Raw genomic sequence first — 64333 nt, 5'->3', positions numbered from 1 at the left:
GAGCAGTCCAATGACCAGGGAAGTCGGGGCACACGGTGGAGGGTCTATCTACTGTAAGTTGACATTGATGTACCGTTTTTCGGGTTCATCTGATTCCATTTGTACCATCTGTCACAAGCATCATTAGAAACTGTGGTAGAGCCCCTGTGATCGTCTGTCTCAGTTTTCCTAGAGGGCATGACAGCAGGAGACACAGTGATATCAATCTGACTTATTAGTTTGCACTGATTAACGATGGCTAATTGATTAATGGTGTAAATTGGGGAGAGTCTATACGGTCAAAATCATCTCTCACACCAGGTGGGAAAGATGGCTAATTATTGTTTGAGGGTGTGTGTGTGTGTGCATACATTTGGGGTTTATTGTGGGTAGGGGTACAAATGGTCCTGTATAGCTCATAGAGTAGGCACTAACACTGCCAGGGTTACAAGTCACAATGAAATGAAAAAAGTTAGAAAAAAAATATCTTCTTGTATTTTTATTACAGTCCCATTACTTTTACTTCCTGGAAAATGACATGTTTTTACTGATTAGTTCACATAAACATAACAGATTTTTAAACAATTGCCCCCTCCGTGCCTCCCATAATATAAAACCTGAAACGGGCTTTTCTCTTTCCATGTTTGTTATGGTCCAACCCACCCACTCAAACAGTTATTCACCATGTCATGTCCCACCCCAAACATCCTGTTTCAACCTGAAATACATTGAATTATGGAAGCAAGACACCATCAAAATGCCATCTCCTTGTGACTTTAAAAGTTCCATTCCACTGCATAGCTAAATGGGTAAAACAAAGTAGTAATACTGCCAGGGTCATGGATTCAATTCCCACTTGGGCCACCCATGCTAAAAATTTTTGGGTGAAACCATCTGCTAAATGGCTTTTGTTAAACTTATGTATGTGGTCATGGTCTACAAAGCCACATGGAGCACTGACCCAGTGAGGAAGGCATCACCGGCTTTGATGGCCAGCCAGGATGGTGCATGAAATTCGTAATTTATACTTGAATGGTAATGGTGGTCGCAGAGCTGCACATGGTGTCTGCAGTCACAAGGGGCTGCAGAGAGGATCTGCAGACCTGCAGTTGCCGTGGAGACATGGATTGGCTTGTCAGTGAGGCGGGATTTCTGGTGAAAACACTTCCTCTCGTTCCTTCTGCTACTATATACAGCTCATCCCAGTTGGACCAATTTGAAGAGAGGTTAGCGGGCAAGCTCACACAATTACAAAAGAATGTAACCATGAATTCCTGGTAAGACATTTTCAAAATTCTGCAATCCAGAGACTGAAGAACTCGCCACAAAGTACAAAAACCTTAGGGACAGATTTGTTAAAATAACAAAAAAGCTAGCTAAACTAAAGCAGTACATGGTCTGCTGCGCACCTATGTGCAATCACTAAAAACTAGACATAGATAATTAATTTGTTTACAATCTACACAGAGCGAATAATTTTGTCCACAAACTACACATAATTAACTTATCAAACTACACTCAGAGAACTTATTTGTGCACAAATTACACACAGAGCACTAACATGTCTCTAAACAACACACACAATCAGCTTGTGTACAAACTGCAAACTGAAGAATTTTATAAAAGCATAGGTGTGAATCAATGGGATTTCCTGTGCATCTGAGTAGAAATTATCCTGCTAAAATCAATTTATCTTCACTGCCGCACCAAAGCCTCTTCTGAGGCTTAGTGATTTGTCTACCAGCAGCCAGTGAATGAGGGTTCTGGCCTGCAGCAGTGAGGGACACAGCCTTTTCAGCCCAGACTGCCATTGACTTAATGATCACAGAGAACTAGGGCCTGACAACCCAGATGGGGAGTCTCTCCACTTAACAAGGCTTCAGTGTGTTCTACTATTGGACTATTTTCACAAACTGGAGTTCCAAAGTGCTTTACAGAAAACAAAGGACACAAAAACAGATTTAAAGTGAGGAGACAAGGAAAGAGGAAGACACTGACAGGATTGCAAATGTGATCACTGTGTTGCTCCCTGGCACTCAGGCACAGACCAGGAAGGAGTGATTTCAGATTTTGAAGTTACTCTACATTGTGTGAAGGACTGAATTTGATTAAAAAAATAATAATAATAATAATAGTAATAATTAATCAATACGCATGAACAAATTAGCCTGTTTGAGGATTGGAATTAAGTTAAAAATGTCTGAGGGTGAATAATCTGTTGATGTAATTTATTAATAAAGTATTAATTACCAGTAGCCTACTTTTAGACTTACTTTGAATGTACAAAATATTTGGACCACCTTCCGAATAGTGAGTTGTAGTTGTACCCACTTTTTTTTTAATCCATGCCTCATTGTCTCAAGGCTTGGAAACCATAAATGAATTATGTATAAGCTTATTTGAGCCATTTATTCTGGGCTATGGTAGGGTAGCAAGACGGAAGCCACTTCCAGCAAAAACGAGCATCTAATTTTTATTTTTTATTTTTGATTATACAAGAATACACAATCAATCTTCTAAAATCATGTGGGGAAACCAAGGTACAACTTATTTTATTTTTAATTTATTTACTTAGACAACTTCATAGACAAGGACAAAAGACAAAAACATAAAGGACAATATAGTATTATGGAGAAAAAAAGAAACCATGGCAAATACCTGATTTATAGTTTGTAAAATATATTTAGTATAATAGTAATAGTACTAATGAAGACTACTAATGTCATTGCACTTCCTCTTTTGTCATTTACCAATTATCAGTATGAGTGTCCTTAGCCTTTATACCTTTAGAAATAGGCTGAATACAAGTGCATTAGAGTTACATAGAGTACAAGGAATACAGCTCTGTAGGTAACCACCATGGCCGTAGCCAGCTATGAGGTCACCGAGGTCCGGACCTCGATAATTATTTCCTAAAACAATACTAGGTCGAAACCTAGTATAGGCTTGACCGTGTATGAAACGCTAAAGGGCTTTTAATTTGAAACGACGGATACAGGAAGTGGCGACACGTTGCGACACCCGGCCGAGGTGAGTGTCCCTCCCATGGATGTATTAAACTCTCCCCTGGTCTCTCCCCTGTCTGTGCATGGACCAGGCAGCCTACTGTGTGCAGTAAGCAGGGCTGCCAACTCTCACGCATTGATCGAGAGACTCACGCAATTGACATTTTTCACACGCTCTCACGCCACAAGTCCATTTTCTCACAAATTAAACAAATTAATAACTGATAACGTCGCGGCGCGAACAGAGCCACTGAGACAGAGCAGCACCGTGCAGCAGCCAGTTATTCAGACCATAAATATACACAAATGTATTATATTGTAATTTATTCCCATGCATGCTGCTCAGAGTAATCTCAGTCAGCGGCTCTTCTGCGTCTCTCCCTCTCCTCTCGCGCCGTGCGCACGCAGGCAGGAGTGAGAGTGAGTTGCTATGGTTACGGGGACGCTCTGTGTCTGTCGCTCTGAAACTTTCTCGCGGTTCCCATTAATAGGTTTTTAGGTTAGTATGCCTATGCAAAATCATGAATGTAAGCACCTCAATGCTGAAATCTAGTAATATAACATCATTTTTGGTTAACATTATACAGGGTTGCTGTTTCTTGACTTAATCCAAGAGGTTAGGTGTTGTAGAAATGCAGGAAATTTGTTTTAAATTACTATTTTTTTTATGGGGGAGGACCCCCCAGACCCCGCCAATTATGTATCTTACTTTTGCCAACAGGTCCCTCTGTATTTATTTAATTATAGAAATGGGTTTGTGTGTAGTGTATAGCTTGGGTTGTGTTTGTAGGTGTCATTTTGGTATGAATTTTGCTCATCCAGAAATGCAGTAAATAAGCTCCATTAAAAGAAAAAATTCTGGACCTCACTAATTTCTAAACCCTGGCTATGGCCCTGGTAACCACATATGGAAATATACAAAATCACTGGGAAATTATTTTGATTTATTTATGCAAATAGATCAGCTGTTGCATAATGTATCCACCTTTTGCCAAGATGCATTCATAACATGGATACAATTTATATTTCTGTTTCCCACCTGAGTCACCAACAGATATCCTCCAGCAATTATTATGGCTTAATGTCAATATTGTTATAAAAAAACACTCTTGAACTCCATTATTGTCAAGCACATTGATTTTCAAAATGACACTGCTGATGCTCATGGGAATATACTCAGATATATATATATATATATACATATATATATATATATATATATATATATGAACGATTTATTTATTTATTTAATCAGTGGCTTGCCTATGGACAGTTCCACAGGAAACATTGACTTTTGCAAAGCTTCTTATGTCACTACCTTTTGTGTTTCCTGTTAGGTGGCACAATGTAAGTTATATTATAGACCAGGCTCTAATCTAGTGTTAGTGCACAGATTTTCACATTTGTATCCTAATATAAGAAAGGAAGAATCACAATTTAACATGATTATTGTGAGAAACACAGTTTCCAGTTTGTATGAGAACATTTTCAGGGAACAAAAGACATGGAAATCACATCAGTTTCTTGTAGAGCTGAGATCTCGGATCTAGGATGTTTATTATGAAAGAGTTTCAGCTTATGGTCATAATTTTTTTGATCCATTCCTTGTATTCACAGACATCCATGAACACAGCTGGTTGAGTACATGCATGGAACATATTACCAGGGAAAGAAATGACACCATAGAGCTGGTTCTGATACACCACTCCTCCACCAGAGTCACCCTGAGTGACAGAAAGAGAGAGAAAATATGTATGTATATATATATATATATATATATATATATATGATTGAACAGAAGACATAAGGTTAGATGCAGATAATTACTCACATGACATATATCCTCAACACGAGACTCTCCACAGAAACGCTCCCATGTTGCCAGGTGATGTGCCGTAGGGCTTAGATCTCGCTTACATTTGGCAACATTTAGATTTGCACAGTGTAGGTCAGGTACCTTAGTGGGTACTACAGGAGAATGGAAAAGGAAAGTGAGATTCTACGTTGAACAAACAAAAAACAAAAAAATCTTAGTCTCTCTTAAGACAGGTGAATACAAATTTTCCAATGGAGATTTAAGTAATTTAATTTTACTAAATGCTTCTCAACTTGTTTTAAGAATGTTCTTGAGTCAAGTGAAATTATCTTAAAGAAAGTGTAATGATCTCTTTTAATTGTAATAATTTTACCTGCTTTAATGGCATTGTAGCCAGCGACCTGAACAGGGTTACCTGTGGATGGCGTGGAAGTCCCAGGATTGGAACAGCTGAAATAAACAGTACCCACAACATGTGAACTGAGATCTACAAGGTTAAAAATTATCAATACAAAATAATCTGATGCATTTATTCCTTGTGTTAATTCTGATCATGTCATTGGGGTTATCAAGAGTTCACCTCCTATCACAGATGTTTTGTTGAATTAGACCCAACAGGAAGTTCCGACATCCCTGAACCTCCTCCTCCATCCTCACTGATCAGAACTATATTCACCCACACTATCCTGTATCTACACCTGTTTCACCACATTACGCCAAATAATGGTCTCAATGACAATAGGCAAGGGTGACCACCCGTCCCGCATTTTGCGGACAGTCCCTTAAAAGTCCTGCATTTCAATAATTAGGCCTATTTTTTTTTTTGGTAAACAACATACTTGTATATTTAACCGTGCATTTTCTAGTTGCTACTTTAGGAAACTGGTCTGTTTATCCCTCCTATTCTTGCATAAAGTATGATTTTCAACCAAACTATTATCTTATTATATTTAATTCATTATATTTATTGGATCGAATAGGTCCTAGTGTCGTTAAAATAAACATTTCATAAAGCCTACCGATGATTTAAAGCAGGTTAATATCCAACGCCACTGAAAATAGGCATTCTGTCCAATATTAAATCGATATTTACATAGCCTAATAATAGTCATTTCTCTCTTTCCCATGTGTCCCACATTGTCCTGCAAAATCACATCTGCTGTCCTGCAATGGAACAATTAAGAGGTGGTCACCCTACAATAGGCTGATGAGATGGCAGATCCTGCAGGCTCTAAAGATACAAGCAACAATAATGAAATCACCTGAATCTTGGTTATATTCACAATTTTCCTTGAAACTTTGTAGACCTGAGACTTAGAACAAGAACACTATAGATGGAAGGTTCAGTCATCAAAATTTTTACAGCCTTAAATTACATGCAGTACTCATGTTTAGCCATCACATATTCTGAAGGTTTGTTGCGATTCGGCTTCTGATTCTGTCATCACTCCCTCCTCAGGCTTGATGGGATCATATGAAGGTATTATTGGAGCAAAACAACTGAGCACCTGTGAGAGTGGAATTTGTAGTTGTAGAAAATAGTCACACATGTGTATCAGTAAATTTGAAGTCACAGAGAAAAATGCTTTAGGAGTTGCAAACTTTTTTTTTTTTTCTCTCCCACAAACACAACACAAGAGTTACACCTTCTCAAATTCTGCATTTACTAACTGTAGCTGCTGCAGACTCGGCTCTTCGGGGAAACCATCGTCCAGGTATGATTCTTTTCACCCTGTGCTGTAATCATCATGATGATGTATGCTAACTGTTTTCTGTAAGACACTGAGCCACAGATACTTACTGCAGTTTATTCTGTTACAGAAACTCCTGCTAGCCAGGTCCATGTCAAGGACATGGACCTGGCTAGCAGGAGTTTCTGCGATGTGTGGCATGAACTTGACTCCCTGTGAGAAACACAAGATAACGTTCAACACAATAAGTGGAGCAACAGTTCAAGCAGTTGTAGTTATTGACTTGTGTTTGTGCTAGAAAAAATATCCAAGAAAAAAAATGTATTTGTGAGAAAATATTCTACAGGTGTGCAACTCTCATTGCATGAATTCACATATTGATTTGCGGATGTGCAATTTTTTTTTCCATGACTTCACATTATTTGATACGGCTGTGTGAATGTGCTTTGCACCATATTCACTGCAGCAACTGTAGCAAAAATGTGAGCGTACGAGTTTATTAATTTGTGATTCGTAGAATAGGATTTGTGCACCTGTAAATTAAGAATTTGAGAAGATGTAACTGTTGTGTTGTGTTTGTGGGAGAGAAAAAAAAAAAGTTTGCAACTCCTAAAGCATTTTTCTCTGTGACTTCAAATTTACTGATACACATGTGTGACTATTTTCTACAACTACAAATTCCACTGTCACAGGTGCTCAGTTGTTTTGCTCCAATACTACCTTCATAGGTCGGCGGCACTGAAGGCAAACATATACACCCATCCACCACCATGCTACTTGAAAGTGACACTACTTCCTGTTTATAGTCGTGTCTGCTTCACATAACCGTTTCGTGCTGGGAACACGTCGTTTAAACACTTTACGTTCCACCAACACGTAATTTGCTTTTAACAAGTCGCGTTCATTTCACATTTTTCTGTGAGATCAGTCTGGAGAATGGCAATTTGGCAATTTATTTTTAAAGCGCATTTCATTACAAGTAAACTCAATGGGCCTCATTCACCAACCGTTCTTAAGAAGAAATTTCTTCTTAAAACCCACTTACGCAGTTTTCACGAAGATTCTGACATTCACCAATGTTTTCTTATTTGGGATTTGTTCTAAGGTAAGAACAGAATCTACGCACACTCAAGAGCACACTTACGCACATTTGAGTGCTGACATGTTTGTGCAAAATAAGTGGTTATTGCATTTCCTTCAATTCTACAGTTGTATAATATTATAGGATTTAAATTACAATAATATTTTTATCATTTATAATATTTTCTAATAATTATTTTCATTATTTTACAAAGTATTATGGTCTTTTAAAATAAATAAACACTACGCTAACACTTCAATTAATATCAATTATGTTAATCGGGATCCCATGCATCTTTTTTTTCTGTTATTTTATATCCACTACTGACGCTACTAAATATGACAGCTCGTTTGGTGTTCACTTCCTGCAGCAGTACCTCCACTTCAGAACTATTGAAGTTTTTTTTACGTTTGGAGTCCGGTGCTCCACCCTCTTTAGACTTTTGTTTGGGCATTCTTGACTTCTCTCAACTTTTCTTTTCAATTTCTGTGTGTGATTTCTGTGTGCACACGGCCCTGCGGTCTCATGCCCTTTTATGGGGATTGGCGGGGGCGTTTACCTATGCTAATTAGGATCACCTGGCACGCGCTTTCAATTTACGAGGACAATGGGATTCATCATTATAAGAACACAGGTGCGAACAATTCTGCAGTTTAAGAACATGTCATGAATCTGACATAGACTTTTCTTAGGACCTTTCTCAAGAACAAATTTAAGAAAAAACTTAGGAAGATATTGCTGAATGAGGCCCAATGTGCTTTACATTGAAAGACAAAAAATACAGGCATAAAACATGAGAACATAGGTAACATGAGCAACACAAATATAAGAATATAAGCATGAGTAAAATGCAGAAACCGAACCAATGAAGCATACACCCAATGTATATTAAACATACCACACAGCAATAAAAACCCCAAAAACATCAACACAATCAAACAGAAACCCCCGCCCCGTCACATAGCCACACATGCAACCAACTGCACAAGAAACAAGTGCCACAATATGAGCACACACACACACACACACACATACACAGTAGCTAATCATAAGCTTTGGAGAATAGGAAAGTTTTTAGTTTGTTTTTGAAAGTGGACACAGTTGTGATGGACCTCAGGTCAGCAGGCAGCTTGTTCCAGAGAGCAGGACCACAGTAACTGAAGGCACCCTCACCAGACCTGGATCTAATTCTGGGTACAGCTAGAAGACCTCTGCCTGATGACCTGAGAGGCCTGATCGGGTTATAATCAGTGAGTAAATCAGAAATGTACTGAAGAGCCAAACCATTAAGTGCTTTATAGACTATTAGCAGGATTTTGAAGGTGATTCTGTGTTGTACTGGGAGCCAATGAAGTGATTTCAGTACCGGAGTAATATGTTCAAATTTTTGTGTACGTGTAAGGACTCTGGCTGCTGCATTTTGAATGAGCTGGAGCCATCCTACTGATTGTTTAGATAATCCTGCAAATAGAGCGTTACAGTAGTCTAACCTGCTTGAGATGAATGCATGAACCAGTTTCTGAGAGTCAGTTTGAGATATAAATGCTCTATGTTTTGATATATTTTTTAAGTGATAAAACGCTGTTCTAGTGATATTGGTAATGTGATTTTCAAAATTGAGATCAGTATCCAAAATAATGCCAAGGTTTCTGACTTGCTCACAGCGATGCCAAGTGTGAGTAAATTTTCTGTCTCTGATTTTTAGGACCAACTATGAGTATCTCAGTCTTGTCTGAATTCAACTGCAAAAAGTTTCTTGACATCCAGCAATTAATATCATCAATACAGTTTACTAGTTTGTTAACAGGACTGAGATCATCAGAGGAAAGTGAAATGTACAACTGTGTGTCATCGGCATATGAATGGTAGGATATATTATGTTTCTTTATGATAGTACCAAGCGGGAGCATGTATAGATTGAAGAACAGTGGCCCAAGGACTGACCCTTGTAGAACCCAAAATTTTTGTTTCTGCAGATTTAAAACTACTTATTGAAGCATAAAAGCTCCTGTCCTTTAAATAGGATGAAAACCAGTTAAGAACAGGACCCGCTAAGCCAACTGAAACATGAAGCCTTTGAATTAAAATGTCGTGATCAACAGTGTCAAAGGCAGCAGTGAGATCAAGCAATCTGATCAGCTGCATCCTTTAAAAACCTTGCTGGAATTCTGTCTAAGCCTAGACTGTTTTAGATCCAATAACATTTTTAAGACCATTGTTTGTGGAACTCTAGTCAATTTAAAAGAATCTGCCTGTATGCCTTTGGATGTATAAAAATTATGCACTTGTTTCTGATCAAATCTACTTTAGTGAGCAGGTAATTTCTCAACCAGTCTTGTAGCAGTGGAAGTAAAAAAGGAATTCAAGCTGTTAGCCACCTGCCCTTTTTCAAAGGTTATTTTGCCATTTATGTCTAACCGAATACTATTAGCTTTGGTTTTTAGTTTATTGGTAGCCCCACACTGGTTTAAAGACTGCCAGAGCTTTTTGGGGTTGTTCTTGTTCTCATTTATTTAATCCTTAAAATAGTTCTTCTTGACTACCCGAATCATTTGCCTCACCTCATTTCTCAGTTTATTGAAATCATTGAAAAGTACAGGGTCTCTGGTTCTGTTGTAATCCTTAAGCAATTTATTCCTTTGATTAATAGCAGGAAGAAGTCTTCTGTTTAATTTTGATCACTATTCAAGCTCTATCTTCAATCCAATAAACCACTGTGGTAATGACACCAGTAGTGGAAAAACAGTGTTGTAACTACAGCACCATACTGCAATCACGGATTAGGCCTTTAAGATACAATAAGAATTTTGACAGCAATAAAACTGAACTACAAGCACTGCAAATCAGCGCTGAAAACTGGTATCTCTTTAAAGTATAACCCTACAAAGAACCATACAAAGATGTTTTGGAGGAAAGATTACAACTCACCATTGAAGTTTAGCTAAACCGCCATCGGCACAGTCAGGAAGAGCTATTGGGTCAATCTGAGTGGACTCAGGCAGCTTCAGTAGCGTGATGTCATGTTGTTTGTTCCACTTATCAAAATAGTCCCAGCGTATTTTGATTTGAAATTCTCGTCCTGGACCTGGATGCACACTGATATTTGCATACATAGTCCTACAAGTAGGTAGAGATGAAAAAAGAACATCACTCAATTTAACAAATCCAGTATGTTATTCCTCTAGTGTAGACCAGCCTGATCTATCTATCTGTATGTATTTTTTTCCCGCAGCGCAGCCGAGGGCATCACACAGCAAATTCAGGTCAGGCAGGCAGTCAGTCAATCAGTCAGTCAATCAGTCAGTCAGGTAACATTTAGTGAGATGTGTCGCTTCGTGAGATGGCCTCTAGTTTTCCGGCCGGCGGTGTTTGGACCTTCGGGCCAATCACAGTGCATAAAAATGGAAAACTCCACTCACCCGGGATGCCGGGCCACATTAAACAAACATACAATCAAATGACAAGCACAGACAGTTTGATCTGAGCAGCGGAACTGACAGGTTGTGTTGTGAAAATGTTGAGAAAGAAGAAACTAGACATCCTTTCCTATTTTCAACCCAATATGAGTTTTAAAACAATGTGTTCAAGTGAATTTAACTTGTTTCTATGAAGTAGCATGAGCGAAGCTAGGCTACTGTATTTCTGCCTCTCCCACCACGTTGACATGCACTACTAGTTTGACTACATTTCTCAGTAGTGTGGTGGTAGCGTTGCTGTTTTCTGAATCAAATAGCGTTTTCAGTAGCGAAGCTGTTTTATTGATCAAGTAGTGCGGTAGTGTCCACAAAAGCTACATTTTCCCAAGCATTTCTAAAGTTCAAGCACAGTGGAGCTTTCTGCTGTGGTCTGGAATAAAACGATACGTAACGCCAGCGCCATGCATGGAGGAATTTTGTATGTGTAGCCGATGGAAGCACTTCCGTATGACGGTGACATCCCATACCAATCCTTGGGCTGATGCCTACGACGTCTCTGGTGCAGGGGAACACAGTTAATATGCGTGCTTGACTTTACTTGATTGAAAGATGGCAGATGGAGCCTGTAACATTGAGGACGGAGAGGATTGATGCCGAAGAGTCGCCATGGCCGTCGAGGGTCGCGACCCTCTGGTTGACTGGTTCAACACTGCTGTAACATATCCTGAAGGATATGTTGTGCCAATCAGCATCCTTTCTGATACTGATTGACTTATTTCTCGCCAAAGCACAGATTTAACACAGGTAAAGGTTTCACTGCAAAATACAAAAGATTGCCATTTCGGTTAATGAGTTTGTTTTGTTTACAACACCATAGTTTTTACATTAATGCACTGCAGATTGCAACTTCAAAGAGTTTCAGATTGAATTTAAGGAGTGAACAATATGTTGCAGCTAATCTTTAAGTAAAATAGTCTCTTTCTCACCATGATACAGGCCAGCAGTAAGGCACAGTCAGAATCCACCGGTCACTGATCAGAGAGCCAGCACAGAGAACAGTTCCAAATTCACTGACTGCTCTCAGTCGGACATGGTACAGCCGCTCAGTTTGTCCACATGTTTGACCTCTGATGACCATCTTCTGCACATCACCCCCTGTGACATCTGAGAGACAAAGATACAGAGAGAGAGAGTCCTCCACCAACTGAAATGAAATGAAGACTGTGGTGCTTCATACTTGATACAGAACAAGAGGTTTGCGCTCAGTAGGAGAGAAACAACATGTGAATATCCATGAGAAGAGCAGAAAAACAGCCAATATGACTGATGTAGACAGCTGACATGTCTGAGGTGGCTAACATGGATCAGATATAGGGTTTAGATAAATCAATAAATAATAAACAAACAAACAGATTGATAGATTGATACAGACACAACAACCTACAAAACTGTTTGATGCAACGTGAATATATGAAGAACTTTTCCTAACCCTAACCTTAAGGTCAGTATCACTATACACAATGGAGGTACACACATCCGCACTCTCTCTCTCTCACTCACACACACACACACACACACACATAGTGAGAGTGAGAGAAACAGAGGGAGAGAGAGCAACAAAGCTCTATCTAATGAATCAGCATGAATAGACGGCTAATCTCTCCATAGCTGAAGCAGTTTGAGAAAACCTCTGACGAATGACATGCCAAAAACTGTGGTATTGTCTGGTATGGTATGTATGGTAAGTACATGATAAAAAATATGAACTTTGTGCCAATAAAACATAAAATGACCAAATCTTAAGAATGCATCACTGACAAAAATAATAATAATAATACTTTATTTGTATAGCACTTTTCTAAAAACAATGTTTACAAAGTGCTTACATACAATAAAACCCAGAAGTACAGTGATGTAAAACTACCACAATTAAATAAAAAATAGAGCTGAATACTAAATAAATAATAATAATAATAAAAAATAGGAATAAAAGGTAGTACAAGAGACAAACAGATACAACTAAACGAACACACAGAGATACAATTAAAAACAGATGGAACTTTACATAACAGTTTGTGCCAAACCACAAAAAAGCAATAAAATGGAGATACAAGGACAAGCGCAAGTACACTACCGTTTGAGCGTCCGGAACCACCAAATTTCCATTTCCCCGAAAGAAACCCCAATCCACCAGGGCAGCACCAAACTGATCAAAAAAATGGAAATCGTGGTATTATAATTTAAAAAGTAAGGAATGGTTAAAGTATCATAAGTGTAAAGTACAGCGTTGAGTACTCACCAGCCCACACCAAAAGGAGAAGAAGCATTAGCCGAGCCATCGCTGTCATTGATCCTCCAATGTCTGCCCTCCTGCTGGGACAGCAGCGCCTCTTTAAATCTGTTCACACCGTCCTGTTGGCCTTTGAACCACCAATCACCTTCTGAAAGTTTATCCACACAACTCCATTGGCGACGAAGCTGAACAGTTATGCAAATATATGAAAACGTATCTATCGTTTGCCTTCATCTTTCATTAAGTGACAGTGGGAGAATGGCATTACACTGAAAAGAGCAAAAGGTAACACAGACCTCTTTGCCAAACTGCCTCAGGTTTGTGTCCCATCAACATCACCAGAACTCCTTAAAAATAATCTTCCAAGACCAAACTGCTCACTTTAACAACCTAAGAATCTGTTTAAATTAAATGTTCTCATCTTAAAGGAAAATATACAGTCAAAAGCATATTGGGACTCCTTGCATGCCATTGTGTATCATGGGACATTAGATGAAGGATGAATTCTTGAGGACTCTTCAGTATAGTGTGGAATACATGGTTGACTATATAGATGCAGTTTCATACAAGAAGTTGTGGGACCAAAGAATATCTTGACAGGGCTTTTGGACTGCTGACTTTCCATGTGTTTTGTATGAATAAATAGTAACTCAAAAAAAATGTACTTGACGTTAATTTATCTCAGACGTTCAGTTAATGTCATCCAGGGCTTGGGTACATTACACTACAGTGTTTGATAAGAGCTTACTCCACAAAGTCCCATTCATTCAGAACAGTACAAAACCTCAAGTCCAATGTCCTATCTAACAATTTCAATATTTCTGCTCACTATTTGCTTAAATTTCTTTCAAATCAGTCGGCTCCATTCAAATGAACTTCTACTCCCCATGACAAGCAGTCCATTCAGCCTTCAACACACTCTAACTTTCAGTGAATATTTGGTAAAAAGTAAAGTATAAACATTTCAGTGTTCACTTTGCTTGATCACCATGTTGACATTGTTCTCTGTTTCAACGTAAAATGTTTTCAGAACATCTTTTTTTTAATGTGAAATTGAATTAACACCAGACTTCTTTCCACAGTGTTTAAAGCATGTTATGCACTTCACATAAGAAAAACGACTAATAGAGGAATCAAGTTATATCTGTTATGTCACTGTAACAAAATGTTATTGCAATTTCCCTCTGATGTGAGAGAGATATGACCACAAACCACCTCTCTCTCTCTCTCCCTCCCTCTCCCTCTCCATCTCTCTCCCTCTCCCTCTCTCTCTCTCTCTCTACAGCAGCTATCTGGTTAGCAAAGTGTCCTAGTGAATACAATGACTGATCACTGACAGGAAGGTTACAAGTGTGATTCCCACAACAGCCATGTGTCCTTGAGCAAGACATAAACCCCTACTCACTCACTCCTAGTAATGAACTCTGCATAAGAACGTCATCTAAATGCCTTCAAATATAAAAACTAAATCTGTAACTCTGTGTTAGTCAGAGGTTTAGAGGGGATCAGGGGGCTAGAGGAGTTATAAGAGTGATCAATGGATTTTCTGACAGACTATTGCCTTGGTGCTAAAGCATAATGGCACCAAGCGGTCCGATGTCACGGGCCACAAGCCTCATGATCATGACGGACTCCATTTTCACCTTCTCTCCCTCAGACTTGAACCCTGAACCGGCACAGAGAAAAGGTTAGATCACATTAGTTTCAGCTGGAAGTTAAAGCACAACAGGTGATTAATAACAATGTGGTGCTTTAGTGAAGCCGAAGGGAACATTTTCTGGGAACAAAAGACACAGAAATGACATCAGTTTCTTGTAGAGCTGAGATCTCATAGATTGTTTATTATGAAAGAGTATCAGCCTAGGGTCTGGCAATAGTAGATAAGATCCATTGCTTGTATTCACAGACATCCATGAACCCGGCTGCTTCACTACAAGCAGTTTTCGGATCACCAGTGAAACAATGGACCCCGTAAATCTGGTTCTGATACACCACTCCTCCACCGGAGTCACCCTGAGTTACAGAAACAGAGAAAACAAATAGATGAAATAAATAAATAAATATAGATTTGGCCTTTATATAGTAATACAGGGCAAAATGTTATTACGCTATACAAATCAAGAGTTTTTCCTGGCAATTTATTGACTGTCTTCAACTTGTCAAAATGTGTAATCTTTGGACAAGAAATAATAAGGTTAGAGGTCACGCAGATGATTACTCACTGGACATGTATCCACTCCAGGAGTTTGGCCACAGAACCAGTGTTGATACAGTCTGGGTGATCTCTCAGCTTGTTTAATACATCTAAGACTCGTACAGTCGACAACAGTTATATTCGCACATTGGAGGGTATTTGGCTTATCAGATCCTAGAGTAGAATGGAAAAGAAAAGTGAGATCCTTCACTGCAAAAACAAAAATATCTTTCTTCACCAGCCATTTAAATCTCATATACTCTGACAATATTTATTTTTTTTGAACACATGAACAAAAATCTAGTAAGATACTAAGATCAGTTTACTTGTTTGAAATGCATCTCAACTTGTTTTAAGAATGCTGTTGAATAGAGTGGCATTATCTTAAAACAAGTGTAGTAATCTTTCTTGTTTCAAGAAAATTGTATTTGTTTCTCACAGAAAATAAGTTGAGCTGCATTTGAAAAAAAGTGGAACTGACTCAGCACATTGGCAGATTTGTTTCTACAAATTGAAGTTTGAAGTTCAATACATTTAAGAATACAAAAAAATGTATGTCAGTACTGTTATCTACAGAGCCTCTAAGGAGACATGGGGGAGGAAAAAAACACTACACGGAAGGAAAAAAAATAGTAGGGGGAGAAAAAAATAAATAATTTTGCGTTCTCTCGTAAAACATTTGTGTTCTCCTGAGAAACGTGGAAAAAAATGTGTGGGCAAGAAAACAAGGATTGTAAATACTTTTTCTGCAGTTTTCTCCCTGCAACACAACACACCCCTAACTAACACCAGTACAAGGGCGTTGATAGACAGGTGTGAAAGTCTCTTCATCTCCTTCTCCTCCTCCTTTTTCCATTGACTAAGTGTGTTTACAATGCTTTTTTTTTGCCCAAACAATTTTTTTTCCACACTAAATGTTAGATATCTAAGATAAGATATCTGTCCTTTGAAATTATCAAATTGTTTTTGATTTGCTTTGAGATTTTCTGTTTTGTCTTTTTAATATTTTACACTGTGTTGTAAAATAATGTTTATTACTTATAGAGGCCATGCATAAGCCCCTAAGGGTTTCTTGCCTCTTACCTTACACTACATTTTGTTTTTTCTCATGTCTTCTCTTTCTCTTTTTTTTTTTTTTTTAAACTGAAAACATAAACTGAATTATCAAAAATAACCTCACCTCTTTCATTACTGGAAAGTACAGTAGTGGCACCGTAGCCTGCCATCTGAACTATTTCATTTCTGGAAAATAGCAATCATGAGAAGAAACAATTTATATAGCACACATAAACTTGACATGCTTCACATAACAGATAACTTGGAAGTCTGAGTGCCACTGAAGCAGTTGAATAAAACAGTTCCAACAACATGTGAACTCTGAGATCCAAGTGGTCAAATTTGACCAACACACAGGATCTGAGTCAACTACTAACTTCTAGTCCTAGTGCTCTCTTGGGTGAGCACCTCTCTAGAAACCTGGGATGCTGGAGGAAAGAGGGATGAGTTTTTGAGAGTTCACCTCCCATCACAGATGTTTTGTTGAATTAGACCCAACAGGAAGTTCTGACATCCCTCAACCTCCTCCTCCATCCTCACTGATCAGAACTATACTCACATACACTATCCTGTATCTACACCTGTTTCACCACATTACACCAAATAATGGTGATAATAATCAGCTGACACTGAAGGCTTTAAAGACACATTCAGCATCTCATCAACCATCTCATCCTTATTTATAGTCTCATCTCTGCTTGTAGAGTTGCAGATTTCACACTTAAGATGGAAGGTTCTGCAAACAAACCTTTTACAGCCTCAAAATACCTGCCAAACTCATATTCAGCTGTCACATATTCCTTGTATCATAAAAAGTCAGAATAAGTCTTGAATCCCATAAATGTAAATGACACCAGTATCGGGGCAACCTGCCATCCTGCAATCATGGATTGGGCCTTTAAGATAAAATAAGAATACTGACCCAAATGAAACTGAACCAGACACTGCAAATCAGTGCTGAATACTGGTATCTCTTAAAAGATAGATAGATAGATAGATAGATAGATCACTCTATATACATATATATATATTATATACACATATACATACATAAATACATACATATACATCATCATATCTACATACACCACTACATCATCACCATATATACAGTATATATATATACACACACACACACATATGCCCGGTTGCAGCCCTATCTCAGTGGCCCGGATCCCGGAGGACCTACATAGTGAACACCCAAAACTGTGCCCTGATAGGCTGCTAGTCATTTCACACCTCGGTGTTGAGGAGCGCATGAAACTCTTTCTCTTTCCCTCTCCCTCCACATGTGACAGACGTGGCCAGCAGAGAGAAATACAGCTGGATCACCGACCCGGACAACAGAACAATCCTTTTCCCTGGGAAACCAGAGTTTGAAACTGCAAGCTTTGAACCGTGTATAACGTGACAAACAAAGGACTCCATGTAAGACTGTAACATCTGGGCATATAGTGTAGCAACAGCATTAGGAAAATAACAGATATATGTTCAATGAAGTGAATGTAAATTGTTTGCTAATGTTAAATTGTTGAGATGCATTGCATTTACTGTTGGTCTGTTAACACCAAATAGCCATCCCACATGTTAGATAGGATAAATGCACAAACTTCGGGTTTGCATGTATTTTCCCTCCAGTAACATGATCTAACTTCATGATCTCATAATACATAGGCGTGGGAAGGTGGGTGCTGAGGGTGCTGCAGCACCCCCTGTTGGCTGCGAGTGAAACACGGTGGAAATAATATTGTACCTCTTTAAATAATGTCTGATATATAGTTTGAAATTTCATTCCGTTGTCCGGACAAATGACACGTCCGTCGCCGTCAGATTTCCAGGTTTTTGACAGACAGAAAGTTCAACCCAGCTGAACCTTTTCTAGACATACAGATTCATCACCGTCCATTTAGCCAATCAGAGTCATTCCTACAACTGTTTTGAAAACAACGGTACAACCACAACAAAGATAAAACGGAGAAAGCCTGGTATAACATTGGGATGACTGCAGGTCGGTTTCTTATTTAATTTATACTGTATAGTCTGTTTTTTTTTTTCTTTTTGTCACAGGGTGGAAGTACCACTGTTATTTGTTATTTGTTTGCTGTGGTTATTTTATATTGTATGATTTTATACATTGTTTTAGTGGTTATTTTACATTGCATGGTTTTATATATTTGTTTTAGTATTTGTGGTGGTTATTTTATACTGCATGGTTTTATACATTTGTGTTTTTAATATTTATTGCAGTGCTTGGTTTTATTTGCATGCTTTTAGTTTGAAAGCTGTTGTGCAGTGAGTAACACTTGCTTAACTTCCTGCTGCTGGCATATGATTAACAATTACCCGCACCTTGGTCAAGCTCACAAATTGATAGACATTGCTCGTGACCTATTGGACACGAGGGTGCAGCGGAGGGCAACCAATGGCGTGCTGGAGGAGGGACCACACACCTGGGGGCACGGGAACAAAGCCTGGAGGCAACCAAGATGGCAGAAAGAGAGAGATTGGAGAGACAAGAGCGGAGACACGAAGGAAGGACACGGGGGATCGCAGGTCGGCCAGTACGACAGAGAAAAGCACCCAGAGTACTACAGCGTGACACAGACTACGGGCAGAGTTCAGAGCTCTGCCCAGTTGTGTGAGTAACGGGAACAAAAGTACTCTTGGGCACAAGCGGGCGAGCTGGTTGTGGTAGGACTGGTTACTGCCATTTGTTTCTCGTTGGCAGTGGTCGAGCAGCAGAGGTCGCGGCCACCAGAGGACAGCGGTCCCGGGGAGGACGAGCCAGCAGCGACCGACGAACGAGTCCCCGCGTACGGATAAGGCCAGCGAGCAGCCCTCGAGTAGGCCTACGGCCCAGAATCCCCTTGAGTCTCCAAGGACGTGACTCTCCTTTCCCAAAAAACTGAAAAGACTTTTTATTCTTTTTATTTAAACGACCACTATTTATAGTTTTAACAGATTGTATTTATTAGTTTTTAATAATAAATTCTTGTGAACCCACCTCCCGGTCTTGGCTCCTTGGTTGCCTCAGTATTGCTCCCTACCCGATCAAAAAATAACCTTCGTATCCATTTTCCCCTCTCCCCTCCATTACATCTTTTTTCTTGTAATATCGTTATGAGGAAAGCTGTATCTGCCTCTCCCACCTTGTTGATGGTCCAAAACAGCCCAAAGGACAGAAATATATCCGTCAATAATTCTGTCCGTTTTCTGACAGATCAGTGTGGCTGCGGCTTAGAGCTACACTAAGCACTAAGCTTTTTTCTGACCACTAGAGGGTGACAGAAACCGCAACACATTTTGTAAACACACACAGCAAAGCTACTGGATGGAAGCCCCTTAGGACAAACCGTGCATAAAGGCTAATGGCTAAAATAAACGTACCTACGGAGAAATATTGGCGGTTACCAGTCTCGCTTTGCCAGATTTTTCTCCTGCTGAAGGTCACATGTCCCACAATGACAAGTGAAGAGGCAGGTAGCAAGTTTACTCGTTGAAAACGTTTACTTGCTCGCTTTATTGATTCGCCATTACTCGGGCCGAATTTGACAACAAGCTTTAGGAAACACAGCTGGTCCGCTTGTTAATGACATTTGTACAGAACACACCAGAACGCAAGGCCACGTTTGGAGCCTTCAAGTTCCTCCCACCATCCATATCTAATGAACAAGGGATAAAAAATTGATTTGGAGCTATTAACTTAATTGGGATGCACAGTGTCAGTGTGTGTGACTATGCACAGCCATGCACGTCCATATAGTGCTAGTATGTAGGGGCTGCTGCTGTGATCTCGTCTTGATATTGAATATTTCTGAGTGTGGAGTTCTGGTTGCTCCTTGAGCTTCCTGCTTGTGTACTATCATAATGGAATGTTTTTTTCTGCACTTTGTAGATTACATTGCTCTTTGTTGTTCATGGTGGTCCCTTTTGGTTGCTGATGTATTGTATTCGGCAGCACCCCACACAGAAAAGACCTTCCTATGTCATAATATCAAAGAATATATTGTTATTCTCATATTCTATTGTCTGAATTTTCATTCAGCTCAGTTCACCAACTCCACCTAGGCCTACACAGCTTTCCCTCCATCTAGGCCTATTATGACCCTTTGTTCCCCTCTCTAACAAAGGACCAGCACCCGGCCATGCTCACACATGCCCTATAGATACGGACACATGCACGCATGCGCACACACACACACACACACACACACACACATTCATACAACACATGCCTGTAAATAGTTTGTATTGGTTTTATTCAATAAATTGTGTTGATTCTAAAAGCGTCTTGTGTCTCTATTACATAATGCATGAATGAACCAACCTCTGCTGTTAAAGACCTCACCTTATCCTTCAACCCGTTAAATTATCAATATTATTAATTTAGTGTTAACTAATGGTATATTGTATTTTAATTGAGATGAACTATTAATACTGAAACTTTAATAATAATTATTCAATCTTTAGTTGATATTCCAAATTGATAGTTAACTTTATGAGACCAGTATGATACAGATTTTTAGACATTGTAAGAATATTTATTTAAAAAAATTCATAACTCTTCATAATCAGTGCCACTCTGAAAAGACTCACATTCTGTAAAGTAATGTTACCCACATGAGAGGACATTCCCTACACAACTCACATTGGAGGAGGGCCATGAGCACAGTCAGGAAGAGCTATTAGGTGAACCTGAGTGGGTGTCTGAGGCAGCTGCAGTAGCATGATGTCATGTCTGCCGTTAGTGTCTTTATAGACCTCCTGTCTTGTGATTTGGACTTCTTGTCCTCGACCAGGATGCACACTGATATTTGCATGCATAGTCCTACAATTTAAGAAATCCAGTATGTTATTCCTCTAGTGTAGAACAGTCTGATCAATATTTGTGAACATGAACAACTTTCTCCCAAATCGACACAACAGAATGCAAAATTTGTGAAAGAAAGATTTAAATTAAAATGATCTCTCTATAATATTTTTTTCCTTTTCAACAATACTAAACACATGTATATTAGATGTCCATAGTGTTTAGATGTTTGCAGCTATTATTGTAAGCCTGGCAGGATTCTCTTTATTGACACTTGCCCCAGTCATTGACTCACTGACCCAGCTGGATCGGCCCAGCGACCCACTTATGGGTCGCGACCCGCAGGTTGACTGGTTCAACACTGCTGTAACATATCCTGAATGAAATGTTGTGCCAGTCAGCATCATTTCTGATACTGATGGGCTGATTTCTCCCCAAAGCACAGACTTAAAGTGACAGGTAAAGGGCTCACTGCAAAATTCAAAGGACTGATGATTTGGTTAGGATTTTGGTTTGTTTTGTTTACGATGCCATAGTTAGTAGATTAATGCAATGAAGATTGCAACTTCAAAGAGTTTCAGACTGAATTTAAGGAGTGAGCAATGTATTGCATCTATTTTTAGTCTCTTTTTCACCATCCTGCAGGCCAACAGTGAGCTGCAGTCAGAATCCACTGGTCACTGATCAGAGAGCCAGCACAGAGTCCTCCAGATCCACCTGGAGCGACTGGTCTCAGTCGGACATGGTACAGCCGCTCAGTCTGTCCACATGTTTGACCTCCAATGATCCTCTTCTGCACATCACCCCCTGTGAAATCTGAAAGACAAAGAGAAAGAGAGTCCTCCACCAACTGAAATTAAATGAAGACTGTGGTTCTTCACACTTGATACAGAACAAGAGGTTTGATCTCAGTAGGAGAGAAACAAAATGTGAATACCCATGAGGAGAGCAGAAAAACAGCCAATATGACTGATGTAGACAGCTGACATGTCTGAGGTTGCTATCATGGATCAGAAATAAAGATTATATAATTTGAAAAATAATAAAAAATAAAAAAAACAGATTGAAAGAGATACAGAAACATAAGTCTCCTTGGTCCAACTTTATTTGGATAGTCCAATGTTGATACTAAACGTCAAATGACTATAATGTGTCACTAAAAAGTCTGCTGAGTTTCAAGTGAGAGTCATAATTGTGTGAAAAGTCTATAGATATTCAGTGTCTGGGCCAGAGTTCATCTTAGGGTTAGGGTTAGTCAAAGGTCAAGGTTACAGTTATATAGTCTGTATGTCAGGAGAGGCAGAGACTAGGACCCAAATGCAAGATTGGCAGAGAGAGAATTTAACTAAAGCAAAAGGCTTTAATTAAAGAACTGAGGCAGAGTACAAAACAGAAAATCCAAAAAGGCAACAGGTCGACAGGCAAAAGGCAAAACTAAGAGTACAAACCAGGCAGAACAGTCTAAGCACACGGGGAACACAACAGACAGGTAACACAGCGAAAACACAACAGACGAACTGGCAAGGACTACAAGGAACCAAGACAAGATATACACACAGACTGATTACACGAGGGACAGCTGGCTGGCAGGGGAGAGTCCGGGAGGTGATTGGCTTAAGACAGGCAGGAGAAAGCAGAACAAGAACACAAGGCTAATGGGCTGATGACAGACAGGTGTGGTGGAAGCAGGAGGGGGGAACAGGTGATGAGGGGAAGTCCGAGGACATCTGGTGGACAGGTGGAGAATGGCAGGACTGGGGAGTGAAAGGAGCAGGAGAGGCGGGCAATGGAACAACCGGTCCCATGACACTGTAGAGATGCACCAAATAGACAAATGACACTTTGTTTAACATTTATCTTTCGTCACCTATTAGCTGTTTGAGTATCAACATTAGACTATCCAAGTAAAGTGCTACCCTCTCCTTAACAAAGGCACAGCGCTACAAAACTGTTGGATCCAACTAAAATATGTTAAGTACTTTTCCTAACCCTGACCCTAAAGCTAATGTCAGTTTCACTACAATGGAACAGTCACACACAAACACACACCCACACACACACACACACACACACAGTAAGAGAGTGAGGGAGATAAAGAGAGGGAATGATTAAAGTATCATAAGTGTAAAGTACAGTGTTGAGTACTCACCAGCCCACACCAAAAGGAGAAGAAGCATTAGCCGAGCCATCGCTGTCATTGATCCTCCAATGTCTGCCCTCCTGCTGGGACAGCAGCGCCTCTTTAAATCTCCTTACACCGTCCTGTTGGCCTTTGAACCACCAATCACCTTCTGAAGGTTTATCCACACAACTCCATTGGCTACGAAGCCGAACAGTTATGCAAATATATGAAAACCTATCTATTGTTTGCCTTTGTCTTTCATCAAGTGAGAGTGGGAGAATGGCATTACACTGAAAAGAGCAAAAACTAAAACATCAGCTACCTCAACAGTTTCTTTCTGAGCAGGTCTATAATGCTAAACTATTGCCAGCAACAGAGTTCCTGCAGGCAACCTAAAATATATAAACAGTACTATCATAGACACTGTGTAAGTTTGAAGTCAAAAGGTTCAGTTCAGGTTCAAAAGTTGAACTGAAGATGGTCTTTTTGTTGTGATCGTACATATTGTGACTAATTTCTGCAAGAGATTTAAATCAATATACAGTAAAGTTACTATTTGGTCCCACAAACCTCTTTGCCAAACTGCCTCAGGTTTGTGTCCCATCAACATCACCAGAACTCCTTAAAGATCATCTTCCAAGTCCAAACAATTAAACTTTCTCGTCTTAAAGGACCGTATACAGTGTGGAATACATGGTTGACTATATAGATGCAGTTTCATACAAAGTTGTGGGACCAAAGAATATCTTGACAGGGCTTTTGGACTGCTAAGTTGAAGCAGTTGCTTCCATGTGTTTAATAAATAATAACTCAAAATACATGTATTTGACGTTATTTTATCTCAGATGTTGAGTTAATGTCATCCAGGGCTTGGGCACATGTGCACTACAGTGTTTGATAAGAGCTTACTCCACCAAGTCCCATTCATTCAGAACAGTACAAAACCTCAAGTCCAATGTCCTATCTAACAATTTCAACATGGTCACTGTTTGCTTAACTTTCTAATCACTCAGCTCCATTCAAATGAGCTTCTACTCCCCATGACAAGCAGTCCATTCAGCCTTCAACACCCTCTAACTTTCAGAGAATATTTGGTGAAAAGTAAAGTATAAATATTTCAGTGTTCAATTTGCTTGATTACCATGCTGATATTTTTCTTAGTTCCCTTTGAAAAATGTTTTCAGAAGTTTTGTTTGTGTGTGTGTGTTGAATTGAAGTAACACTAACCTAAACTTTTTTCCAGTGTCTAGTGTTTAAAACATGTAATGCACTTCTCATAAGAATAACGACTAATAGAGGAATCAAGTTATATCTGTTATGTCATTTTAACAAAATGAAATGTTAATGCAGTTTCCCTCTGATGTGAGAGAGATATGACCACAAACCACCTCTCTCCCTCTCTCTCTATCTCTCTCTCTCTCTCTCACACCCTCAGACCTGAACCCTGAACCGGCACAGAGAAAAGGTTAGATCACATTAGTTTCAGCTGGAAGTTAAAGCACAACAGGTGATTAATAACAATGTGGTACTTTAGTGAAGCCGAGGGGAAGTTCAGAGCACAGGCTCAGCTACTGCAGCTGGCAGGGAGTCAGTGTGTTGCTCAGGGACACTGAGCAACACACTGACTCCCTGCCAGTCAACTGCAGTCCAGTCATTCAGCAAACATCGGAAACACTTCAGCAGGGCCGATGTTTGCTGAATGACTGGACTGCAGTTGACTGGTGGCCTCTCCTCTCACAACGCCACCCTGCTGCCGCTTCATGCAAACGCAGGGAAGAAGTGAATCACACTGAATCACAGGTTTCTGCAGGTGTCTGACTGTTGGCTCTATGCAGTCTGAACCTCTGAACGAGCTATCTGAAGCCAGCAGGGTCAGTCCTCCATTAGCTTGTTGTTGTTGAGAGAGAAGTTGAGTGTGGAAACCATGAGGAGTGTTTTGGATTAAATGGTGCAGTATCATTGTTGTGTTTGTGTTGGTTGGTCGGTGTTGAGAGTGAGTATGGGAATGGGGGTTAAGTGAGAAGAGTTGAGCAATAAGCCATGAGAGGCTGTGGTTTACACTGATTTTAGAACAGGTAAGATGTGAAGCCTAAATCTCTGCTTTGACTGGCTTATTGCTATTTCAAAGTGGCAGTAACACATCATTGTAACAAAACAAAAAAAAAGATTAAATTTTTTTTTATGTTATTCTTCTGTCTATCAGCTCTTGAACAGTAGCTAAAAAAAGTGGTTACTAAGTGACACATACAGTAGTAGGCATTAGCATTAATTCATGCTGAATTTCAGCTTTCCCATTTGAATGAATAGTTATGCGGTTGAAGGTGATCTTTTTCAGATTTTTTACTAGCATCTTATTTTTTAAGTGTCACACCTAATCGTTTTCATGGTTTGTCTTCATTTTTAAGGAAGTAACTCTATTCTGGTTGTTTGAGCACAAACTTTCTCCTTGAATAAAACCCAATAATGTAATACTAATAAAAATATAAAATGTAGTCAAGACTGATTAATGTAATAACAAATATTAGAATAATGGTAGGTAACTTTGAAAATGTGTTGCATTAAAGAGATTATTGTACCATTAATCACAAATACGTTCATGGTTCAGGTTCATTAGGTTAAATGCAACTTATTAAATAGCACAGTTCAACAGGACACACTGACTGCTGCAGAGATCAAACCTGTGATGTTTCAGTTACAAGACAGTTTTTCAACCACTGTCACCCAACAGCCAAGCTACTTATCCCAATACCTTTTTAATACATTGTGTTTCCTGTTAGGTGGCACAATACAAGTTATATTTAATGGACCAGTCTAGTATCTAGTGTTAGTGCAGGCATTTTCACATTTGTATCCTAATATCAGAAAAGGAGAATCACAACTTTACATGATCATTGTGACAAACACTGTTTATATAAGAACATTTTCTGCAAACAAAAGACACAAATCACATTAGTTTCTTGTAGAGCTGAGATCTCATAGATTGTTTATTATGAAAGAGTTTCAGCCTAGGGTATGGCAATAATCTCTTTGATCCATTTCTTGTATTCACAGACATCCATGAACCCGGCTGGTTTAACACATGCATGGGTAGCATTACCAGTGAAAGAATGGACACCATAGATCTGGTTCTGATACACCACTCCTCCACCAGAGTCACCCTGAGTGACAGAAAGAGAGAGAAAAGAAACAGGAAAAAAATAATATAAATCAAGTATTAGTCGTGGCCATTTATTGATGATCTTCCACTTGTCAAAATTTGTAATGATTGAAAAGAAGATGTGAGGTTAAAGGTCATACAGATGATTACTCACGTGACTTATATCGTGAACACAAGACTCTCCACAGAACCAGTGTTGATCGCTCAATGATGACATCGCGGGACTTAAATTAGATCTTAGCACCTGACAGTCAGTAATATTTAGATTTGCACAGTGCAGGTCAGCTACCAGACCAGGTACTAGAGGAGAATGGAAAAGGAAAGTGAGATTCTATGTTGATAAAACAAAACAAAACAAAAAAATCCATCTTAAAAGGACATTTAATTGCTTACAATCTGTCTTAAGACAAGTGAATAAAAATGTACCTATGCCCCCTGTCCCATTACGCCCCCTAAGCACTCCCCCTTCATTTTGAGTGACACTCAGTTGGAAGTGTTAAGGTCTTTGCACACCAAGTCCGTATTTTTCGTCCGAAATTGTCGCACATTTAAAAATAAATACGACCTCACGTTGTGTCAATCACGTTTACACACCGACTCCGAAACTTTCGTCTGTCATTAAAGTTTTCGGAACAGGTTCGATTTTTTGCGTTTTTTCGCATCCATCAAAAGCATTTAGAGAGTTGTTTGACCACTCAGAGCCACCGTACTGTTGTTATTAGCCATTACGCACGACTGGATCTACTGGGATCTCTGGTACAGCCTCGAAACACTGATACTATCAGCTCTGGCAGAAAAGTGTGATAAACAGACTGATCACAGGACAACTACTGACCATGATCTTGTCTGTATGTTGCAGCGTTTTGAGGCTGTGCCCTGAATATCTGCGGATCCAGTCGAAAGGCTGATCACCCATGCGCACTTTTCCGATGGCACAATTTGGATAACCAAATCATGAAGTGGGTGTGTGTGTGTGTGTGTGTGTCCCTCCTTAGACATACTGCCAGCCGCTGTTCAGGATCAATTGGATCGCGGAAATTGGTGGTCTTCTTTTTAATGACGACTCCATTTTCTTTTATATTGCGAATTTTCGCAACGAATAGAATAATAAAACACATCGGACTCAGTGTGCAAGGTTTCTGTGCGTAACGATTTTTATCGGATGACGGATTAAAAAAACGCATACAAAAAATATGGACTTGGTGTGCAAAAACCTTTAGTGTTGTATCAGAAGGGCCAGAAGAGGCAGAGGGTGAAGGACCTGCAGCAGCAACTCTGGGACGCACTTCCCTCTGTCATCACTTCCTAATGACATGGCACGTCACCAGCCAGCTGTTGCCATAGTTGCAGTGTATTTTTTCAGTTTTATTGGAGATATGCAGCGCTGCCCATTAAAAGAAGACTTGTGCATGCATTGCATTATTGGTGCATTACACAGATTGAGCATCACGCATTTTCTCAATATTGTCAGTGTGTTTGTTTCAGAGCATGATGGCCGTGACTGAATATATAAATTAAATCATTGAAAAAATATTAAAAAAAAAAAAAAATAAATAATATTCAGCCAAGCATAAATGAATGGTGAAATTGTAAAATGTCTGTGTCTACCTAAGAAATTGCTCTTTTGTATAATATATTAAGTTTTGTTTTTATGTTTTCCCCATGGTTTAACCATGTTTTCCTTTTTATAATTGTGGAGTTATCAGACATAATTGTTTTCAAACAAAATCTTGCAAATCCACATCGATTTTATTTCCATTATTTCCCAGAATTAAATATAAGCTTACAGTAATTTTAGATTGTAGCCAGTTCATTTAGAGTTATTTTATTACATTTGCGGTAAGGTGGCTCCTCCTCCACCATGCTCTCTGCGGTAGTTTATATTGGTATCGCAATGCCTGCTGGGTAACCCTCGCTCTTAAGCCACCACTTTAATTGCCTCATTTTCTTCAAGGGAATGTCAGAGGGCAGAACAGCCACTCCCCCTTGCTTCATTTGGCTCACTTGGTAATGGGACACCCTCCGTTATGGCGGCGGCTCACGGGAACGCGCAAATTTGAGGCTTAGTGTCTACTCTACTTGAGTCAAGGGAAATTATCTTAAAGAAAGTGTAGTGATCTGCATTATTTTAAGAAACTGTCACAACACATTAGCAGATTTCTATCTTTATATGCCTGACTCAAGACAAGAGTACAAAATTAAAAAATGTTTTGCTGTGTATGTCAGTACTGTTACCAACTAAAACCACTACATCTAATGAAAATGCATCATCGTCTGAAACAGCGGCATCCTGTCAAGCATCCTGTTGTTGAATGTCAAATAATAAAGTATAGATATAAGGTATAGATATAAATAAAGTAGCATTACAACAAAGGTTTTAGAACCACAAAAATGTAATTGTAATAATCTCACCTCTTCTATTATTAGGACCCGTAGCAGTGGCAGCGTGGCCTGCAACCTGAACCGGGTTACCTGTGCGTGGCTTGGAAGTCCCAGACTTGAAACAGCTGAAATAAACAGTACCCACACTTTAAAAGGACAATTCCATGGTTGCAACACCAATGTACATGCACAATTAAAAGAACATCAAAGATAACACAAAAAAGTCACAGGACTTATTTCCATTGTGGTCCTTGTTGTAGTTAGATATCATAGAGGTGTGTGTGTGTGTTGCACGCTCACACTCCACTGCAGTAAAATTACAGCCACACTGGTCTTTAAGGGGGGCTTGTTTAAGTGTAGTACATTCACCTTCAATATGTTTTTACTCAACACAGCTACTATGCTTATAGCTTTACTCCAGTTCAGTCCAGTAAGCCAAGGCTTCATGATTTCAGCCTGTGCATCAGCATTCAGGGCAGATGGTGACGGTCGCAGCATGCACACAAAATCAAGCTCTAGTTTGGCTCAGGCTTTCAAAATGTTGCTAATGTGTGAGCTTTGTTGGACTTGGACAGGACTGATGTGGGCTCAGGTCGGTCCAGGCTAGAACTTTTGGTCCCAATTCAAGCTCTATATCTTCAATTCAATAAACCACTGTGGAAACAACACCAGTAGTGGGGTAACAATGTTTTAACTACAGCATCAAACTAAATTCATGGATTGGGCATTTAGAATACAATGAGAATGTTGACCCCAAAAAAACTGACCCACAGACAGTGCAAATCAGTGCTGAATACTGGTATCTCTTAAAAATCTTTAAAAAAAAAAAACTCCCACAAAGATGTTTTGGAGGAAAGATTACAACTCACCATAGAAGTTTAGCTAAACCGCCACCGGCACAGTCAGGAAGGTCTATTGGGTCAATCTCAGTGGGCTCAGTTAGCTGCAGTAGCATGATGTCATGTTGTATGCCCTTCTTATCAGTATAGAGCTCCTTTCTTTTGATTCAAAATTCTTGTCCTGGACCTGGATGCACACCTACAGTTGCATACATAGCCCTACAAGTGGGAAGGGGAGAAAGAGGAACATCAGTCAATTTAAGAAATCCAGTATGTTATTCCTCTATCTATCTATCTATTTATCTATCTATCTATCTATCCATCTATCCATCCATCTATCTATCTATTTTACACAGATAGATAGATAGATAGATAGATAGATAGATAGATAGATAGATAGATAGATAGATAGATAGATAGATAGATAGATAGATAGATAGATAGTAAAATAGATTTTTTTCCCCACGGCGCAGCAGAGGGCACAATTAAATGACAAGCACAGACAGTTTAATATGATCCGCGGAGCTGACAGGTTGTGTTGTGGAAATGTCGAGACAGAAGAAACTAGACATCCTTTCCTATTTTCAACCCAATGTGAGTACAATGTGTTCAAGTGAATTTAACTTGTTTCTATGAAGTAGCACCGTTATGAGCGAAGCTAGGCTACTGTAGGCCTATTTCTGCCTCTCTCACCATGTTGATATTCCTAAACAGCCCAATGGACAGAAATCTATCCGTCAATGATTCTGTCCATTTTCCGACGGATCAGCTATTGGAATTCAACACTTGCGCCGTGGGCCTGTACAGCATCTGTACTTGTTCTTTTCAGTACCAAACACATAGATAGTGTTTAGATGTTTGCAGCTATTAGGATACTGTAAGCCTGGCAGGATTTTCTTTACTGACACTTGACCCAGTCATTGAGTCATTGACCCAGCTGGATCGGTCCAGCGACCCACTTATGTGACCCTCTGGTTGACTGGTTCAACACTGCTGTAACATATCCTGAAGGAAATGTTGTGCCAGTCAGCATAATTTCTGATACTGATGGGTTGAGTTCTCCCCAAAGCACTTAAAGTGACAGGTAAAGGGCTCACTGCATTTGGTTAATGACTTTGTTTTGTTTACAACACCATAGTTTTTACATGAATACACTGAAGATTGCAACACCAAAGACTGAATTTAAGGAAATAAGCAATATATTTTAGTTATTTTTTAAGGAAAATAGCCTCTTTCTCACCCTCCTGGCATCCAGCAGTGAGCCGCAGTCAGAATCCACCGGTCACTGACCAGAGAGCCACCACAGAAGCTTAACACATTATTTGCAATATCCTGAGGACATGGTAAAGCCGCTCATTTGGTCCACATGTTTGACCTCTGATGACCCTCTTCTGCACATCGTGAAATGAAGACTGTGGTTCTTCATACTTGATACAGAACAAGAGGTTTGATCTCAGTAGGAGAGAAACAAAATGTGAATATCCATGAGGAGAGAAGAAAAACAGCCAATATGACTGATGTAGACAGCTGACATGTCTGAGGTGGCTAACATGGATCAGATTTAGTTAGATTTAGATTTTAGATTGAGTTTACATGAATCATTAAATAATAAAAAAAACATAGATAGATATTTATAAATAGCCTAACTCTCCTTAACAAAAGCACAGCGCTATAAAACTGTTGGATACAACTAAAATCTGTTAAATACTTTTCCTAACCCTGACCCTAAACCTAATGTCAGTACCACAACACTGGAACAGTGAAAATGGGGCAACACTCACACACACACACATGTGCACACACATACGCACACGCACACGCACACACACACACACTCACACACACACACACACACACACACATACACACACACACACACACACACACACACACATAAGCAAGAGACAAAAAGAGAGGGAATGACAGACAGGGCACATAAACAGTGTATCTGATGAGTCAGCAAAAAATGATTGCTAATATCTCAATAGGCAAGGCAAGGCAAGGCAAGTTTATTTATATAGCACATTTCAGCAACAAGGCATAGTGGAAGAAGATATTACAGTTTTTTACAATCACTTTGGCACTAATTTCAGAACCTGTGGTCATTTTTCAAAACTCTAGACACAAAACTCAAAACGGTCATCACTTGTAACACAGGCTGTCCAATGTTCAAAACGTTACGTTGTGCATTCATATCTTTAAAGAAACCTTGCACTTGCAGAATCATTGGTTCAAATAACTCATTTATCATGAAATACCATAGGAACATTAATTTAGATCACCCACACACAAGATACCAATAGTTTCACTGTTTAGTTGTTCGTACAATCATTAAATATCGTAGTACAAAATATGTGATACATGTTTCATTATGGTAAATACATCACTGTAAAAGGACTAGTAGAGAGAATACTACAGACAGTGGAATCATTGAACAAAAATCTGAAATTTACAGTATTGATGAAATACAATAAAATCACAACATAGGTTTCTTTGAATCAAAGCAAAAATAATTAGCTACAAGAAAAAAAAAACGACAGTACTGTAAAACGTCAACTGCAGTGTTCCTCACCTGGCTTACTGTAAAACGCAAAACAAAGGATTGATTACTGTACTTCTATATTTCCATCAACCCTGTCTTGTGGATTTGGCCACAGGTTCTCATTCACGTCACGGTGGATGTTTTCATTATCCAAACATCTTGGGAAGAATCTTCTGAAATCTGAAAACATGGTCTGGAAAAGTGGAACATGGGACCATAGAAACAGTGTCTGATAAAGAATGATGATGAAATATTACATCCATAGATAATGTCGTCCAATTGGTTCATGTTCCACGGTAATTGGTGTCAATGGATCTCGTTATCCTGAAACTTTCATGATCTAAACATGGAATATTGTTTGTCAGTTTCCATAAAACTATGCATAAGAGTAATGCAACAGTTACTTATCATTTTGAGCAGTTGTATCAATTGATAGTTAGGTAATTGTAATGAAATGAATAGACAGTCATCTCAGATGTAATGTGTGAATTGCATTTTGAAATGGTAAGTTGTGTCATTTTGAACAGGTGATTTTAGTTCAATGAACAAATGATCTTAGGTTTATGTGTATTGTATCCAAGCAATTGGAAGAAATGTTAGAGTTTTGAAAAATGTGCATTTTGATCATTGGTTGTGAGTTTTGTGTCTAGAGTTTTGAAAAATGACATCAAGGTTCTGAAATTAGTGCCAAAGTGATTGTAAAAAACTGTATTTCATCAATAAATTTCAGATTTTGTTCAATGATTCCACTGTGTCTGTAGTATTCTCCCTACTAGTCCTTTTACAGTGATGTATGTATGTGTAGTACCATAATGAAACATATATCACATATGTTGTAGTGCAATATTTAGTTTTTTCTGAATGCTTACTCACTAACAGTGATTCTTGAAGCACTATCTCTGAAACCATTAACACTTGTAGCCAATGCATTTACCAAGTGTGCCAAACTGAATGCACGTTCTCTGCTTTACACTCAGTTTGTAATTTTATAACACACTTTTTGCAAAACTGTAAACACAACTCACTGCTTTACACTCAGTTTGCAATTTACTGTAATACGTAACACACTTCTAGCAACACTGTAAACTTATGGCCAGATAGCCTGTTTTTTTCTGTTCTTTTTTTTCTAGCACAAATGTTTTTGTTTTCTTCTACTGTGCTTTTGTTGTTTGAGGAGTGTTACTGTAGAACATTTTGAGAAAAATAAATAAATAACTTTTTCCCCTTATTTGTATTGATAGTGTGTTATGTTTGGAATACACATCCATACTTTACACTTTGGATACCTGTGTGTATGTGTGTTTACTGCATGTATGACAAAACTTTATTGCAAACTGCTATGCCCTGCACACAGAAAAAGCAAAAGCCACAAGTGTTTTTCATTTATACTATCAGTGCGTAGTTGGTGCTTTGTGTGTTTATTCAAATGATGGTTTGTGTGTACTGTATTGACGCAAAACACAATTTTTTAAAAGAGTTTGAAGAGTTTTGCAAGAATTGTTTGCTTTTGCAAGAGATGTATAATGTTTTGCTGGTTTGGTGTAAGGTTTTGTGGTTAGTGTGTAGAGTTTTGCAAAAATAGCCTATAGTTTCAACGATAGTGCCTAAGCCAATCTCGGAAACCCATCGTCTATCCGTCTGACGACAGAGTAGACTCTGGGAGCGACGGCCAATATTTCGGGGTTTCCGGTGTAGCCAGCGGACATCCGGGCCAAGACTTCCTCTTCCGTGCGCCGGTCATTGTTTACAGTCCAATTAGCAACTTGAGACGCAACGAGTCGAACGTTTCTCCACACAATACACAAACATCGATACTTTTTGTAGGTGTTTTAGGTCCAGACAACATTTCGGCTAATCTCTATAAACAGATATCTGCATATGAGACGTCGTCTCTCAACTCCGACTCCATTCTCGCGTCTCAAGTGGCTAATTGGACTGTAAACAATGACCGGCGCACGGAAGAGGAAGTCTTGGCCCGGATGTCCGCTGGCTACACCGGAAACCCTGAAATATTGGCTGTCGCTCCCAGAGTCTACTCTGTCGTCAGACGGATAGACGATGGATTTCCGAGATTGTAATCAGAAAAAATCAGCAATCAGAAAAAAACTGTAATAACAATGTGGTACTTTAGTGAAGCCGAAGGGAAGTTCAGAGCACAGGCTCAGCTACTGCAGCTGGCAGGGAGTCAGTGTGTTGCTCAGGGACACTTCAGCAGGGCCGATGTTTGCTGAATGACTGGACTGCAGTTGACTGGTGGCCTCTCTTCTCACAACGCCACCCTGCTGCCGCTTCATGCAAACGCAGGGAAGAAGTGAATCACACTGAATCACAGGTTTCTGCAGGGTCTGTCCTGCCATCAGTGTCTGACTGTTGACTCTATGCAGTCTGAACCTCTGAACGAGCTATCTGAAGCCAGCGGGGTCAGTCCTCCATTAGCTTGTTGTTGTTGAGAGAGAAGTTGAGTGTGGAAACCATGAGGAGTGTTTTGGATTAAATGGTGCAGTATCATTGTTGTGTTTGTGTTGGTTGGTCGGTGTTGAGAGTGAGTATGGGAATGGGGGTTAAGTGAGAAGAGTTGAGCAATAAGCCATGAGAGGCTGTGGTTTATACTGAGTTTAGAACAGGTAAGATGTGAAGCCTAAATCTCTGCTTTGACTGGCTTATTGCTATTTCAAAGTGGCAGTAACACACCATTGTAACCATTTTTGAATCAATAATTATATAAAAATTATAATTAAACAAAACATTATGTTACTGTTATTCTTCCGTCTATCAATGCCTGCTCTTGAACACTGGCTAAAAAAAATTGTTGCTAAGTGACACATACAGTAGGCATTAGCGTTAATGTTGAATTTCAGCTTGCGCATTGATATTTGAATTAACAGTTATGTGGTTGAAGGTTAATTTTTTCAGATTTTTTATCGGCATCTTAATCGTTTCCATGGTTTGTCTTCATTTTTAAGGAAGCAACTCTATTCTAGTTGTTTGAGCACAATTTTCAATTTTTAAAACTCAATAATGTAATACTAATACAAATATAAAATGTAGTACAAATGTAATAAAATTAATCAGACTGTAGATAGTAGTAGGTAGTAGGTAGTAGTAGTAGTAGGTAACTTGGAAAATGTATTATGTTAAAGGGACCACTGAGTCACTCTACAGCCAAGCTACTTGTCTCACTATGGTGACACAATGTAAGTTAAATTATAGACCGGCCTATTACCTAGTGTTAGTGTAAAGATTGTCACTTTTTCATGTTTTTATGCTAATATCAGAAAAGGAGAATCACAGTTTTACATGATTATTGTGGCAAACACTGTTTCCAGTTTGTATGAGAACATGTTCTGCAAACAAAAGACACAAATCACATCAGTTTCTTGTAGAGCTGAGATCTCATAGATTGTTTATTATGAAAGAGTTTCAGCCTAGGGTATGCCAGTAATATCTTTGATCCAATTCTTGTATTCACAGACATCCATGAACCCGGCTGGTCGAGCACATGCATGGGTAACACTACCAGTGAAAGAAATGACACCATAGATCTGGCCCTGATACACCACTCCTCCACCAGAGTCACCCTGAAACAGACAGAGAAAGAAAAGAAACATTAAAAAAAATAGTATACATATAAAGCAAAATTATATTTTGCCATCCAAATCAAGTATTAGTTCTGGCCATTTATTGACTATCATCACTTATCAAAAGTTGTAATGATTGAACAGAAGACATAAGGCTAGAGGTCTTGCAGATAATTACTCACGCGACACACATCTTGATTAGCAGACTCTGCACAGAAATAGTATTGAGGCCGCCATATTATGGTGGGATGCACAGGAATTGGAACCCCCTGGCAGCCGACAACATTTAGATTTGCACAGTGCAGGTCAGGTACCTGAGCGGGTGCTAGAGGAGAATGGAAAAGGAAAGTGAGATTCTATGTTGAAAAAAAAAAAAAAATCCATATTAAAAGGACATTTCATCTCATACAATCTCTCTTAAGACAAGTGAATACAAATTGTCCTATGGTGTTAGATAATTTTACTTGTTTGAAATGCATCTCAACTTGTTTTAAGAATGTTCTTGAGTCAAGTGGCATTATCTTAAAGAAAGTGGAATGATCTGAATTATTTCAAGAAACTCATTTGTTTCTCAAAAAAAAATTTTTTCTTTTTGAGTTGAGGAACTGACTCAGCACAGTGGCAGATTAAAATGTTTATATGACTGAAGAATGATTCAATTAAAAGACAAAGTACAACATTAACATGGACACATGGACAGTGTCAGAGTGAATGATCCTGGTTTAGTGTGAAGTCTGTAGAAATTGCCATGTCTCCTAACAGCCACTAAAGGCAGAGAGGCTAACCGTGAGTGAGTGAGTGAGTGAGTGAGTGAGTGAGTGAGTGAGTGACTGAGTGACTGACTGACTGACTTTCCAGATCCATGAATTGCTTCGCATTTAAAAATGTTTTGCTGTGTATGTCAGTACTGTTACCAATTAAAACCACTATATCTAATGAAAATGGATAATTATCTGAATCAAAAACATCTTGTCAAACTCGTCAAACAAAAGTGTTGCTGAATATCAAATATAAAGTAGCATTACAACAAAGGTTTTAGCACAACAAAAAATTATCTGTCATTATAATTGTCGAATTATCAAAAACAATCTCACCTCTTCTATTATTAGGACCTGTAGCAATGGCAGCGTGGCCTGCAACCTGAACTGTTTTACCCGGGGATGGCTTGGAAGTCACACATCTCCCACAGCTGAATAAGACAGTACCCACAACATGTGAACTGAGATCCATGTGGTTAAAACATACCAATACAAAAGGGTCTGTGTAATGTGTATCATTTCAATATTCTCATTATAAACAAACATTTGCAAAATCAGAAAATTGGGTAGGCTACAATATTCTAATTCTATTTTTTTCCTCTCAAATAAATAGAAAATTGGGATTTTAGATCGTTTTTCAATTTTTCTGGTTTTTGTCATACTGTACAATCGTAAAAATTAGAAAATGGGAATCAGGAGTGCAATATTCTAAAATATCAATTTATTTCCTCAGAAAATGTGGAAAATTGGGGTTGGAGTGAATGCATGTACCTTCGTATCAATTGTTTTACTCATTGAAGTGCAATAAATAAAAAAGCATTTGAGTTGACACCACAGAAAAGGAAAGAGCGATGTGCATTTTTCCTTTTTGCTTTTAGTTTGTCGAGACAGAAAAGGAGTAAGTACTGCAGAGGAGTGACCAGGACTCAATTTCAGAGTAAAAGCATTAGTATTTGTCCATTTGAACAAAGTTTTTCAACGGTAGTTAACATCTTTCTTCCTGTCCGAATAGAGCATGGCAGAGAGTAGGCTTGATTAAGTTACATTAAAGCTATGCTCTGAAGTTTTTTAAGCTTCACAGCTTGCTTTTTTTAACTTAAATGCAAAATGTAGCCTACTAGAGACAGCAGTTACATCAGAATAATACTTTTTTTCTTTGTGTATTGTGTTGGGCCATGATGACAATCTAATTCCCGCTTTGGGATTAAAAAAGCGCTAGCACTGCCATGACATCTGAAATCTTTACTTTTCAAATGTTCTTTCTTTCAATCATTTGGAAACATTCTTCAGTAAATGTACCCTATTCATTTGTATAATTTAGGACTATGAATATTTTAGCTATATATTTGGATGTCAGGGATCAGATTTCTTATAAATTACAAAGATATCTTACATATAACAAAATGACAGTCCAACCACACAAAGACAAACACAGTAAAGCAAAATCTTCCTAGGCCTATACATTACTGTTTAAACAGCTTGGTGTTCCCTGGTTTCCTGTTGACCTTGACTTAAGTTGTGGTTTCCACTCACTTACTTGCTATGTCATCCTCCAGAACAATGAAAATAAAATAAAGAATATTTTTACAGACCCTGTCATCAACACATTGGAACTAGTCTTCAATGTCCTACAATTGAAGACATCACTGATCATGGAACTTCAATGTAATTTATTCAGTGTTTCTATTCCAGTTTGTTGTGCCTGCCTTGACGTCCGGTCGTGTGTGACTGCCATTAGCTTGTTACCTGTCTAGGCTAACGTTAGCTTTACGTTAGAACGCAAGCTGTGAAGCTTGAAAAAACTTTATAATGTAACTTATTCAAACCTACGGGCTGACAAGTTCAGACCGGCAAAAAGTAAAACTTGTACTCTACATTCGTCCTGTCTGGAAGTCAGAGTCTGTCCTTTTCATGTCTCTGCAGTACTTACTTTATTTCTGGACAGACAAACTAAAAGCAAAAAGGAAAAATGCACATCACTCTTTCCTTTTCTGTGGTGTCAACTCAAATCCAAAAGCAAAATGGCAGCGAAATCACTTGCTTTATTTATCACATGAAAACGATTGATACGAAGGTATATACGCATTGGAATGCCAATATTGTAAAATATAAATTCCGTACCGTACTCAAATAGACTAAATGAAGAAGGTGTTGATCGTTTTTTTCAATTTTCTAATTTGTGTTATACGATCGGAAAATTAGAAGAATGGAAAATTGGTGTCAGCAGTTAAAACATTGTTTTAAGCCACCCAAAGCTTGGTCTACCTGCCCCCCCTGTGCCTGTGGTACAGTCCATGGCTTTCATGGAGAAACAGTGTTTTAACTGCAGACACCAATTTTCTATTTTTCCATTTTTAAAATGTTTTATTTAGTGGGCCTCAGCTAATGAGATGGCAGATCCTGCAGGCTCTACAGAAACAACCAACAGTTGATAAAACCACTCGAATCTTGGTAATATTCACATTTTTCCATGAAGAGTTGTAGACCTGAGACTTATAGATGGAAGGTTCTGTCAGCAAAACTTTTACAGCCTCAAATTACATGAACTCCAGTTCAGTCCGCCAAGGCTTCATGATTTCAGCCTGTGTGTCAGCCAGTGGTGGAAAGTGAGTAAAAGTATTTTGTTGCTGTACTTAAGTCGTTTTTTCAAGTATCTGCACTTTACTGTAGTATATTTAGTTTTGGATACTTTTACTTTTACATTTCAAAGCAAATATCTATACTTTTTACTCCACTACATTTCTAAATGTCGTGTTACTTTTTTTGTTTTTTTTTTGGGCTGGATTTTCATATTTCCAAAGTAAACCCAATCAAAAGGAACCAATCCACTGAGCCAATCAGACTGTGTAATCCCTACGGCCTTTTAAGTAGGCTGCAGAAAAAGTTGCAGCAGCCACTTTTTGCCCCACTATGATCTGTAAATTCTTTAATGCTGCTGCGCTCGTGATATTCATCAACCACATTTTGAATGTTTCCCCCAAAGAAAGGAAAAAAAAAAGACCCCACATGGGATTTGATATCACAGACAAAACACTGCAGAAGTGTGGCACAAAAGACCTGTTGTAATTCACCAAGGCTATGCAGGACAGGTAGAACTAACTCTCTCCATATTTCAAGGTAAATAGACCTGCACCCACATATGAACAGCCAACATGACACAAACATTTCCTTGTCTGAACAATACAGCCAGATTAACTTGTGACCACACCATCATAGTGTTGCATCCCTTTTCCAAAAAATACGCTGCTATTTCGAGACTCATTTTAGAGAACTGTAATTTAGTTCTTTATAATTCAATGCACGGTATAAAGTTTTAAAGATGAATGACAATATAAAAGGTTTATTGGGCTACATTAAATTTGTCACAAAAATAACTGGACGACTGCATGATTGAGGACAGGGGATGTTTGATGTGGGCTTGACATTTTAAAATGGCTACAAGCATGCAACTGGTTGTAGATTTCATGGAAATTAATTTACAAGAAACCTGACAGTTTGAAGTGAGTAGCAGAGAGTTTACACTGCGACTGAGATTCCACTCGGTTTCAAGCAACTACAGTGATGTGAGTTTCAAATTTATAAACCCAGCATCTACACATCATCCCTCTCCGCCTGTTATCACATTCTTATCAAACCAGATCAGGTTTCTTGTGGGCCTTTTGTGTGTTTCAGGTTATGTTCTGCCTCTCCCTGTCTTCATTTCACCTTCAGCTCCCTGTTGCCTCTGCTCTGTTAAGTTGGGTTCATAATAAGAATTATCATAATAAGAATTATTGTGTTCTTTTTTACACTGTATCCTGTTCTTTCATTAAAAAAAAATAATAGGACTCGATGTCATGGATAACATATTTCTAAAGCTATGTACAAACAGCCTACAGTAATAACCTACACCATCCAGGCCAATCAACAAGTTTTTATTACAAAAAATATTTGTGCTAAAATAGTCAATATTTAACAAAGGTGATCGTATCTTAAAATTAAACTCCTACAAATTACCATAAAAAAGATGTTTTGGAGGAAAGATTGCAACTCACCATAAAACCTTACTTAGAGCCTTCTTTAGACAGCCGGCACAGTCAGGGAGTTCTATTGGATCAATCCTCCGCTGAGGCAGGTGAGGCAGCTGCAGTAGCATGATGTCATGTATGCCGTTAGTGTCAGTATAGACCTCCCGTCTTGTGATTTCAAATTCTTCTCCTGGACCTGGATGCACACCTACAGTTGCATACATAGTCCTACAAGTGGGAAGGGGTGAAAGAGGAACAATTTAACAATTTAAGAAATCCAGTATGTTATTCCTCTAGTGTAGAACAGTCTGATTAATATTTGTGAACATGAACAACTTTCTCCAAAAGCAGCACACCAGAATTTATGAAAGAAAAATAAAAAATAAAATGTTCTATCTATCTATCTATCTATCTATCTATCTATCTATCTATCTATCTATCTATCTATCTATCTATCTATCGATCTATCTATCGATCTATCTATCGATCTATCTAAAATATTTGTTTTGTTTCAATACCAAACACATGTATATTAGATGTCGATAGTGTTTAGATGTTTGCAGCTATTACTGTAAGTCTTTTCTTTATTGACACCTGCCGACTCAGCTGGGTCAGTCCAGTGACCCACTTATGGGTCGTGACCCTCTGGTTGACTGGTTCAACACTGCAGTAACATATCCTGAAGGAAATGTTCTGCCAGTCAGCATCCTTTCTGATACGGATGGGCTGATTTCCCCAAAGCAACATAAAGTGATGGTAAGGGCTCACTACAAAATTCAAAGGGTTGCCAATTTGGTTAATGAGTTTACGATACCATAGTTTTTACATTAATGTACTGAAGATTGCAACTTCAAAGAGTTTCAGACTGAATTTAAGGAGTGAGTAATATGTTGCAGCTAATTTTTAAGTAAAATAGTCTCTGTCTCACCATCCTGGCTCCCAGCAGTGAGTCGCAGTCAGAATCCACCGGTCACTGATCAGAGAGCCACCACAGAGGCTTGTAAATGTACCTGAATTGTTCCGAAATATTGGTTTCAGTCGGACATGGTAAAGCCGCTCAGTTTGTCCACACCTTTGACCTCCAATGATCCTCTTCTGCACATCACCCCCTGTGAAATCTGAAAGACAAACAGAAAGAGAGAGAGATTCCTCCACCAACTGAAATGAAATGAAGACTGTGGACTTGATACAGAACAAGAGCTTTGATCTCAGTAGGAGAGAAACAAAATGTGAATACCCATGAGGAGAGAAGAAAAACAGCCAATATGACTGATGTAGACAGCTGACATGTCTGAGATGGCTAACATGGATCAGAAATAGAGATTAGATAATTAATTTAAAAAAACCCATAAATAAATAGATTGAAAGAGACACAAAAGCCTAAGTCTCCTTGGTCCAACTTTATTTGGATAGTCCAATGTTGATACTCAACTTTCTATCAAGTGACTATAATGTGTCACTAAAAATTCTACTGAGTTTCAAGTGAAAGTCATAATTGTGTGAAAAGTCTGTAGATATTCAGTGTCTGGACTGTCTGAGTATCAACATTAGACTATCCAAGTAAAGTGTTACCCTCTCCTTAACAAAGGCACAGTGCTACAAACTGTTGGATCCAACTAAAACATGTTAAGTACTTTTCCTAACCCTGACTCTAAAGCTAATGTCAGTTTCACTACAATGGAACAATGAAAATGGGGCCACACTCACACACACACACACACACACACACACACGCACACATACACACACACACATACACACACACACACACACAAACAGTGATAGCTCGAAGGGAAAAAAATAGAGTAAAGGACAGACAAGGCACATAAATAGTGTATCTGAGATTCAGCAAAATTGATTGCTAATATCTCAATCGTGGAAGAAGATATTAACAAGCAGTTTGAGGTAACTACTGACCAAGTAAAAATGAAAAAACTGTTTCAGTTTTGGTCCTGCCCAAAACTAAAACTCTGCTGGACTCTTTTATTTGATTATATATCAAAAGCCCTTAACAAAACTATAGCACTTGATCCATTACAGGCCATTTTTGGTTCAGTTATAGATAATCCTTCTATTAATAAGTATGAAGGGCAAGCTATCTCTCTCTGTACCTTATTTGCCAAACGCTTTATTCTACAACACTGGAAGTCAAAGGCATCTACCTTATTCCATTTATTGATCTGGGGAATGTGCTACATATGGAGAGACTCTGATGTAACCTCGCCAACTGAGACAAGATCTTTTTGAGAGTTTGGCAACCCCTGTTCGACAAATGGAAGGTTTCCAGTATCAAGGCTCAACTATAGTCTCCCCATGCACATGATAAATTGTATATAATGTATTAGTGTGTCTTAATGGTACACCCATTTACTTTATTTCATAATAAGCTGTCATTGCTTGCTTACAATTGTTCATATGCTGGGTTTTTTTCTCTTTCTCTGTTAGTTTTTTTTTTCTATTTTAGTTTATTACCCTTTTCTTTTCTTTTTTGTTTGTTTTTACTTGTCTATATATATTTCCAGTAGGGCTTTTCTAAGACATTCTCCATTTATTTATCTACTTGAAGCCCTTCTGTAAGTATTGCCCACTATTTCTGTTGGCTATTCTTGAAATCAATTGATTGTAAAAAAAAATAGATATAGATTTTTTCAAAGATAGATTGAAAAAAAAAATGAAAAAACTGTGCTATTGTGGTTTTCACAAATAGATGAAAGAAATGTGAAACTTAAAGCCAGTAAAAGCTGCCACCATATGTATGAAATAACATTTCAAGAATACATTATTTACAAAAATGTAAAGTATGATCATTTTAAAAGGTAAGGAATGATTCAAGTATCATAAGTGTAAAGTACAGTGTTGAGTACTCACCAGCCCACACCAAAAGGAGAAGAAGCATTAGCCGAGCCATCGCTGTCATTGATCCTCCAATGTCTGCCCTCCTGCTGGGACAGCAGCACCTCTTTAAATCTGTTCACACCGTCCTGTTGGCCTTTGAACCACCAATCACCTTCTGAAGGTTTATCCACACAACTCCATTGGCGACGAAGCTGAACACAATTAAGCATTTTTTTGGAACACCTATCTATTTCCTTTGTCTTCCATCAAGTGACAGTTGGAGAATGGCATTACACTGAAAAGAGCAACAGTAAAATGATCAGCTAAAATCGATAAACGGTACTTTCTTATCACAGACGCTGTGTAAGTTTGAAGTCAAAAGCTTCAGCAAAAGTTGAGCCGAAGTTGGTATTTTTGTTGTAAGTGATTTAAATCAATATACAGTAAAGTTACTTTTTGGTCACACAAAGGTTTGTGTCCCATCAACATCACCAGAACTCCTTAAAGTCCAAACTGCTCGCTTTAACAACCTAAGAATCTGTTTCAGTGAAATTTTCTCTTTTTAAAGGACAATATACAGTCAAAAGCATATTGGGACTCCTTGCATGCCATTGTGTATCATGGGATATTAGATGAAGGATGAATTCTTGGGGACTCTTCAGTATAGTGTGGAATACATGGTTGACTATATAGATGCAGTTGCATACAAAAAGTTGTGGGACCAAAGAATATCTTGACAGGGCTTTTGGACTGCTGACTTGAAGCAGTTGTTTCCATGTGTTTTGTATGAATAAATAATAACTCTAATTTGTCTCAGATATTGAGTTAATCTCACTCAGTACTTGAGCAGAGTTTACCACAATGAATGACTCAGTTTAATCCTGGAGGTTGAAAAAAAGCCATTTTCAAAAGCAGGTAGTGTGCACCAGTTTTCCTAATAATCCTCTTCTATGTGCAAATTTTGTCCCATTTTGCTTTTGACTGTACATTACTTGGTGATTGTGAAAGGTACATTCAAAGTAACACCATATAAATAAATAGTTACAAAATCTGACAGCCTAATAAAAAAAGCAAACAAAACAGAACATAAAATATTTTATGGGAGCTGAGTTGTCTTTTGGAGATGGTGTTAGTGGGTAAATTTGAAGAGATTCAATAAAAAACGAGACATCCACCATTTGAAAGGTGTAATTTTCCTTAACAATATCGCTACTGAATATAATTTGAGATTACTAGCTGTTCTAAGCCCTTTAATTAATACAAGTTTTTTTATTTTAGTATTTTTATATGTATATATTGTTTTGGAATTAAAGTATTCATTTGAAGATAGTGTAAAAAGTAGCACACTCAGAATTCATTATGCAGTACCTCCGCCCAGGTGATGCTGATGCTGTTGAACTACCATGTCTGATAAGAACTTACTCCACAAAGTCCCATTCATTCAGAACAGTGCAAAACCTCAAGTCCGATGTCCTATCTAACAATTTCAATATCTATGATCACTATTTGCTTAAATTTCTTTACAATCACTCAGCTCCATTCAAATGAACTTCTACTCCCCATGACAAGGAGTCCATTCAGCCTTCAACACTTCCTAACTTTCAGAGAATAGCCCACTTGGTAAAAAGCAAAGTATGTATATATATATATATATTGCATTGGTCACTTTGTTTGTTTCCCATGTTAATATTGTACTTTGTTTCCAGGCAAAATGTTTTAAAAACTTTTAGTCTTTTTTTTTTTTTCTGTGAAATTGAATTAACGCTAAACTCCAGATTAAAGCATGTTATGCACTTCATATAAGAATAAAAACTATAGAGGAATAAAGTTGTAACGAAATTAAATATTATTGCAGTATCCCTCTGATGTGAGTGAGATATAGGGGATTTATTTGGACTTAAATAAATAAATAGGCCTATGTAAATAATTAAGTAGTGAAATGTCCTCATAAATACATATATTTATGTCAGAGTAATTAATTAAAATGTGAAACATCAGCATAAATAAGTAAATGCATCATAAAATAAATGATTTCATTAATAGATAGCCAATCAATTAAATCTACATTATTTAATTATTTATCCACTTCATCCATCAAAGTTACACAGCTCAATAGTTGGTTGAATCTTAGAAGCTTTCACTGGCTGCAGTCTTAAGCAATTGATTTTTGTGCACCAGACTGTCATTGACAATGGAGAGATTAAACTGTCATGCTGCAGGGGGATAAGCTAATAGTTTGTTTTTTAAAGGTATATTCCAAATAACACAATATAAATAAATAGTGATAAAATCTGAAAGCCTAAAAAAAAAAAAAACATAAAATAACTGATGAGAGCTGATTTGTCTTTTGGTTGATGATATTAGTGGGTAAATTTGAAGGGTTTCATTCAGAAAATAGATATCCACCTACAGAAGGTGAGGAGAGCAGTAATGGGCAATGGGGGGTGGGAAACAATAGATGAACTACTGGGAATAGGGATAGTGTCAGAAGGATCCACTGGGGGGGGGGGTGTGGTCCATAGACGTTCCAGTCTATGGACCCCATAGGTCATATTGCAGTTGGCAAAGCTCCAGATCTGATAAGTCCTCTTATGCTGTCTTCACAATAGACGATATTTGAAGCGATTTCACAGTTTTAGACAAATTTCCAAAGTTGGAGTAAAATCCCAGCAGTTGCTGCACGCTCCTGTCACAACAGTCATCAGGTGTAAGATTCAGTCGGAGCCGTCTTAATGGAGTCTTTTTTTTGTCTGGACCGTTACACCACAATCAGACATGTTTAATATTCTCTTAGGTCTTTAGTCTTGCCTCAAAAGGTGTGTGATGGTCAGCGACACGACTTATAATGCTACGCTGTCAACAGCCAATAGGTGCACTGCCGACAGACAGAGTGGCAAACATGGCGATGCTGGCGGGGAAGCACAAGTGCCGGTTCAGTTGGACCGCCGAACTGGAGGAGCTGTGGAGAGAACAAGAGTTTATCTCTCTCTTAATCTCTCTCTGCGGGTTGTGTATGTGTGGTTTGTTGTATGTGTGTATGTGTGTGTGTGTGTGTGTGTGTGTGTGTGTGTGTGTGTGTCAATGGTGAAGGAGGGGGATGTTGTAACTTTGAGCCTGTGTAATCCTTCACATGCACTGGGAACCTGCGTGATGCAAGCAACAAACTACTACCAAATGTCTGAAAAATCCTGCTGGAGTCTTTTAATGTGTGATGCTGCATGATTCTCAGTCTTAACAGAGTCTTAAGATGCGAGCAGCTCCAGGACTAAAAACTCATGACTTGAGACAGATTTTTGTTAAATGTGAGTGTTCCTCTGTTTCAAGTCAACAAGCAACATCAACTAATTGGCCAGCTGGTGGCAGAACCCATCAACAAAACTAAAATGGAATTGCAAGAGGAAGACTGAGCATTATCATTATCAGCATTATACATTAAGGCATGTATTGCATATTCAGTCCCTTCATTTAAAGAACTGCAATGCATTACATTTTTTAAATAGAGTCTTTGTCTGTGATTCCATTGTAGCCTACTTTTTGGGTCCAGTTTCCCTATGTTACTATTTTGCCCATGCACACACACACAACCACACACCCAGCTTTTTTAATCCTGTGTGGTAACTTCCTATAGCGGTTTAGTCAGTTGTTTCAGATATGTTCTCCTGGAATGTTATTACAGTGCAGACAGGGACTGTCAAGAGCGGTGAGGGACTGGCTGGTGGATTCCCCTCCCATAGCCAAACTATACCTGTGGTTTTCTGCCAACTGGTTCAATCAGTTTGCAGTTCAATACCATTTAACTATTTCCTATTGTGGGCAACGAGTGACCTTGCGTGACCTTCTATCTGACTTTTTTGTCAAAACTGAGTTAGTCACATAAACCTATTCAATGAGTGCTCAATGGATGCTGAAAACGTTGAAGCTCAATATCTCAGAACTATCCTGAAGGCAGATAGAACCATACAATTCTAAGATCACGTTCTCCTGGGACCACTGCAACATGGTAACCAAACACGTGATCTCCTCCCAAACTAATTTGATTTAAGGTGCCATATTCACATGTGGCGCTTCTGCACCTCCTGCACAAGGACATCAGTTTCCTCTAGGGAGAGGCTTTGGTGGCGGATCCGCTCTCTCCATCACAAAATTGTCAGAGTGTCGTGGAGCCGAACACACTTCTTTAAAATGGAAGGAAAATATGTGATTTATTGGTCATGACTGATACTACTGTACCCACTGATAATGTTTTCCAACTAATCACATCCTGTTTCCTACTGTGCCGCAGGTCTGCCGCGCGCTGCAGGTCACAAAGTTACCAAAAAAGTGTGGGTGAGTTATTGGGTGTTCTGGATTAAATGTAGCTGGAGTATCACTGTCGTGAGTGTTGGTTTGATCAGTGCTGAGAGTGGGTGTACAGGGGGCTGGTGCTGCGGCACCAAAATTAAAGGATGATAGCAGTGGGTTTTTTTTGGTTTATGCAAATCGCCTAGGTTGGCCCTCTCCTTTACACTGGCTTTACATGGTGCAACTTGAATGCAACTTCAGTTCTGTGCAACTTGTATGTGTTGTAGTTCGGTAGGAGAACCACTGAATGAAAATCATGAATTGGGTTTGTGTCATCATTTGGAGTTTGGTGATATGGCAAGAGTAAAAGTTTCATTTGCAACCTGCAACTAATTGCACAAAAGTTGCATGGTGTAATAAAGCATATTCTTGCTGTGCAATATGCAACTGGTCACCTTAAGGTAGGAAGTGTATTTCTAAGCCCCCCCCCCCCCACCCCCCAGTCAGGGAAGCTCCCACCCCAAAACTTGTCACTTGGGATGCAGCTTGGCATCTAGTCTGTAACCAGCATTCATAAAGCCACCTCAGTTGTTGAAGAAGCAGATGGAGAACAGAGACAATCTGTAATAGAAAAAAAAAAAGTTCACTGTGTTTTTGAATGGGCCTTGTCTGCCACAGGTTTAGATGCACTCTGTGTCATTTGTTACTTCTTTACACCATTGCTGTTGTTGCCATGTCGTCCCTGTGCTGTGGCTGCCACCTTCACCTTGATAGCAACAACCAGCTCACCACTGGCCACAGCAAATGGCATACACCCCAAAAAACACAGACCATTTCTGTCAAATGGGGTGATTTAGGCATGAACAAACAGAGTCACAGAAGGACACAGACTGATAGCGTATGATATATCGTATACAGTTATTGTTGTTTTAATGTGAAAAAAAAAATGCACACAGCATATTTAACAAGGGCATACATTATCATAGACACACAGCAGCCTACATAGTTCAGCAGGCGAGTGAATGATCCGGGTTCAGTGTCCTTTGTAGACATTGTCATGCCTCCTAACAGCCACTAGGGGGCAGAGAGGCTAACTGTGAGTGAATGAATGACTGAATCAATGAATGAGTATGTGAGTGAGGTAGAACTTTTTGAATAGTACTTTTTGTGCCTTGCATCTAATAAAAAAAATGGGATGTAGAGAGAGCTTGTGACTGGAAGGTTGCTGGTTCGAATCCCGGAACCAACTGGGGAAATCTGGATGTTGAAAAAATGAGGTGCCCTTGAGCAAGACACCTCTGTTTTACTAGTGTAGCTGCTTAGTGGCCAACAGTAGAAAACTGGTTGTATTGGGAACTGCGGGCAGCTCCCAGGTAATGTGTCAGTATGAAAATGATCATCATATTGCTCAAAAAGAGAAACCTTTCCTAGAGTCCACGGCACTGAAATAAAATCAATATACCTATAACAATCAATCCAGAGTTATGGGTTCTTATTTACGAATTTGAATGGGCTCGAAGTGGATTAATGTGTCAGGAAACACAGTAGGTATGTGCAGTGTCTATAAATAAAAGCCTGTAGCAAGACATTTAGATAATTAATTAAACTGAGGGGGGGGGGTCTGCTATCCTAATCGATAACATCATAAGTGTGTGTGTGTGTGTGTGTGTGTGTGTGTGTGTGTGTGTGTGCGTGTGTGGAGGGGCTGGGGGTGGAAGCTGTAGACAGTTCTCCCTGGGCTCCCAGACGGAGAGCTGTAACGTGACAATTCACATCGAGCATCAAATTTATTTTAATTCTCATTTTAAAACGAGGTTGCTGGCGATGAAAAAGAAAGATCAAAGACTATAACTGGAGAGCGGTAAGTTTATGTATGTTTGTTTTTTTCTCTTTGGTTGCAGTATTCTCTGGTTTATGTGCTTTCCCTGTCTTACAATGTGCGCGGAGCATTGCCTTAAACGATAAAAGGTTAAAACAATTTAAAACAAGAGCCTGTCTGTGTTAAATGTTCTTACGTTTCTTATCAGCTGCAGAGTAAAATGTCTCTTCTTATCGTTGGCTTCACAAAGCAGAGAAGGGGTTTGGCACAGGTCTCACTCACTATGCAAACTGCTCACTATGCAAACTGTGACAGTAAAAGTTGATAGACGGTTCTTGCATCCTAAATTCTAATTTTCCGAATTTGCCTTCTTCTTATCACAGTGTGATAACGGATAGCGTATTGTAATCGACGAAATTGCGTGCATACATTTTAACTACACGTATATTCTCCTACGTGTACCATATATGGTAATGTAATCTAGGAAATGTATGTCAGTATTTAAAAGTTTGCACTTTCATATGTGTTCCAAGTGCATTTACATTTACGTACATAGAAGAGACATGCATTTGACATGAAATGTACGTTATCCCGGGATATATTATCCAAGAGCATATTTTGAATAGTGAGTTTATCCAAGGACATTATGCATAAGCATATTTACTGATATTTTAAATTATAGCCTATGTGTTCCTCCCAGAATACATTCAAAACTCTAATTTAATTACATTTTGAAATAGCTTACCATTTCATATATTATTCATACATTTGTGTACATGTGTTTTGAAATATATGTCAGACTCATTGGTTAATTATTAGGTTATTTTTATGTTTTATTTTTTTTTATGGATGGGATGTTAAGCAGTGGTCAGTACACTCATCCACAGTGTTAAGGAGAATCTCTCTCTCTTTCTCTCATTCTCTCATACACACACACACACACACACACACAGATACATGCACATGCAGGTATACACAGTGTCAAAGTGCCGATGAGATAAACAGCATCGATTTGCCCAGTGATCCGACTGCAATCTGGTTAGAGTACAAGAAATGATCACCCACTCTACCAGTGAAGAGAGGAGAGGAAAGGAAAGAGGAGAGGAAAATAGAGGATGGAAGATGAGACAGCGCAGAGGAAAGGAAAGGAGGAGGCGAGAGGAAAGGTGAGGAGAAGAGAGGAGAGTAGAGGAAAAGAGGAAAGCAGAGACTTAGAGGTGGTAGATGGAAGATGAGAAAGCAGAGGAAAGGAAAGGAGGAGGCGAGAGGAAAGGTGAGGAGAAGAGAGGAGAGAAGAGGAAAAGAGGAAAGCAGAGACTTAGAGGTGGTAGATGGAAGATGAGAAAGCAGAGGAAAGGAAAGGAGGCGGCGAGAGGAAAGGTGTGGAGAAGAGAGGAGAGAAGAGGAAAAGAGGAAAGCAGAGACTTAGAGGTGGTAGATGGAAGATGAGAAAGCAGAGGAAAGGAAAGGAGGAGGCGAGAGGAAAGGTGAGGAGAAGAGAGGAGAGAAGAGGAAAAGAGGAAAGCAGAGACTTAGAGGTGGTAGATGGAAGATGAGAAAGCAGAGGAAAGGAAAGGAGGAGAGGAGGAGGGGAAAGAGGAGTCCAGAGCAGAGGAAAGACGTTAAAAAGATGAAAAGAGAGATAACTCCAGTCTGGTATTTGTTTGCTGCTTGTTTACAATGGCTCTCATGTACCGGCTGGTAATGATGAGTGATGTAATTTCCCCTCCATTTCCCACCTGCGAAGACAACACAGCGCCTACTCAGCGTCTTTCCCTCTCTGTTCATCAGTGTTAGTACGCATCTGCTCTGTGAAGTCTTTCTGCTCAAACTAATGGATATTGTGAAACACAGTATAAAAATAAATGAAGCTCTCATGGCCCCTCCCTCTCCCTCTCTCTCTCTCTCTCCCTCTCTCTCTCTCTGTTTCACTCCAGGGAGACAAGGGCTTTTTATTTAATTGCACACCATTCAGTCCACTGTAGCTCTTAATGCTTTTTATTTTGTTCTGTTCATCTGTCCAATTTGGCCTGTAATTACATGAATTTGTTTGGACTACAAGTTGATGTCCTCTTGTGTGCCGCATGCTGTTCAGGGAGATGGGTTAATTGCTGCTGATAATTGTTGGTATTGTGTTTGGACTGTGGCATGCCACCTCGGAGCCACATAAATACAAACACACACACACACACACACACCTGTTTTTTCTTCTCCTTAACAACAACACTGACGTTTTAATTATATAAAATCTACGCTCTCTGTGGGCACTGCAAAGCCTTCAGTCAAACGTTTACATCTGCTTCACCTCTAATCCCTCACTCAGGGCAAAATGGCTCATTTGAATGTCCCAGGAGTGTGTGTGTATGTGTGTGTGTGTGTGTGTATGTGTGTGTGCACGCCGTTGCATAGTGTGTCTATGCATATATGTGGTTTGGAAAAGGCAAACGACATTCCAAATGAGCGTGTTTGTGCGTGCGTGTGTGTGTGTGTGTGTATGTGTGTATGTGTGTGTGTGTGTGTGTGTATGTGTGTGTGTGTGTATGTGTGTACGTGCGTGCCTGTGTATTGATCGAACCCAGGCTAATTTGTTAGCTGTTGTAGGCCTTTGTAATGAAAGGGAAGGATGCTGAGAGGGGGCAGCGATGCAGACTGGATCCCACCCTGCAAATCCGCTAATTACGTAATCAGCGGTAGAGGAAGGAGAAACCAGGACTACCTTGGGGAATTATAGGCTGATGGATGAACAAGGAGTTGATGGTGTCTTTTGTTAATAGCCTTTATTACTTAACCCCCCCCCCCATATTTCCTCCACTTACTCTAATTAATACGCTCTTGACTTGAAGTGTAAAAAAAAACTGTCTTCCTCTCTTTTCTATCATGCATTGTGTAGGGTCACAGGAATATTTGCTACATCTGTTATCAGGGTGCTGTGGTTCTGACCCTCCCACTCTTTACTGTTGCTTGCCTGTAGTATTGAAGCTTATTTCTACTGTTGCTCATGCTAAGTCGCTCTGGATAACAGCGTCAGCAAAATACCTGAGATGTAAATGTAAACAGTCCAGTGGACTCCTTAAAAGTGCATCTAGTTTGCGACAAACGCACATTATTTTCAACACAATTTACTGTATGTTAATAGCAACCTATTGTTGTGTCAGTATATGTAATGTCATTCACTTATGAGCTCATGCTTGTGCTACTACTAGGAAGATCATTGGATAAGATATGTGTGTGTATGTGTGTGTATGTGTCTGTGTCTATCTGTGCGTCATTTGCATGTGGGTGAACGTGTGTGTGTGTGTGTGTGTGTGGTTAGGGTTAGGGTTAGGTTGTGTGCGTACAGGTGTAAAATGCAAAGTATCTGAAGTGCAGGTTGGGAGATCACTAGCAATTTGAAATAACAGTCCTCCAGAGTCAGACTTTAGCGGGGACAAAAAATACCCGTGAAATTAAAATAATTAGGAGTATCCTTTTTTTTGCATTTCACCCTTTTCACATTTTGTTGTTGACTTGTGTGATTGTTACATAGGTGATCTTGTAAGAGCCTATGACTGGGCGATTCTTTCCTGTGCATTCTGGGTGGGAAAAATGAAGCTGAATGAATGGAAAGAAAACAGCCAAGCCCACAGCCTGAAGCAGCAGAAACGTCTCAGGTTGTTAGGCCCATTCTGTTTATGTGATGGCATGTTATGATGTAAAATAAAACAAATCTTAGTGGTGCAAATGTATTTCGTTTTCATGTATTTCATAGTTCAGTAGGACTAAAATGTCTTTAAAGTGATGCTGAACTTTGTGCCTTGGCTTGTTGCTCCAGTAGAGGAGATTGGAGAATAGCATTTTTTTCCCTCTCTCCATTCACTGCTATTGTATGGAGGAAAAAAACTAGTCATACTGCTGAATTGTTTTTAAGTGAATCTCTTTCTTTATTTTATTTTTTTTTAAACCTTTCAGTTTGAACAAGTGTAACAAAAAAATTCGGTCAGAGGAATTAAAAAAAACAAGTCTCTCACTTTTTTTTCCCACGTATTTACAATTATTGGTAAAAAATATTATTTTCTTCGTTCCATCGGCATAAGTTTCCTCCAACTGGATTTCGGTTGAGAATCTGCGATTTTTGGGTTATATCATGGCCAGGAAGCTACACAACCCAAGGTACTACCAAATTTCAACATCACTTTAAAAACTAGACCATTGAGGTACAAAATGTCCCAATAAAAAGATTACAGGTCTTGCCCTTCCCTCCTCCTCCTCCCCCCCCCCACACTCTGCTTTTTGAATGGGCCACTGGAGCAATCAGCATGAATTCATTCCACTGGCTAAATATTTACCAGACAGACATCTGTTTTAATGGTGACCCCCTGTGCTCTTCATCACATCAGCAGGCTGTGTGTACTGTGCTGTGGCTTGGACAATTACGAGGTAATTACACAGGGATCAATAGAGTTTTCAGTGGGGAGGAAGCGGCTCTTCACCCCAATAAGAACCATATAATCACATAGAGGCCCTTCATACGCATAGAGTCAACAGGACTGTCTGGCTAATTTAGTTCATTCAAAGGCTGCACTTGTGTGTGTGTGTGTGTGTGTGTGTGTGTGTGTGTTTGTGAATGTATTGAGAGTGCCATGGTTGTATCTGTATGTGTGTTTGTGTGTGTAAGTGGGTATCAGAGATCACTGACCCTCTTAGCTGCTTTTCTGTGTGAGTGCTCAGGTGTTGTCCTCTTACAGTGGGGCGCTGTGTATTTGTGTACTCTCAAACCATATGGGTACCCCCATGGGACATACAGGCCTGCCTCTTTCTCTAGCTAACACTAGGAATATACAGGGTGTGGATCGAATAACAGAAATACCTAATGATATATGAATCTGAAGTACGCAATAAGTGGTAAGGCCACCCTTTGCCCTCAGAGCAGCTTCAGCCCTAGTTGGATTGCTGTCCTGAACTGTGCATAGAGAGATATTGGACTGTGCTTAAAGAGGGAAAACCTCCAGTTCTTTGAGGAATGAAGGAGGTGGAAATCTACTTTGCACTCTGCGCTCCAGAACCAACCACAAAAGTTCAATGATGTTTAGATCTGGTGAATGGGGAGGCAACGGAAGACTTCATCCTGGTGTTCATTAAACCACTCTTGTATTTGTTTAGTAGTCTGTATGGGGATGTTATGGAATATGAGAACACCATGAGGGAGCAGTGTTTGCAGCCTAGGGTGCACCTGGTCCTGTAAAATGGCCTCATTATCCTTGGCCGATACACAACCATACAGAGCAATCATCGCACCTACGAGGCTTGTCTGAGATGAGCTTTGCCTCGCCTCGAAAGTGCAGGAGAGTAGAAAAGTGCAGTCGGGGGAGTGGTCAAAAAGCATGCATCTTATTGGACAGTTGTGGGTTCATTCCAGTACAGGCGGTCATTGGCACACATTGCATTTGCATTCTTTGTTGCTGATAAAGTGGATGCAATGGAAATCCCACTATATTTACATGAAGGGTGTCTGGGAATTGTTAGAAATACTATGGCCTGACTACAAATTTATGTAAATCAAGTTAAGTTTAAAGAAGTGAAAATACAGGGGTTGAATACTGCAAGACTGCCTTTAGTATGTAGAATGCAAAGCCACTTAGGCCTATTACTTTTTGTTTTTTGACCCATATTTCAGTATAGGCATAGTATTTCAGAGAAGTTGATTGAGATTTATGGAGAATGCATAAAGACTTTAAATTGTAAATGTCAGAATTATTGTTTTTTTTTGTAATGGCTAAAACTGAAGTTTCACAGGGTTAAAATCAAGTGGTCAACAACCAGGACAAGAAAAACAAAACATATACAGACACCACAGAGTTTGGTTACTGTTACACTTGGAGTGTAATGTTAAGGTATAATGAAGAAAAATGTTAAAATCGAAGTCTCTTCATGTCTTTATGGGTAGCAACATACTTTCCTGAGGCAGTGGGTGCTCAGCTCCATCTGTCGTGTCGTTTCCCACTTTCTGTTGTCACATAATCAAATTTTTGGTGGAGGAACATAATCTTTTTAAGGTTGTCTAGTGACACTTTTTTATTTTATCTCCAGGAATTTCAGACCACTGTGTACATTTTGTGTGAGATTAGTTCTTGGTACCGTCTTGGCCATCCTGGCACACAGTTTGATCAACTTGATAATTGATTAGAGAAAGTAATCTTGTGTTTTTGTTCACCTTTACTGATATGATAATCTGGTGACATCAAAGAGCAAATGGGCTTCCTTTTGCTGCTGTCTAAACTTATCTCCTCTCTGCAGATAGACAGTCACAGACGTTGCATACACACATACACAGGCAAAAATACACACACACACACACACGCACACACACACACAGACACACACACACAATGCATGGTTCATTACTGTCTTTGTATCTGAATACAAGCGACACTGACTATTCAATCAACATTCGTCCGATCTCTCTTCTCTACCCCCCTTGTTTGCAATGTACAGGGCCTATTGGGCCCTGCCTTGAACCTCCATTGCCATAGCAACATGTCCCAGGAAGTAGTGCTGTTTTTCTTACAGATGGCAATAGAATGGTAGACAAAAGAGATGATACCCTCTGTGAAACAAGATTGGCTGCCTGCTCTTATTGTGGGTGTCAGAGATTAGGATGGGAGGGCATTGTGCTACACACCCTAAAAACAAGCTGCAGATAGGGGGGTGTGTGTGTGGGTGTGTGTGTGCCTGCCTATATGTGTGTGTGTGTGTGTGTGTGTGTGTGTGTGTGTGTGTGTGTGTGTGTGTGTGTGTGTGTGTGTGTGTGTGTGTGTGTTTAGGTTTTTGTCTGTAGTAGAACATTCATATTATGTAACTTTGCAGTGCTCTAATCTAAAAAAAAAAAAGTGTAATATATCCAATATATCCATGGTTACATGCATGTGCACACACACAGACACACACACACACACACACACACACACACACATACACACATACACACACAAACAAACATTTCATAAAGCCTGTTAAATTCTGCACACAGCTTCAACAGCAAAACCTTTGAAATCCCCCCGTGTTCAGTTCATAAGTGTGCACCATGTCCACCATGAGATCTTCATCTCCACAGTGTGGCTGTGGATTAGATTGTCTGCTTTATACATCAAAGCACACATGATACCATGTGCATGTACCCCACTACATTGTGGTACATCTGCTGTAGTCCTACAGTAGAAAGAAAGAACAGCACTTGAGTGAAATGCGGTTTGTGCCACTGACATTGAGTGCCTTGGCCTTTCTTTTATACTCTCAGATGGACTTCAAGCCACAGAAACACAAACTCTTCACTTTGTGTTGTAGCAATGGTGCCATCTGATGGAGCTTTCTGGACTGAACTCAGGGAAAAGGTTAGAGGCAGCCTGGGTGCCTGCATGTCCACTGGGTCTCATACTGCACAGACCAGACTGCAGTCCTTTGATGGCAGCTGTAGAGGGAGGTGTTACTCATTCACTTCCCCCACCTAGACGATCCCAGCCCGGGGATTCAGGTCGGTGACCTTTCGGTGATAAGCCCGTTCCTTAAGGCTTGCATCACGATTTCAGATCCTATATTATTGAGCCACTGAAGCTGCTCGCTGTTTATTTTCACATTTATTCTGTATAGTTTGTTTACGTTCCCTTTGGTCCCTATGTACAGTATGTTCCCTCCCAAGGTTTCTTCCATTATTTTTTCCTAGTGAGGTGTTTGTGGGAGTTTTTCCTTGTTCTCACCGAGGGTCTAAGGCTGGGGGCTATCGTTTTCATTTATCTTTTTCATTTATTGTTTAAAAATGTGGGTGTTGTGAAGCCCTTTAGAACCATAACTGTAATTAAGGGATATACAAATAAACTTGACTTGACATACAGTAATAGGAGTGTGTTAAATCTTTTTTTTTTCTTTTTCTGAGAGCTCAGGCACTGGATTCAAATGATACTTTAATGGGAAATGCTGTTCAAAACCCACAACTGAGAGCAAATAAGAAATCATACACAATGCATTATATAGCATGTTGAATAAATATTTTCCACTGACACAATTTTGCCCCAAATGAAACAAGGTTGTGTATCCTTGTGCAACAAAGAATTTAATATCTTAATATCTTAACAGAAATTTCTACAAATTTCTTTTCACTTTTAAGAACATAGTACACTCAAATTTTTGCAACTTTAAATTGATTTGTAGCACAATAAATTGAGGGGAATGTCACAAAATTTGAACATGATTGTATTCCATTCCATATTGACAGAGTGATTATTTCCAATCCACCCAGGTCTCATACTGTGATAAATGGTAGACTTGGTAAATCAGAAACTTGGAGGACAGCAGTGAATGTAAAAAACAGTACAATTGCTACCTTGAGTTTTCTGTTTGGTTTTCATGGTGTTGGAGAGTTTACAGCTTCATGTCCTGAATGTTGTGCTACTCCATATTGTTGAACACAATTAATCTCACTCATCAATCTCACAAACTGCTACATGCCATATTATCACTTTCCAAACTCCAACTAGATTATTTTTTTTCCGAAATACAGCAGATTCAATTATACATTTTGTATTATAAAATCTTACAATATGATACTTGTACATTTACTGGATTGTGTGTGCGTGTGTGCGTGTGTGCGTGTGTGCTTGCGTGCGTGTGTGTGCTTGCGTGTGTGCACATTTGCAGTACTGGCAACTGGCTAAGGATATTTCACAGGTAGACAACCCATACCATCTACTGGCTTTTACATTTGGAAATTGGGGCTCTGACCTCCAGCTTTTTATATTTGGTAGAGCCTAGAAAGAAAATACACTTTATATTGACTATTTGCCTACAGGAGAAGGATTGATGTGCACCAGTATGTCAATATATGTTGTTTGAACAGAGAAGATGAGTCTGGAACTGAGGCGGTGATGTTTCTTGGCCATCGTTTAGCTCAGGATAAAACTGGGGGAAATCAAACACCTCTCCAGACACACAGATTGATTCATGGAAAACAGTGAGAGTAATCGTTGTGTCTTACCGCGTCTTACTTGCTGTTGCCCTTTGCTCTGTCTATGTATCTAGTGGATATATGACTTTTTATTTCTTACGATTTCTGTCAATGCCCTTTAGCACTGTAGCACTGTAAAATCTTTCTTTCTGTCTTTCTTTCCTTGTTCCCTCTCTCCTACCCTCCACCTCCATTTTTCTCTCCATCATCCTCGCATCCTTATTAATGATTGTCAAGGTTGTGGAGGAAATGCCTCTTGCGTTCCTAACAGAACGGCAATTATTAGCCATTACTGTCAGATATGAGAGAGTGTGCCTGTGTACGGCACTGTGGTTATTAAGAAGTCTGGATAGCTTCGTAAACAAGTCTTGTGCTAATAGAACTAAATACGTTATGTTTTTGTTCCTACAGACTCTTGTTGTTGTTGTGACGGAAGATCATGTTGAGTTGTTAAGTTAATAAGTAGTTTAGTATTCTACAAGACACATGCTTTGTCTCAGATTGGACCAGACTTTTCAAACTTTGATCTGTTTCCCAGATCGTTCACACATTATTACATCCATCACCATCATCATCATCAGCCACTTGACCGCTCTTACTCTTCTAATTATATTCTAGCTGTCAGTTCTATTCAAAAATATATCAGTCAGTTCTCCTAAACCTAAATATTGTTTTAATATGTGTCTTAACACTTGTCAAGATCCATCGTTGGTTCTCCCTCTTCATTTCTTGTCCTTTCTCCCTTGCAGGGCTGATGACGTGTCACTGATGTGATCTTACCGACTTCTATCTCCTCCTATTCCTTAAAGCCCCCATGGAGTTCATCCAAGCACCCCAAGCCTCTTCGATACCCCAGGAAGCCCCTACAGCTACCTGGAGCACCAACCCTGTTCCACCCCTTTCCCCCTTCCTGCTCCTCCCCACGCCCTCTGCACCGCTTCTCAGCTTTACCCCGACCAACGGCTCCTTCCTCCTCAACAGCACCTGTCAGAACTGGACCGAGCCTGGAACCGAATCCCTCCCCGGTTTGGCTGGAATCTTCATCCCTCTTATCTATGTGACAGTGTGTGTCATCGGCCTGGTGGGCAACACCCTGGTCATCCACGTGATCGTCCACTACACCAGGAACGAGTCGGTCACCAACATGTACATCCTCAATCTGGCCATCGCCGACGAGCTCTTCATGCTGGGCCTGCCCTTCCTGGCGGCGCAGAACGCCCTGCTCTCCTGGCCCTTCGGCTCGCTCATGTGCCGCGTGGTGATGACAGTGGACGCCATCAACCAGTTTACCAGCATCTTCTGCCTGACGGTGATGTCCGTTGACCGCTACCTGGCTGTGGTGCATCCCATCCGCTCCTCCTGGTGGCGGCGCCCCCGTGTGGCCAAGGCCGTCAACGCCACGGTCTGGGCCGTCTCCTTTGTGGTGGTGCTGCCGGTGGTGGTGTTTGCTGACGTGCTGAAGGATGATGGGAACTGTAGCATCGTGTGGCCGGAGCCAGCCGAAGTGTGGAAGACGTCCTTCATCGTCTACACGTGCACCGTGGGATTCTTCTGCCCCCTGCTGGTCATCTGCCTGTGCTATCTGCTTATTGTCATCAAGGTATATAACAGATGCTCCAGATTCACTGAGACTGCATTGCATGTTTTTTGTGCCTCAGTTAATTGAATGGTCACACTTTGTTTCAATAGTCTAATGCTGATACGCAACTTGTAATGTGTCCATAAAAAGTGAACTAAGTTTCAGGTGATACAATATGGTGAAAAGTAGTCTATAGATATTCAATGTCAGGGTTAGGGTTACATAGTCTGTAGAGATGCAGCAAATAGGCAAGTGGCCCTTTTTGAGCTAAGAATGCAGAGTTTTAGTCTTATTCGCTATGAAATTTATGCAAGTCAAGTTGTGGTACAAGCAACCCTCGAATAGAGTAAAATAGCCCCTTTCATTACCAACTGCAAGATTAAATTGTGAATTTCTGCTTTAAGACTGATCCACCAAGGCTGGCAGCCTTGTGCCCTAAAGGGCCCTTTATAATTGGAGCGTTCTCTGATGCTGATACTACTAATGATACTAATATTCTATGACACACTGAAGGCGTGAGACCCATTCCATTACATTCAGTCCACAGAAAAATACTTTCATTGGTTTATGGCGATGGTTCCATAATGGGTTCTCAGGACTCCCAGGGGCCCTTGAGGAAGTTCCAGGGATCCCCAACACAATTAGGAGTAGTTTTATTTTACCATAACTTAATTCACTAGAAATTATCCCAATTGGAGAATGTACATTAACTTTTCTAATCATAGGTTTCACGCTCACCACTATTATCTCCACACATGCAGTGTAGACAGTATTGCAGTTCAGTATTGAACATAGAGTCAGACAGTTTACAGGCATGTACTGTAAAGCAAGACCAGGGATCCTTTGTGGGTATTGCATTGTGAGTTACTTATTGAGCATCATTCCCTATGGTAGGCTTTACGCTTAAGGGTCCACCAAAAATAATGCATGTTATTTGTATTGATACTGTTGACAAATGTATGATTATGTGTGACAAAAATCTGTGGTTTTAAGTCCCCATCGTATGGCTCTACAACTATCCATAATCCCTTTATTTGAAAGTGTTTGTTGAAACGTGAAAGGTTCAAGTTTGTTGTTTTGCCTTTTCCTTCAAAGGTGCGCAGTGTGGGGAAGCGGGCGCAGGCCACATCTTCTCGGCGCAGGAAGTCTGAGCGTAAGATCACCAGGATGGTGGTTGTGGTGGTGGCGGTGTTTGTCCTGTGCTGGCTACCGTTCTATGCCCTTAACATTGTCAACCTTCTGGTGGTCCTGCCCGGGGACTTCAGGGGGCTCTACTTTTCTGTGGTAGTGCTGTCGTATGCAAACAGTTGTGCCAACCCCATACTGTATGGGTTCCTGTCCGACAACTTCAAGAGAGGCTTCCGGAAGGCCCTGTGTCGCTCTTCGCGCAGGGTGGAGAACAACGACAGGGCCGGCACCGAGTTGCAGCGCCCCACAGAGGAGTGGGGTGGAATTGTGCTTCAGCCAAAAAAAAGTGTGGGAGTCACTAATATACATAAGGGAGGCCATGGTGAGAAAGAAGAGGAGGAGGAGGAGGAGATGGAGGGAATAGATGATGCCACACGGATGACAGAAATTTGCAGGATTTCGCACAATGGGAACAACAAAGGAGTGACGGAGGGCTCCAGGACGCTGTTCTCTCAGGGGGATAACCCTGAGCCAGTGCACCCAGGTCAGAGTGCCAGACATGGGGAACTGACTGGGAAAGGTCCAGGCTTTGTGCCTGAGGCACTGTCCACTTTGGCCAATAAAGTAAAGAGTGCGAGCAACAGGTCACTACCTGAGGCGTCAGTGGACAAGAACTCAGTACTTGAAATCAGCTATCTGTAACTGGCATTCACATGTTTTCAGTGGACTTATGGTACATGTCATAGAAGGTATTTTTCACAGACATTTTAACCATCAGCTGTCACTATTAGGACCAACTGCCACTCTGCAGATCACAGGCATAGTGATGGAACTGTGGAGTTACTATCACTTACAATATGCAAATCTTTCAAATAGGAATGTCCCAATCTAATATTTGTCTCCAATACCAATCCGGGTTATTAAATAGTGAGTATCTGCCAATACCGAGTACTGCTCCAAGGATCCAGTCTGTGAAAGTGTTGTCACTTTGTCAAGTTAACTAAGTTACTATAGCATATATAGTTATTTATTTATTTATTTATTTTTAATTTTCATCAGTCATGTGGTAGAAGAGTGTCATTTTTTTTCAAAAGAGGGATACCTCATTTTGAAATGATAAGCTTAATGTATAATTCAGTATTCTCATGAACAATATAAAACATGTCACTAGGGACAAGGGGAAATAATAGGACTGGTGACCTGTTGGGAATTGAAATGTCAGCCATGTTGTTTTTTTCTTATACTGCAGTGGCCATTGAACACAGCCAACAAAAGTGAACTATTTTCACAAACACATCTCACGGTTTGTAGTACAGCGCACTGGCATTTGTGTAACAGCATCCATACATGTGGAATTCCAGTAGAGCTGAACATGGATGCCATTCAGACATTGCATTTCTTCAGAGCTAATAAGTGCATTCTTTTCTCCCTTGAAGGTCAACAGACATCAACCTGCACCATAGCTCACAACTTAAGATATGAGAATAACAATCCCTGTTACAACAGGGGCGTCTGTGACCTTCTGCCAAGGTGTAGGTGTGGAGAAGCAGCGAGTTTTACATTTCTATTGCTTGCATGGTGGTTGAGGGTGGAATGCTTGGTGAGTCATACTGAATTAGAAATAGTCTCAGTAAACTCAGCCTTCGCCACTGCCACAGTCATCCATATTCATAGGAAAAGAGAAGTGGATGCCATTAAAAAGGTAGGCATCACACGCTTTAGAGAGCGCAATAAACTCTATTGTGCCATTTGAGGTACAATAACACGGGTGCATGATGGCAGACCTATAACAATTTACACATTCTGGAGATGCATTTTTAATTTGGCCTGAAATGTGATATTGAATGAGGAATAAGGTAGCAACAAAATTGTACTCGCAGTGTAGAAAACACTGGGAACACCTGCTCATTCCATGAAAAAGACTGATCAGGTGTAATCTATGATCATGTGTATATTTTACTTATTAATTCCACTTCAATCTTGAAGGGGTGGGTGTAGATGAAGTGGATGACAGGTGAAAGCTCATCGTGCAGCTCATCATTACAGAGGAGTTTCTTATTTTTGGTACACTGTAAAGATACAGTACATATTTTACACAGGGCACTGATTTGTTTGAAGTGAACAAGATAGAAAATACTGTATATCTGTAGCAGGAGAAAAAACAACAGATCTCAAAAATACAGATCTCAAAAGCAAAAAGAAAGAGGATTAATACTTTCTTCTACCTTATTTATCCAGGGAAGAGTTACGCTAAGCAAATATGCTTTCTTACAGCACTTCCCTGCTACAGATTCATACAGTTACACACTGTATTGAATTGTAAGAATAGATGTGAAAAAACAGGCTTGGTTATGATAGCTGTGATAGTAGGGGTATGTAGTGCATCGTGAACCCTAGATTTCATGAAATTTGTCTTTGTTAAGGCCCATAGATTCAAGACAAATCTCAGATCTGCAAGTTATATTACAATGGGGCAAACTTGCCATGTCACTGATTTGTTCTCTGATTTTGTCCTTTTTGTGATCAGACAAGTGCCCAGGTTCATGCAATTTGTAGCTTTGTGGGGAAGTCTAATAATTGGAAACGTTTGCTTGTAATCTGTACGCATGAAGGTGGTGTATTGTAGGCTACTGTCTGTGCTGTGAATGCTTTAGTGAATTTCTAAAGCCTAAAATTCAAGTGGAATTTGGTGAAAATTGGCTAAATAAATGTTTACAGATGATACTAGTATGTAAGTATTTTATTCCTCAGCAAGACTTGGTGGTGAATGCAATCACTGGACTACTGTCTCCCCTTCCTGATGATGGAGAGACAGCAAGCAATGTTTAGAAAGAAAGACTTATCGGCAATGAACAATGTTTTACACATCCTCCACTTTTATTCAAAATGCTTCAGTCTTTCACTCAAGAAATCAAATATCCAGTAAAAGTCTGTTCAACCTACATACTTTAATGGCATGTCCTAACGACTCAAAGAAAGCTGTGGCACATT

The 64333-nt window shown here is 39.5% G+C and overlaps 5 protein-coding genes across 7 annotated transcripts in view; 1 reads left to right on the top strand and 4 right to left on the bottom strand.

Annotated features, from left to right (window-relative positions):
• Positions 1 to 4555: 4555 nt before the first annotated feature.
• LOC139657285 (snake venom serine protease nikobin-like) lies at positions 4556 to 13327 on the bottom strand. The gene is made up of 5 exons (XM_071535067.1): positions 13288 to 13327; positions 11983 to 12152; positions 6602 to 6704; positions 4816 to 4952; positions 4556 to 4708 (listed from the first exon to the last, which is right to left on the bottom strand). The coding sequence occupies exons 1-5, from the start codon at positions 13325 to 13327 to the stop codon at positions 4556 to 4558; spliced, it is 603 nt and encodes a 200-aa protein (XP_071391168.1).
• A 1814-nt stretch (positions 13328 to 15141) lies between these two features.
• LOC139657284 (serine protease 1-like) lies at positions 15142 to 23530 on the bottom strand. The gene is made up of 5 exons (XM_071535065.1): positions 23491 to 23530; positions 21977 to 22157; positions 21180 to 21359; positions 15504 to 15585; positions 15142 to 15294 (listed from the first exon to the last, which is right to left on the bottom strand). Exons 1-5 carry the CDS (start codon positions 23528 to 23530, stop codon positions 15142 to 15144), a joined length of 636 nt encoding a protein of 211 aa, XP_071391166.1.
• Positions 23531 to 35765: 12235 nt separating this feature from the next.
• On the bottom strand, positions 35766 to 43697 carry LOC139657288 (protein C activator-like). The gene is made up of 6 exons (XM_071535072.1): positions 43595 to 43697; positions 41655 to 41844; positions 40754 to 40954; positions 37056 to 37150; positions 36144 to 36286; positions 35766 to 35961 (listed from the first exon to the last, which is right to left on the bottom strand). The coding sequence occupies exons 1-6, from the start codon at positions 43641 to 43643 to the stop codon at positions 35809 to 35811; spliced, it is 831 nt and encodes a 276-aa protein (XP_071391173.1). The 5' UTR covers positions 43644 to 43697; the 3' UTR covers positions 35766 to 35808.
• A 15752-nt stretch (positions 43698 to 59449) lies between these two features.
• LOC139657282 (somatostatin receptor type 5-like) lies at positions 59450 to 62044 on the top strand. The gene is made up of 2 exons (XM_071535060.1): positions 59450 to 60235; positions 61310 to 62044. The coding sequence occupies exons 1-2, from the start codon at positions 59450 to 59452 to the stop codon at positions 62042 to 62044; spliced, it is 1521 nt and encodes a 506-aa protein (XP_071391161.1).
• Positions 62045 to 64196: 2152 nt separating this feature from the next.
• The window catches only part of LOC139657287 (protein CutA homolog), a 4754-nt gene continuing 4617 nt past the window's right edge, over positions 64197 to 64333 (bottom strand). For all 3 annotated transcript variants that reach the window (XM_071535070.1, XM_071535069.1, XM_071535071.1), the window contains one exon: positions 64197 to 64333. This exon is cut by the window's right edge and continues 473 nt beyond it. The gene's annotated coding sequence lies outside the window, so the exon portion shown is untranslated.

The sequence above is a fragment of the Centroberyx affinis genome, unplaced genomic scaffold (assembly GCF_046629955.1).
Source record: "Centroberyx affinis isolate AG114_WGS23_722 - 3 ecotype Tasmania unplaced genomic scaffold, CSIRO-AGI_Caff_v1 ptg002651l_1, whole genome shotgun sequence".
NCBI lineage: Eukaryota > Metazoa > Chordata > Actinopteri > Beryciformes > Berycidae > Centroberyx > Centroberyx affinis.
Note: the sequence above shows the minus strand (reverse complement) of the source record. Positions and strands in the feature narration are given on the sequence as shown.

Bases quoted from the DNA above. Each gene is read 5' to 3' on its own strand.
- LOC139657284 (XM_071535065.1), bottom strand. From the start codon at position 23,530: ATGGCTCGGCTAATGCTTCTTCTCCTTTTGGTGTGGGCTG. The intron at 22,158-23,490 runs GTGAGTACTCAA...TTTGTCTTTCAG, and splicing joins TCTCCTTTTGGTGTGGGCTG to ATTTCACAGGGGGTGATGTG. The intron at 15,586-21,179 runs GTGAGTTGTGTA...TACGAGTCTTAG, and splicing joins GCTCATGGCCCTCCTCCAAT to ATGTATTAAACAAGCTGAGA.
- LOC139657285 (XM_071535067.1), bottom strand. From the start codon at position 13,327: ATGGCTCGGCTAATGCTTCTTCTCCTTTTGGTGTGGGCTG. The intron at 12,153-13,287 runs GTGAGTACTCAA...TTTGTCTCTCAG, and splicing joins TCTCCTTTTGGTGTGGGCTG to ATGTCACAGGGGGTGATGTG. The intron at 4,953-6,601 runs GTAAGTATCTGT...ATTCTCCTGTAG, and splicing joins CTGTAACAGAATAAACTGCA to TACCCACTAAGGTACCTGAC.
- LOC139657282 (XM_071535060.1), top strand. From the start codon at position 59,450: ATGGAGTTCATCCAAGCACCCCAAGCCTCTTCGATACCCCAGGAAGCC. The intron at 60,236-61,309 runs GTATATAACAGA...TTTCCTTCAAAG, and splicing joins ATCTGCTTATTGTCATCAAG to GTGCGCAGTGTGGGGAAGCG.
- LOC139657288 (XM_071535072.1), bottom strand. From the start codon at position 43,643: ATGACAGCGATGGCTCGGCTAATGCTTCTTCTCCTTTTGGTGTGGGCT. The intron at 41,845-43,594 runs GTGAGTACTCAA...TTTGTCTTTCAG, and splicing joins TCTCCTTTTGGTGTGGGCTG to ATTTCACAGGGGGTGATGTG. The intron at 36,287-37,055 runs GTGAGATTGTTT...ATTCTCCTCTAG, and splicing joins AGGTCCTAATAATAGAAGAG to CACCCGCTCAGGTACCTGAC.